At 42.0% G+C, this 72,089-nt stretch overlaps 1 protein-coding gene across 1 annotated transcript; it reads right to left on the minus strand.

Moving 5' to 3' along the window:
- Positions 1–45,488: 45,488 nt before the first annotated feature.
- Positions 45,489–47,073, minus strand: TMSB4X (thymosin beta 4 X-linked). The gene is made up of 3 exons (XM_069874537.1): positions 46,967–47,073; positions 46,296–46,409; positions 45,489–45,947 (listed from the first exon to the last, which is right to left on the minus strand). The coding sequence occupies exons 2-3, from the start codon at positions 46,393–46,395 to the stop codon at positions 45,913–45,915; spliced, it is 135 nt and encodes a 44-aa protein (XP_069730638.1). The 5' UTR covers positions 46,396–46,409; positions 46,967–47,073; the 3' UTR covers positions 45,489–45,912.
- Positions 47,074–72,089: the final 25,016 nt, after the last annotated feature.

The following is a 72,089-nucleotide window of genomic DNA, read 5'->3' on the forward strand; positions in this document are numbered from 1 at the left end:
CTTTCTTGAAAACCCAACCCTGGCTACAAATCATCTGATTTGATTTGAGCACAACAATTATAAGACTGAAGCACAGGTGATTCCTATTTTGTTTTAAAGCACATATGGCAAGTGCTTAGAAACAGCCCTGCTTACAGTGATTCACCAAGCCCTGAGCAGGAGCACTGCTTGATAGATCTAAACACAAGAGACTTGCGTGTTTATATCGTGCTTCGGTTTACATTTTATTTCTGTGGAATAGAGGCAATGAAGCAAGATCTCCTGCCCTCAAGAAAATACCAGCTGAAAGGAAAGCAGCAGCAAAGTGCTGAATTTGCAGGGACTACAGAGCACTTGGTGTTTTTTGATGTATAAGCAACAAATCAGTGCTTCTCCTGATAGTTTTTAGCAAAAAGGCCTCCTTTTGTAGAGGCATAGCAGACTCACCACTGCAGTGATGTTTTCAGATACATTTAATCCCTTCTCAAATGGATCCTTGAAAGCATATACAGGGTTGGGCACACATGTGCTTTGTGGGGCTGGCTGTTTGCTTCCCAGAAGAGCTGCCAGCCAAGACTACTGCCCGCCTAGCACCATGCGGCAGGTCTGATCTCACAAGGGAGAGCCACCAAACACATCAGCCCCACTCTGTGTCTCTGCAGCAGAAATATCTGAGATGCCTCAGGCACTGGGCCACCCTATGGGGCAAAATCCCTCCTCTCCCTGCCAGTGCCTGGCTGCTGAGCTTCTGGGCCATGTTAGTCTGGGGGTCTGCTGTCATCACTTTTGTCTCAGGCTTTTGAAGACTGTGAAGTGATCTTGGATGATGATGGTAGAGCGAGCGACATTGGCTCAGATGCAAAACACTGCTAGGGTTGCTTATGTACAGGAGGGCTTGCTAAATGCCCCTCTAAACCAACCCAAGGAGCAGGCATTTAAATAGCTATAAAGAAGAGCCAACGAGAAATTCTTTGGAAAGGATGGTAAATCAGGTCATTGTAGGTTTACAGTCAGCTCCTGTTCCAGTAGAGAACAGGATATTTAACATTACTTGCTTCACTGCTGTTCTCAGTCAGGCTGGATATAGGTAAAGGGAAGTGGTCCAGGAACTTAATTTCCATGTTGCCTCATGGCACCTGGAAAAGCCTAAACCTCTTGTTTATCCTGGGAACTATCTCCTCTGTGTCTCCCACCCACAGCATAGTGTCCATCCAGAGAAACATCATGTAAGCATACAAGGGTCCAAGTGCACCAATTCCATGAATCATACATGCATTGACTGCATCACATTGAGGCTAATGCTCCTAAAGACAAGGAGCCCTGGTTTCCCATTCCAGTACTGGTGGCACCTTCTTTATGGCACTGCCTGCTCTATGGCATTGTGTCTTTATGGCATATCTGCTCTGCACAGACATCAGATAAGTTAGATGCAGAGCCAGAAGCCAGGACTCTGCTGGAAGTAGTTGGTCTGCCTTGGTAAAAACTGCTGTTAAAATCACACCCAGTTCCTGAAACAGCTGATAAGACATCCTCCAGCAAGCTCCACTCATTGGCTTCACTGCCTGAACTGCTTCCAGTGCTCCAATCCTCTTTCCCCTCTTACTGCCTGCTGCCCCAGGGACCCTGCCCTAGCTAGCAGCCCCAGGGAAGTCCCTCCAGCATTTCCAGCGAAGGGGCACATGGGTGCCAACTGTCCAGGCTGCTCCTGGTGTCTCTCTGAGCACCTCTGCACAGCCATGCATGACATGGGCTAGTTCAGGTCCCCTGTGTGCCCTGGCATGCTCAGAAATGTCTGGGAAGCTGCTGAGGAAGTGATGAGAGCTGGCCACAAATATAGGTTGTGTCCTGGCTGTGAACTTGACAGTCAGCAACTGCAAAAGACTTCTGTGGTCTAAAGCAGCTTTTTCAGTGCTTTTTATTCTCTGGGGTTTGTTTTTCTTTGGACGCATCAGAGATCGCTGATAACAAATGAGAAAAGTGGGGAGGAGGATTTCTCATTTGCAAACACAACACACTGCTTCCAGCAGAGGAAATTTTGCAAATCAACTGCAAGCAGAGGAGTAGAAGCTTACCATGGAAAATGGACCGGGCTTTACACTCACAGTACCTGAGTGATGATGACCAGCTGGCTGACAGGAACAGGCTCTTTAATGTTTTGTTTCTGCTTACTGTCACCAGGAGGTTTTGAACATGTCCATGTCACATCCCAGGAATACATGTATAGCTTCATGACACAGGGCAGAAACTGTTTCAGAGAGGAAAGGAAGAAAACAATTCTACAGACTGGGAAGGAAATGTGAGAACAAACAAGATGGTCCAAGAGTCTAAACTGTTTGCCCTGAATGCCTTTCCAACTTCTGACCTCTCATTATTTGACTATCACAAGAGAAATCTAGAGTGTACCCACTGATTCCTGAATAAATGCTAACCTGTAACATGGGCCATACTTTCATTCTTTGCATTTTTACTGGTGCATGTGGGGCCTGAGTACTCTGCCAACATGTTCTAAAAAAACTGTGAAGAGCCAGAAAAGCTGAGACACTGCTTATTGCAACGGAACAGTCAAGACAGACCAAGTCAAATGTTGCTTGATATTGGGTTTCCTGTTTCTGCTTATTGTAGGTTTAATGGATATAGTGTTCAGCAACCTCATCTGTTATTTCTGCTACACATGGCTCCAACCAGAGTGCTTACTAAGGGCTTCTCCTGGTCCTATTACGTAGAAGCTGGGCAGAGGGTGGACACAGATGATCAAATAAGGGAGCAAATCAGGTAGCATTTTTCAGCATAGCAAGCTGAATTTATCACTTCCTTGCTGCAGTTCAGATTTTTGTAGGCAACATGGCAAAGGACATTTTTAAGAGAGTATTCAAAGAGCTGGACAATAGCCTGTTATCAGAGAGATGTAGGCTCTGTAGCGAATGCACCTCAACTCAGAGAGGAGGCCTGGGGGCTAGTGCACCTGGGATAGACCAGTCCCACACAGACATAGTCCCACCAGGGTACAAGTGGTGGGATGCAGACAAAATGATGTGCCAGGAAAAAGGAAACCCATGGCAAAATCTGATAAAGGAGGAAGAAGGGGCTGTAAGGTCTGTGCCCCTAAAGCAGAAGGGTAGGACAGCTGATGACAGTTTGGGAGGGAGAATCAAAAAGGCATAAACAGCCTCTTTCCTCCCCAGCCCTTGTGGTATACAGTGATGATTAAGATCTGAAATGATTTATATTGATTGAAGCTTTGCTCTCTTACTTATCCCAGTTCTTGGCAACGCAACTCATTTCTCACACCCTAGCCATCACTCTGCTCTTATTGATCATGATTTTGCATAAGGAACAGGCTGACTTTCCTTCCCACCCACCCACCCACTTGTCAGGCTTTTTTGTGTACAATAGTGATACTTAAATCCTTGGGTACCGAATTTCTTTCTCTGCAATCTTCCAAACCATTCTTGACAATATTATGCTATCTTTGTAGACTGCAAAGCATTCAGGAAAGTCAAGTGTAAAGCTACCTTTATTGTAGTTGCGCAGAAATTCAAGCTTTGCATGTGGGATGTATCTGATCTCTCAGCAGAGTTTTTCATTTCCTCATGCAACAGGGAAGCATATGCACAAATCCTGGCTTTGCACTTCAGATGTTGAGCACATGTCAGTCAGGCATATGCAAAAACGCAATTCTGTCTGAGAAGCAGCATCAAAGCAAACAGTGATGGTGGTGATCCCTTTCACTGCTGTTCTCCTCACATAGCCTTGGCCATTCAAGTCCCTGGGAAATATTTCTTTTATAATAGAAAAAAAAAAAAGAATAAAAAGAAAAAAAGAACATTCCCTTTCTTTTTTTGAGGCCAAGACTTGGGCTACACAGAGTTCAATCCAAAAAACCTAAGAAGGATGTGATTTTTTTAATCATAGTTAAAAGGTAGTGTGCATGCAATTGAATCATTATCACAGCATTAAAGCCACATTAGTGACTTGCATAAAGGAAGTAGGTAAGCAAGAGGAAGTTACTGTTCCTTTCGTTTTCTGAACAAGCCTAGAACTGCTTTCCAAGTTCTTGAACCAAACTGAGTAGTTCCTGACTGTAGGAGGACACTTGAAACAAAATAACTCTTAAAAATTCTGCCTGTAACACAGCCCCTGTGGACCCAAGAAGAGAGGCTGTTCATGATGAGATTGCCATTTTTGAGATCTGTAGAGTTTTGCATCCTGACTGACGTGGTCTACATATGACACTAGAGAGAATAGCAGTCTTCCTGCAACCTCCAGGTGCCTTGCTTCCCCATGGAACAAAACCAGTGAAATATTCACTGTGCCAAAGGAAGGGGTTAGCTTAGCACCCTGCAGTCAAAGTGCTGGCACAAGGGAGCAGAGCAAAGCAGGAAAAGTGAATCCCTCTTTAAGCATCAGCTGGCTGTAACATGGATTTGCACCCTGCAGTCATGCCCACGCCTGCCTCTTTGTTTCCTTCAGATTGTACAATCCATTTAAACCGATTAACTAATGGGATATAAATTCACAATGTACCCATGTAACAATCAACCTTGCATTAAAGGAAACCATTTTAAACTCCTTCTATTACCAGCTTTGGCAAAGCGAGCTTGAATTCAGCACAGCCTGGTGCCCTGGCCCCGTGTGCCATGCAGCCCTGCTGCTGGCAGGAGCTCTCTGCATTCCCACCCAACCCCACAAGCTCCCTCCTCCCCAGGCACAGTGCCTGTCGAGGTGCTTCTGCAGTGGGGACTAATGCAGCTCTTGTGACCCCAAACTCAGCCTGCCAGGCCATCACACAGGGAAGGTGCCAAACAAAGCCTGAGATTTTTTCATGCTCTCTTTCTGCCCCTTCATGCAATGGCCACAAAAGAGGAAAGAGATCACAAATATGGGAGGAGAGAGAATGGAAACAAAAATTAGATGAATTTTCCTTGCTCCATCTCAAATATATTCTACACAACTCACTTTGAGAACATTGATCTATCTCATACCCTCTCAGCATTCTGCTTTTGGTTATTATTAAAAATAATTACAAGCTAAAAGAAATTAAGATAGCTACTAGATCCTTTTCTTTTTACCTTGATGAAGCCAAAATAGGTGAAAGAGAGAATGAATGTCAGGAAATTTCCCAGATATGTTTTCTTTTGGTGTCATAGTGCAGTCAATATTTAGTAATGATATTTAATGCCTGCTCTCAATTTAGTGATTTTTTGTTTCTTAAATTTATACATGCTAGGGTATGCTAGTGCTAGACTTGCATTTCAGTCATCATCTCAGTTGTCCTGGAAAGGTTTCTGACAAACTGGATAGGAGGAAAATAGTAGGTTTCACAACATCAAGGCATGGATTGCTGATACCAACACGTGACATCTCAGTTTACAGCAACAGGTGAAAGATGTGCTTCTGCTTTAGAAGGAGCAGCGTTTCTTGTTTTCTTTCAGAAAAGCTTTTTTTCTCACATTATCAGGAGGAGAGATAGATGTAACCTCAGTACACGCACTTCTAAACTTTGAGGAAATAGTCAAGTTTCAGAGTATTGCCATCTTTTCTTGAACTAGAAATTGCTTGATAGTTTTATCTCTCCAAACTTTTTTAGCATTCAAATTTGCTTTAGGTGGTTTCCCCAGGCATAACTGTAAAGAAAGCAGACCAATACTGTTCATTTGTCCGTCTTACTTAATGCTGTGTCTGGTGGCAGAGTGTTGCTCTTCAGTTTCCCATGGTTTTTCATTAAAAATGAGAACACTGAATTATTTGCTGGACAATGCAGTTCACACATATTTGGTTTTGCAGATTAAATCCTTTTAGCACAATGTTAACTTTCGACTTAGCAGCTAGCATTAGTGTGGTGTAGGTTTGGCTGCTACATTGCTCCAAGTAAAGCACAGCTAGCAAGCCTCAGATCCCCATGCCCAAACCAGCTTTTTTCTATAGTGCACCAACCAAAAAAAGTTCAGGGATTAAATTAATCTATCAGGTCTGTTGCAGTGGTTGATCTCATAACATTGCTCAGTGTTCAAGAAGGGTGATGATCCCTGAGTGCTGGCAGTGGAGGGTGGTGGCAGTAATTTTTGAAGACGAGCAGAGAGGAAGCACACACTGAATGAGAAGTAGAAAAGAAAAAAAAGTGGAGGAAAGAGATGAGGGAGTGGAAAGAAAGGAGAAGCAGATAAAGCAAGACAGAGAAATAATTAAAATCAGTGGTGCACTGGAGCTGTGAAAGCAGAAATGGAAGCGAAAGAGGGGATGTTTCAGAGGGACACACAGCACCAGCCCAGTCATGGTAGGTCAGTACTGTTTGGCTGTACTGTGTGATTCCCTGGCACAAGCCCAAAGGGTCAGTCATGTCTCTCCCAGCTGCTGCTTGAGGACACCACTGCACTGACAGGCCACCAAAACAGTCCCCATCTGCTCTCCCTGGTCAGGCAGGGCAGTGATAAATGAGGCCCTCTGGAAAGGGAGGCTACCACAAAATAAGGTGGGAAATCCCTCCTGACTGAGGGAAATAGCCAAGAGTCAAACCATTTAAAATCTCAAAACTTCCCATCACCACTATGATTTGTAACACTCCTGATCTATTTTTTTCACTTACGGCTGCCCCAGATGGCTGAAGCTAAGAAAAAAACTGAAACAAACAAAGGTTAGCACTTTCCTACTGTAAGCAGCCTCCCAGTAAGTAGCCAGTGAGGAGAAAGGATTCTTGTGAAGTCATGGTCATTCCTCATTTTGATCCTTCTGCTTCAGCATTTCTGGTGGCTGTGTCAAAGAAAAAGTTGCCTGGAATGAGTACGAATTGATCTGAAGTCTGAACTAGCCTTACCAAAATCCTAATAACTCAATCCTAAGCCTTCCCTATTTCTTCACTAGTCAAGAAAACTTCCCCTGGGTTTGCCGAATTTTCAGTCCCTGGGCTGCAAGTTTGGGCGGATTTTTTGGTGTATGGTTTGACTTGCTCTTCTTTATTTTGTTCTCCTTTTGCTCTACGTAGCATGGCAGGGCAGAGTGGACAGGAATGCACTCCCCTGGTCAATGCATATTTTCATATTAGACAAAGGCAACTTGGAAAGATGAACTCTCTTCTGGAGCCCAGAAAATGTGTCCTAATATTCAATTTCTCTCATAGCTGTAGAAGTTGTTAGTGAGACTACTGCTACTTAGTCTGAAGAAATTGTCAAGTTTTGCTGTGTGAATCCATGGCTGGTCTGAACTTTTTCAGAAATGGTTGTCATTTCTTTAATTTCTGCTTTGGTTTCAGTCTGTTGCGTCAACACACCACTGGAAGAGCCACACTTAGAGCAGAGCTTCCTTTTGAAAGATGTTGATGATTCATAAGCTCCTCCCATGACTCTCTGCAGTCCTCTGAACAACTGCTTCACTTGTAGAACAAAACCCAAACCAGAAATAGGAAGTTCATAGCTGGGTTGCTGATGCTGTAAAGCTGAAGTAATAGATTAATAAATTAATTGTGCAGTCAGCTTACACACTCATTTTTTCCTCCCAAAAGGTTTGTAATGGTGCTATTCAATACTCTTACACTGTTTCATAAGTTGATAGCTTCCTCTGTCAGCAAAGGTGCAGAGCAGGATGAAGCATCAATGGCAAACATTCAACTTTTAACTCAATAACATATTTAATGGTAAGAGTTTGCCAAAATTTGAAAAGAACTTGTTATGATTGAGTTGCCATCTTGATTCTTACAAGCCCAGGTTTTAACCAAGTTTCTAATTTCTTCACTACCTATTCATTTGTGTTCATTGTGGGTTATATTTTTATAACTTATGTCAGACTAGTGTCTCAGCCTACCACAAAAATTCACTCCAGCCCTTCTTTTTGCAATGACCTTTCCATGCAGATGCTCTGCAGCGAAGCCAGTCCCCAACGAACCTGACAGGGATGCGCCAGGAAATGAAATGCTGAGCATCTCAGTCTTGAGCTGGAAGGCAGCCAGGGCGCACTCCGAAAGCAAGCAGCAAAGCTTCTGCTTTGAATGTAGGTCACCACTTACTTATGGAAATTCACTGCTCATGTGAAGAGTGCCATGAAGCAGCACTTCAGGGAGAGGAGGCACATGTGTAATGCTTTCTGTGTGGTAACTGCAGCAGTGCAAGAGGGAGGGCTCAGGATTTTTTGGCTTTGTCTACTACGTTTTCACAACCTCCTTAGAAGCAAGGCATACTAATGCCTGACATCACTAGAGAGATTCCTCGAGGGCACATTTCACTTGGAAGCATAGTTTAAATACAAAATACTGATTATGCTCAAGTTGCTCCAGGCTGAACTCTATTGTCAAGGAGAGGAGCTGCCTGTGAGCTAATCTCCCCATTGGCTGAGATCCCTGCCCACAAGTCTGCCTGCAGCCATTAATAGGGATCTTTCCTTGCTTGTGGCATATAAATACGCATACACAGATACACATCGTGGATATCTGACTTCTGAGGGGCTCCAGTGAAATCAATTGCAAAATGTGCTTACTCTTTGCACACAACCACCCAATTAAATGTGCTGGGTATTATGCTTTAGAAGCAAGGAAGAAAGAACTAATTTGGTTAAAATTTCAGCCAACAAACATTTCTTTGGTTTTCATTTCACTGAGTGGTCATACTCATGAGAAGAACATCCTTTCTTTTTTATCTCATTGTTTCGCAGCTCCACTGCAAGTCACTTAATGCCCTGCTCTTCTGGCCACTGTCATTGCACCGTGCTGTCATGCTGTACATTCAGTATATCTTAACGCATCTCAGGCATGATGATGCAATGAAAATGTAACTGTTCAAAAAGAAGTCTAAAGAAAGTTCACACTAAAAAGACTTCAACTGGTGCTACAGCCTCATAGGTGAAGCAGCAGAGGTCTTTAATGTTGGTGATCTGTTCTGAAAATCCAATATCTTCTCTTATTAATGATCTTGTTCCTGCCTTTCCATCCTCTACACCATATATACTGTCCCTCTGCATTTACATTGCATGTTTTTCTTAGTCTCTGCAGACATTCCTCTCTGTTACGCTAAATGTTATGATAAAAATGGCTTTTCTATCCATCGCACCAGTAACAGCTGCACTTTCCAGGAATGCGCTCCTGACAGATAATGCTGTTTGACTGTATGATACACACAAGATTAGCTCTTCATTGTAGCTTTGAGCCTGAATCAGAAGTTGGTTCATGCCTGTGACAACTGTTACTATGAAAAGAGAGCCTACTATCCACCAGTAGAAGAGGGACTATAAAAGGAAAGGATGCTGCTTTGCAAACAAAAGTAGGACATCAGGCTCCAATCTCATGCTGTCTCACTTCTGGCTTGATGTCATGATTATTTCATCTTGCTGGGAAATGCTGTGGTCAGAGAGATGGGGCATCTCAGTTCAGTTGCTCCGAGCTGAGAGGAGAAACTCATGCAAGTGAGTATGAGATCCCAAACCTGATATATATTTAATACAATTTTTAACACAACTGTCAGGACAAAATACTTTACTGGCCAATGGCCAGTTCTGAAGAAACGTGTCTAGGATTTAGATACCTATATCCAAAATTACATTGCAAAAAACCTGCTGGCCCTGACTGCTAGGGATTTTTTTTTCTTCATGCTTTGAATTCCTCCACCCTAAATGATGCATCTCTGAGCATGCCTAGAAGTGCCTCACTGCTAGCCAGGTTGAACAGGTTGCTATCTGAGCCAGATTAGGCATTCATAGATTGGAATACAAATTTTCCATCCTGTCTTTTAGCAGTCAGACAGACAAATTGCCCAGTTCCTCCTGCATTTAATACAGTTACTTAGAGTATTTCTGAAAATGGCCAGCTTTTCATTGCAGGAGTCAGGCACAGCCATAGCTCTTTCTGTAAGATAATAAATACTGAATTGCAGCTCTGCTTCTGGAAGGCAGTGTCACCTGATCTCCAAAAAACCACCCCTCTCTAGCCAGAATCTGGGCTCCAACTCTCTGTTCTGCAGCGACTTGGTAAATCACCTTCCTGTGCCCTGGGCTGTTGAGTTGTGGGACAGATACGCTATGAAGTCATTAGATGCTGAGAAATTTCATTCAGAGTTTTTGCAATGGTGCATACAATGAACCATCAGCAGGACTTGTCTACAAAGCTTCTAGCTCCAAAATACAAGCCTCCACCTATTTAGCATAGGAATAGTTCCATTAGATGATAATATTAGGAAGTGATTATACTTCATTCAGGCACCTACAGGAGAAGTGTACAATAATATGTAGTTATTGTGCAAAATTAATTAAATGTCTTGAGATTCTTAGTGGAAATAGCTGACAGAACTTGAATTCTCAAAGGGTGAATTATGTATGAGCCACCCATCTGAATCATTTATTCTCCATTAATTTCTGTGCCATAGAAAGAAATTTCTGTTATGCAGCCTTATTCATCTAAAAGTTGGATATCTAGTCAAAGTTGTCTAAGGTCACTCAATAGTGCAAACATGGGCAACTCCAGAGAGAGTTACCTCTTCTACCATAGACACCTCCCTTAGACTCTCCACGTTGACCAGGGGAGAAATTGAGATGTCTAGCTCAGATGAGAGAGCTACTTTCAAATGCCAAATCGGTGCAAGACATATGTAACTAGACCCTGGTGTGGGTGCACCAGTGAGCCTGTTGCTGACCCATGCTGGGCCAGGGCTTGTTGCAGGCAGGACACCCTGCCCATTCCTGCACCCACGGCCAGACTTGCTCCAGAGCCACCAGCACCCGGCAGAGGCAGCAGGCAGAGTGACAGCTAGAGATTAGTGACTTGGGCAGATAATGGAGATGGGGTGAAGGAGAGAGAAGGAAAGAGGTGGAGAATGAGAGGAAGAAAGCAAATATTCAAGAGATGGAAAATAACTGCAGGAAAGACCGCAGCAAGTAGAGGAGAGAAATATATAGAAGGTTGTCTTGCAAGCAGCAGTTAAAGCTGGTGTTTGGTATGCTGTTTAGGAGGATGGATGGGCACATGACCAGGCAGAGCCATCCCTCAGAGCAGGACAGGCACCCTCCTCTCCTCTGCCCAGTGCTGCCCAGCTTTCCTAGTGCTCTGCCCTACTCCAAGAGGCTTACTTAATGAATCCCATCGACAGCCAGGCATTGTAAATCACCTCCCATCACACAGCTCTCGCACTTCCATTCTCATACATGCTCATTTGTTACTGTGGGCTGGGCTTGTCAGAAATATGGCTGTCAAAGCAAAGCTGTTGGAGGGAGGAGAGGCATTACTGCCCCATCCACAGCCCAGGACATGCCATTCTCCATGCTCAAAAGAACAGCATCCACAAGGCGCTTACAGGAAGGACAGGTAAATAACCAGCACTCAGATGTCCTGAATATGCAGAACTTATGTTTGGAGGCTATTACAAATAAAAAATTATTTTACAGCAATCACAGTAATAGTGGCCTTTTTATGCAATTGCTGCAATGAGACACAAATTAAGAGTCAGAAGTGCATGCTGAATGTAAAGGTCAGTCAAAGGCTGCTTCTTCTTTTGGCATTTGCCAGGAAAGTCATTTCATTGCTTCTCTTTTTTTTCTCAGCTAATCCCCCATTCTGACTTCTTCTAAAAATTAGAATTACATCATACCCGTTTTAACTACCTGGAGAAGAAAATTGTGAGCCTGAAACATTTCAAAACTACTTGGACAAATCAGTTTTCAGCTTCAGTAATTTTGACTGACACTTTTCTGTAAGTATTATAAAAGGTGTTGACCAACCCTCAGGCACTGAAGGTAATCCTTTTAAGATAAACACCTGATCTAACAGAAAACCACAGAGCAATACCAACCCATCAAGAAGTTGTACAGGCTTGTTGATGTATCTGTTCTAGGGACATTACCTCTTGCACACTGCCCAGCTGGGAAGCATTTGGAAACATTTTATTGGCCGATTCAGCACTAAATGGTTGATCAAATGCAATGCACACTGCAGTGCAGGATAGTGTCACCTAAGCCAGCTTTCAATAAGCTCATGCCAATTTAAGACGCTGTTCACCTGGTAGCATTCACTTTGAGGAAACACTGATGTTGTCTGAGTTCTCATTCACCTGAGCAGATCACTTCACACAGCTTCAATCATAGCTAAGCCATCACAGAACCCCTGATAGCAGAATTTGCAAGAGAAGCATTAAATCAAAACACCACAATTCAGCTGGGCAATGTCCCTTTCTCTCAGAGCACTGCTCCCTTTGGAGGTAGAATGGATCTGTCTGTGCAAGGCAAGGCTTGCAGGGCTTCCCAGTGGGGCAAGGCTTGTAGGGCTTTCCAGTGTGGCAAGGCTTGTAGGGCTTTCCAGACCCTCTTACTGCTGTGAGTCAGTGCTGGGACAAATCCAGGTGGTGATGCTTGGCCCTTTGGTTCAGCAGTAGTGCTGACCTTAGCTCCACTCTCTATAATAAGCAGGACGCTTCCCTTAAGTAATTAATTTTTAACTTTCTTCAGTCTGTGCCAGGAACTGACTTGCCATAAAATAACTCGTACTGAATTTGAAAAAGAGTCTGAGATAAACTGGGAAATCACCCTTTCTCATTGAAAGGATTTTATTCTCCAAAACCTAGTAAGGACAGAAGGATTTCACCACCTTTCTCCTTCCTTTCTAGTTCCACATTTTTTTTTCTTATCAGAGAAAGTCTCTAATAATTGTCTTCTTCATATTCTTATGCCATTTCCAAACTTAGCTCTTTGGATTTTCATCTTGTTTAAATTTCCACTACTAGAAAAGTGTAAGGATTCCACAGCGTGAATGACAATTTAATCCTACAACATAGTTGTGCTTTCCCTGTCAGATCCTGGTTCTCAGCCTCAAAATTCTTCCATTAAAGTTTCCCCTTCAGACTTGAAATAGATGCAGTTAACATGCCATATTTTGCTAGAAAAAAAGAGACTGGAACAGACTGCCAAGGGAAGTTGTGGATGCCACATCCCTGCAGGTGTTTAAGGCCAGGCTAGATGGGGCCTTGGGCACCCTCATCTAGTGGGATGTCCCTGCCCATGGCAGGGGGGTTGAAACTAGGTGACCTTTAAGGTCCCTCCCAGTCCTAACTATTCTATGATTCTATGAAAAAAGAAGATTTCTGAGTTTCTTCTGGGCTGATGTAAAAACCTACTTTTGACCTCTGCTCTCAAGATTCACCAAGTAACCATACTGTCTGCTTTCAAATCTTCACCTGACATGAAAGTGCATCTTGGTTTCTCATCCATGTTTAGACTATTTCTCTTAAAATTTCTGACTCATCTAATAAGTTTACATGGAAGGTATGGATGAGATCAAAAGCATACTCCAGGTGTTTTGCTTTGTCCATGCTAAGTGGTAGATTTTATAATCTCATTGTTTGTTCTCCTTATGTCCTGTGGCTTTAAAAACAGTATATACCATTGAAACATTATCTACACGTGTACTGTAAACATTACTCATGCTGCCCCAAACACTCAAAGGAACATACTGGTGACATTAAGATGGCTGCAGCACAGCAGAAGGAGGGAAGATTGTCTGCATCTGAGCTTAGTCACAAGACAGGCCTATCTGTTCTTGTGCCACAGGGCTCTGCCCACCTGACTAGCTCTGATCATCTATCCAGGATCTATAAAAATGGATAAAATGCTACTTCAGTCACAGTATGTAAATATTCCCTACTGTGCCAAATCCCCTAACCACCCAACCCTCTAACAGGGGCTGGTAATTTTGCTGGAAGTCTTGATGACGACAGCTTGCCTATCCAAGCCAGGAAAAGGTAGATGGGTGGAGAAGTCCTGGGAAGCCTGTGTAACACATGTTGTCAATAACCTACTCAGTAGACAGTTTCCATCCTACGGGCAGTTCAACAATGACTTTGCATAGCACTTAAGCTGGAGAAGGTCAGGGTTTCTTCTGATGAAATGTGATAGGTAGTCTGTGGAGAAATGCAGTTCCCTTGCAAATTGAACAGTTACTGACGAGGACTAGTTTTAGTGTAACTTTGATGAAGAAAGGTCTGTTAAATATCGAGGGGAAAATCCCATCTAAGAATTATTTTGCTTTAGTGATGGAATGTAATTCACATTTCCTAATAATGAAAACAAAGAGAGAGAGAGGAAATGGGAGAGGAGAGAAAGGATGGAAAGGAAGACCAAAGATCTGATAAATGTCAGAGTCCATGGCCTATTACATATAAAATTACTGTGCTGTGAAAATAAAAATCTGTTCTGTTCTGCTTAGTTTAGGTTCAGAAGACAAAGAGCATTGCTCTGTTCAAATAAACCTTTTCAGTGGGCCAAATATGTTGGTAAAAACTCACAAGCTGTGTTCTAACATTTTTTTATTCTGTCAAATTCTCCTCAGTTTCTTCGGGCATCTCCAGTTATCTCTTTAGTGGACATAAGCTAACAAATCTGCCATGTAAACTGTTCATAGAATCATAGAATAACCAGGTTGGAAGAGACCCACCAGATCATTGAGTCCTGTTCATCTCACTTGTGTTCTAGGATAAGGTACAGCCATCCAAAATGTAACTCCATTGATATGACAATTCAAAACTACTTGTATGACTTCATGTGCTACCAGTCTCTACAGATACTATATTTTGCTTCATGGCTAGAATTTCCAGTTTTTATCTTATTGCCATTTACTATAGTATTTGTTGTGTGGGTGTACCGCTACTGAACGAAGCCTAACTAAATTTACTTTACAAATGCTGTGAGCTTAAACTGCAGTAACTACTCTGAAAGTTATTATGCCTTATCTATGTGCAAATTCTATGTTCCTACCCACACCCCTCTTGCAGAGCTGTAGGTCTGCAGTTGGGCTTTGGCAGTGCTGTAGGCTGTAGTGCCTTTTTCTGCTCAGCTAGTACAAAAGCCTTGGCAGAGAATTAGACATTCATATATGTTTGGGAAGCTGCATCAGCAGATCCAAAAGGAATTTAACCAATACACTGAGTTTTAGAGTGCATGCATAACCATGGTGGAGATCAGTAAATAAGTTCTTTCCCCAAAAATTTCCTTCTTTCTCTTTTCTATCCCTTCCCCACCTCTATTGGCCACAGCTCCAGGGTACAGTAAAGGTCACCTACAGTACATTAGAAGAGCTGGAGACAGGGCTACAGCATATTAAAGTCTATGTGTTTCACTTTGGTAGAGCAGCCCCTGAAGAGCTGGTACAAGATGACACCAGTCTCAGGGGTGATTCAGAGCTACCTTCCCCTCCCGTCAGCAGCCTCCCATCCTGCCCTTGTGTTCCTGCTCCAACAGTCAGCGCACTTCAGAGCCTGGCTGTGCAGATGACTTTCAACAAAGCCCTGTGAAAATTAGCATGGCCATTTCCATCCAGGAACCACGTGAGGGGTACTCAGGATGTACCCTGAGGTACATGAGACCTAGCTCTGGGAATACAGAGATGTTTTCTTCAGCTAATGGGGAATTTTGCCCTCTATCTTTTTGTCTGTTCAGTTCCTATTGCAATTTCCGTCATCATGAGCCGAGACATTTAATTCTGCCAGATAGCACAAAGGAACTAGGAATCCTTGTTCCTCATTGCAGCGTTAGATTTAGCAGTCCCCAAGCAGTTAAGAAACACTGCAGAGGGGTCAACAACAGGAAGTACGACCATCAGCAGCAAGTAAAATAAAGGCTTTCCTTCCTATTCTAAGATCCCAGAACTTCCTTTTGCTCCAGCTCAAAATTCTCTCTTGCATTTATTTAAACTTTTTTTTAAATTTTTTTTTTATTTCTGCCCAGGCCATGTTAAGGACCCACCACCTGCTTGCTCCTATGGCATGCTCCTTTTGCATGAGAAACAGGCAGAAGGAAAATAAAACATGCAGCTTAATCAATCCTCAGAGATCTTGAAGCTTCTGGTCAAAGGTCTGCAGACTGCATTGGGTACTCACTCCTCTGGCTCCATGTGAAGTCCTGCCATAACTCTGTGTCTTGTTCCTCCAGTCTCATTTCTCTTTTTCTAATTAGACATGGTGCTGCCATTCAGGATGGAAAGTAATCTCATAACCTATTTAATATGTACCTGTTGACTCCTGCACAGCAATTTAATCAGAATTTGATAGGTTTTGGAGATAATTTGTCTGTTTGGAAGCAGAACAAATAAAAGCTCTCTGAGAAACTACTCTCAAAACCCGACTAGGTGCAAAGCTTGGGTCAGATCCTATTCATTTTATTTGTATTAACAGTCAAATTGTGAATGGAATGTCATGACTGAGGTAGGTAAGCAGGATCCAACCTATTATTTTCAGCTCTCTGAATACCCCTAGTCCTCATTCATCAAGAGTCCCAAGGAACTTTTGACCACAGTCAGACAACGCAAGCAACAATGTGAGCACAGGATTATCTGAACAGTTAAAGTTAGGCACATGTTTAAAAGCTTGCTGAGTAAAAGTTCAGAGTAGCTCTTGGGTTTTGGTCTTACATGTTCTCATGTGTGGACATGTAGGAAAGCCTTTGTGAAGACATGGCTGCTTCCAGCTTTCACACAGATTAATACGGTACAGTCCATAATATTTTTTGTCAGCTGGGGAGATTACTGTCTGTGGGAACTTCTCAGGCTGCACAAACAGAACAAAAAGCAGTGACCCCCACTAGCTGCATTTCGTTTCTCTCATTTAAGGCTGACTATCTGCATGGGCAGAGATGTAAAAGAGCTATTGCATAAATGCCAGGAGGATGGATGAGAAAGTGGGTTCCTGGGTATATCATGGCCAAGTACCACTGCTGTTGGCAGCAGAAGCAGTGGCTGCAGCTCCTGGTCAGGGCTGTGGGCAGAAGAGGAAGCCTGGCAGCGCAGGCAGCATTTATATATGGTGCTAGAGCAGCATGCTCTCCTCGACTTGCATATTGTATGCTCAGTACCCTGGCTTAGCAGGCACAGACAGCATTGCTTGATCATTTGGCCATTTGCAGATGCAGCATTTCTGTACTAATTTGGAGGAAAAGGATAGAGAAAACATAATGTATGAGCCAGGCTGAAGCAGATGCCCTTTTTGCTTTATCCTTAGCACTCTAAGAAAATTAATACTTCAGCCCACACACACCACAGAGAGCTGACAGGTTGCAAACAACCTCCCTGTCCCCACCACGTACTTCCAAAGTGCTCAGCTTTTGTTTCAGGGTCTTGTAGATGCTTCAGGAGGAATAGCCCTTAGGGCCTCCCATGGCACAGCAACCTCTGTGGCTCCAGGATTATGAGGCTGTCAGAGACCAGGGCCTGTTGATTTTTGTTTTACCAGGCTACACAGGCAGGCTGCAAAATGACATGAGGTGGGAAGAACACGAGGATCTAGAGTAAGCATGTACCACAGCCTTTCAAGGTTTCTCAGTGGCTACTATTAGCCCTGAACTGTTGATCCAGTGGCCATTTCTCTGTTTCCCTAAATCAGGTAAAGTCTGAAAAAAAAGCTCCCAAAGGAATGAGAGGTGACAAATAAACTCACTGCTCTCCTTCAGAGGACATGAGAAAACCATGACCTAGAAGGGTCTATCCATCCTGGGCAAACAAGCAGTGGTGCTGGTTTGCCAGGAAATACTCAGCAAAGAAAGGTAGGAATAGAAATTTTAAATTGTGTTTTTTACACCATTGAGTATATTAATGCCCAGAGCCCGAGGATTCAGTTGACAAAATCCAACTCATAACATTGCACACATTTCCTCCTTAGTTAGCCTGTTGCTTTAGATTTTACAGCCTTCTTATTACACATTGCAGACAGTACACACACCCACACAGGCTATCCTAAGAGCAGATGTTCATTTTGCAAATAGCTGTTCTGCTTGAAAATGTCACTGCCTTGGCTGCCTATTCCTGCCCAAAGTGAAGATCGCTCCCTGCACTCCACAGCATTGGTAGGAAGAGGGTTCGTGTGAGTCCCCCTCATCTTCTTCAGAAAAAACGTACCGTGTTAGTTCACCCTATGCTGATTTACAGGACAGGTAATGAAGTGAGAATCAGGCAATTTGAAAATGTTGCACATTAGACATTCAGAGTCTCTAGACCTTGTTATGAAAATTGGCCTTTAAAAATTACCAAAACATCAGGTCATTGAGATTTACAGTGTTCCTTGTTAATATGCAGCTTCTTTGAATGCACTACATAAAATAAGAGTAGCAAAATTCAGGCAAAATAGTAGCACTACATAATGCAGCTGTATTGAAATATAGTGGATTTTTCTTGACATAGGTGTTGCCTGAAGAATTTCAATGGAACGGTAAGCTTTGTGGATAAATTAAATTTTTAGCAGATATAAGCATCTGAAATAGGAGAACTTTAAAGAATAACAGGCACAATTTGCATATCCAGAAGATACATACACTTATCCATAGAAATTCAGACACTGCTTTCAGCAAGTCACCCCAAAATACTCTTACTTCTGCATTTCTTTCCTCTTGCCACTTGTGAATGTCCTGTAATATTTTTATGAGTTTGTCTCCTCATGAGTCCAATGAAAAAAGTAATCTTTTCAATCTAAGTTGAAATAGAATGAATCAAGCCCAAGCCACACTGATATTAGCATGATACTCGTGGAGTCAGTGTGATGTTTATTGTAAATGGTTGTTGCAAGACTGCATAATATTTTTTTGTAGTTTCAAAAGACTAATATTATATTTCATAATACCATTTTTATTATATATATGAAGAATTATTTCTTCTATGTTTTTGTGGCCAATATTGCCTCCATACAAAGGTACGTTTTAAAAGGTAGTCTGCAATGTCTCATCAGTAGCAATTATTCCTAAAGTATCTTTCAGCCATCTAGCTATTCAGGTAGACATATGTAAAACAGAGTACACCTCCCCAAGAAATTAGCTATGTTTTAATGCCTTTTTTCTCTTTATGAAATTTCTTCTATCTAGAAACACACTGAACTGATTTTAAACTCCTGAAAGAAGAGGGAGGTAAAGAAAGAGCAAGCAACATTATGAATGAGCTGGTTGACATCTTCAAGCTGGCAATGACTCAACTCTCACCATTCCTTTGTGTTTACACCAAAAAAAAGTCTTTCTTCCCCAGTCTGTTAATAGGGATTATCAAACATCTCTCTCCAGTCTGTCTGAAGTATAGATGCCCTGGAAATGTCTCACAGCTCATGTGCTTCTCCTTCCAGTGTGTTTCATCGCACTTCAATTGGCAATCACCATGTGTGAGCTCATCTTATAAGCTACACAGAACTGGGGCGGTTCAGTTCTTGTGTGATACCTTTGAGAAACCCCCAGGAGTGCTAGAAAGTATAAGTCATCATTTGTTATGGGACTACCCTCTATTTGTATGATTTAACTACTTACAGACAAGCAGGCAGGCTAGATCACCAAGGACTCATCTAGCCTAGTGCACCCTCACCCAGTTCGCCCTGGGACTTCTCAGCTGCTGCTTCCACAAAACCGAAGCACAAGGTATCCCAACCACAGTGCCTCTTCCAGAGGAACAGACATCTGGAGCTCAATGTTGTCTGAGGCCAAGTACACCACCATTCCATAGTCACAGGTAACAAGCAGGAGAGATGTAATCCAGCCTAGTCCATGGATCATTGCCTTCCTCACAAGCCACAAAAGTCTTCTCAGCATCCTAATTCAAATGCAAAAGCTACTCCTACAAATTCAGAGAAAATGAGAAATCAGGTATAAGCATTACCATTCTGGGTGCCTGTGTTAGCAGTGAATTTATAAAGTGCCAATAGAGATTTCTTCCCTGTATCTGTGCAAAGTTTGCGTTTTCCTTCTTCCAATAGTCCCTCCTAATCTGATGGGGGAAATCTGCTTATGACCCTAATTGAGGTAATTAGTTTAACCTTGAGTAAATCAACAAGGCATGCCAAAGAAGCTGTCAGCAGTGCCCACCCAGCTTCTCATCTCTAACTGTGGCCAGTCTCTTAGGCTAAAGGCAACGGCAAGAAGCCTCTCACACGTCTTCCCAAATCTGGTTATTCATTAAGCAGGAAGCTGGCACGTGATGTTTCTGTAAGTTTAGTTTCTAAATCCAAGGCTTCCTATATCACTATCCTTATCCTCTAATTTCAGTCACACTTCTTCCTCTTTAGTAGGCATGCTTCAAGTAATGTAATTAGAAGACGTAATCTTTTTCTTTCCTAACTTTCTTTTCACTAAGCTAAATAAGCTAAGATCCAGTAATCTCATCTCATTACTCTCAGTTCCCATATCACCTTGGTAGTTTTTTGCTGCTTCCATTTCAGTTTAAATTATTTTTCTTTCTAATATAAAGCAACTCTAATATTCTTGAGTGATTCTTAAATATGCCTTGTATAGTTTGACTAAATCTTTCTTTTTACGGCTGAATATGCTTGGACTGATGCACCATAGAAGCACAGAAACATAGGATTGGAAAAGCACTGCCTAGCACTCCACCAGCCATTCAGTCCTGCACTTCACAGTCCCTTGAGATTGAATCCTAGTAGTATCAGACTGGTCGTTCACAGACCTTCGGCCACTGATTCACGTTTCCCTTGCCTTCCCTGCTGCCTCTTACACAGAGACCTTCTTTTGAGTCCATGCTCATGATTTTGCACTTGTGCTTCTATAATTCACCCTGTTCCTGTTGCTCTAATTCATAAGGTACTCCAGTATTCCCTGAATGATGCTCCTGTCCTCTTCAACATTAGCGGCCCTGTGTCACTTCACATTGATTGCAAATGTCTTAAGCTTATACCAAGTTGTTGTACCAAGGTCAGTGATGAAAGAATTGGTTTCCAACAGCACCCCTAAAGAATGTCACTAATAACCCCCCTCATCCTGGCTCCCCTTGACAAATTCATGAGGTCCCCATTCTAATTCCAGTGTGAAATATGCTCACCTTATTACATAAATGTTTGCAATTACAGTTTCAGCAATGCTAAAGGCCTGTGAACTTCTTATTCACGGAAAGCATAAAAAACAAGTGTTGAGTAAAATATTCTGCAGTTTAAAAACATAGATTTTCCCTCTTGGTAGAACTAATAACCAAGGCAAGACCTCCTCTTGTAATAACTAGGGCAAGGCTGATATAGGAAGCTTTATTGTTTTAATTATTTTAATTTAAAAGTCAGAAGACTGAAATGAGAACTTACGAGAACTTATTATTATAAATGTAATTTTGGCTTGCTTCCTGGTAAACTCTAAAATGGTTGAAGCTCACTATTTCTACTCAATATAAATAATATTAACAATAATAAGAATGATGCATTCTCAAATGCATTAATGAGAATAGTAGATAACATGCAATTAATAAGGATAAGAACCTAGAGAAAAAGTATTGAATGGAGTAAATATCTTTTAAAAGTTTAACTTGGGATAAACAATTGCTCTGCAATTGTGCAGCTGCTGAATATGACTTAAAAGAAAAATCACGTCCTTTAACAACTTCTTGAAAATTGTACAGCAAATACGTATTGGAGCTTCTTCCATCCTCTGTTTCTCACTCTTTTTATAATGCTTAGAAATAAATTGGTTTTGTAAACTGTAAGTGTGAGAATTTTGAAACAGCTGATCTTCACAGGATATTACAGTCATAAATTACCTTTAAAAACTCAAGGCAGGAATGTGCTATAGGAATCAATACATTATTCAATTATGAGGAACTACCTCCAGAAGCTGTTTTTAATGACAGCAAAGAACATTAGTCAATGAGTTCTTCTGACATTGCATTATTAATATTCAAAATACAAATTTTCTGAGATTAATTTGCAGGGAAAAAAGACAATAGGATATCTGACTTCTGCCAGCCATGATATGAAAAGAAATGCATTTTGCATGCAGCACTATTTTATCTATGAAACTTGGCACAAAATTGCCACTGAAAACATCAAGCCATCCTTTTGTTCAATTTTATATTTATTTACTAAACTGCTTATGAAGGTCTACAATCAACAGACTTTTCTTAAATTATATAAAAATACCATTCAGTGAAATTCTCAGATAATTTCCTATTAAAACACAAAAAGGCAGTTTTATGGTTAGAAAGCAATATATTTATACTTGCACATGAAATTTGGCAGCTCTGAATATGGGATAGAAATAGGGAGATGACTGCTGTGGGTGTTTCTTTGGTTGTCCCTCAAGCTATCGTTTCCTGTCTTTCAGAAACATTGCTTAGTGCTCTTTCCTGACAGGCAGGGAGACTCTGAGCAGTGCCCAGCTGAAACACAGGGTCCAAATCAGAGAACCTCAGGCTTCCTCCTGTCAAGGGATCACAGGTTTCCCCTGTCAGCCTTTTTCTTTTTAAGTTCTTTATTACTTGCACATTGCACTTCTCCAGACAGTGCTTTGTCAAGCATAACAAAGTCTACTGCTCCTAGTATTTTCTGCCCTTCGCTGCCTTTACAGACATCTCTTACTGATCACGCCTACAGTGACTCAATGAAGAGACGACTTTAAGACACTTACAGCCAAGGAAACTGTCTGTCCCAGAGTTGAAGCTCTCTTTTTAGAGGCACCTGGCGTTTATTTAAATGAGTCAAAATGTTAACATGGGTCACAACTAGATGTAAGACTCTGCAGTTGCCTTTGCCAGCTCAGCCTCACCTTGTCAGGTCCATGGCTCTGCTCACACCCATGCTGAGAGCCGGGCCAATCCTCACCACTGTTGTTGTGAACCGCTGTGGCTCTCAAGTCCCTACTCTATTCTAAGCTGATTTTAACGGTAACTGAGCAAGTGCAGTGAAAATGAGTGATTGCAAACCATTTCACACTGTTCAGTAAAAATAGACACCGTTCACTTCATTCACAAAGCCGGAAGATGCAGTTCACAGAAGAACCCCATCCAAGTTAGCAGCTCAGGTGGCCACATTCAGAGGTGTGAGCCTGAACTTGAGGCAGGCAGCCGAGGGCAGCACCCTGCTGCCTGCATTGCTGAGGATAGGTCAGGAGGAGGGGAAAAGCTACAGCAATGAGCCACCCTTCTCCTCATCCCACCACTCCCAGATCCTGCAGAACACACCAGCGCAACATAGGGGCAATAGGGTGCTCTGATTCAGCTCTCCTAGTAAAATGACTGGGGAACCTTAGTGTAAAGGGTCAGAGTAACTGCTAAGCCCCAGGTGAGAAAAAGGGACAGATGTGGCTCTGTGCAAATTTTAGGTACTTCTTGCAGCTCCTGTGATTGGGAGCTGCAAGATGAGACTGGTGGAGGGAAAGTCTAGGATAAACAGAGGGTCTGCCACCAGCCTCAGGTGTTCAGATCCCCACTCTGGGCTAGGGCAGGACGGCAAGGTCACTTTCCTTGCTCTGGACTCCTCTATATGGAAATCCTAAACTTGACTGCATTTTTATTTTCATATTAGGGAGAAATGAAGAACAATTCAGTGATTTGCAGTTTATCTTTGGAGTGAGTAATTTTTAATCACTTCCTCCTTTATTTGATACAGATATGGCATCTCTGTCAGTCGCAGGATTTCTCTGAACTCAAGCTAGTGGCAGTAAAGATGAGCAGCCGTCTCTCTTCCCTCAGCTGCTGAAAGGAGCTATTTCCAAGTGTGTGCTTGTGGGGAACATAGTCACTTCCTTACCATGTTTGGCCAGAGCAAGCGACTGCACTACATCCGGAAGCATTCATCATTGTGCAGTTCAGGAAAATATTTTAAACATCTCTTTGCCTTCCTGCTCCTTTTTTTCCTTTTTCTTTTTTGTTTTGTTTTGGTTTTGTTTTGCTGGTAAGAGAAGATGCATATACTTCCACATTGTTTTGTTTGAAAACAAAAGGCTGAGCTGTCTCAGACTTGTCTGAATAGTTTATTTGACAAAGTAAGATTCTGTGAGTGAGCTGAAACTGGCTAAAACGCAGTGCAAGCTTCAGCAAATTCTCTGAGTGTACTTACTGAGCAAAGCAGTGGAAGGACCAAAATACCTTATTTTTCCCTGCCTAAGTGAGGTTATACTACAATTAACACAAAACCAACTAGGATGTGAAAGAAATTAAGCATCGAGCATGAAAGCAGTAAATAGTGAAGGACTGCTTTAAGAAAATGTAGTTTTAGCACCCTTTACATGAAAATCAAATTAAAATGCAGTCATTTCCCATTTCAAGTAAGCTCTGCTGGGATGTGTACTACTAGCTTTAAATGCTATCAAAGCTGTTGCTTGTGGGGGAGGGGTTTCCGTCTCATGAAAAGTCAGCGTCTCAAAGGATTCCCATTAGTCTCGCACCTTGGGAGCACAGTGCCTATTTAGTACCTTTTTTGGTAGAAGCAACACTCATGGATACATACAAACACCCCATAGTCCGAGTCGCACCATTTGAGGCTGAGTGCCCATTTGGCACAGGGAACTGGTGCGAGCTCCTCCACTGCATCCATCTTTGGGCTTCCCAGAATGAAAGGGCCCAGCGAGTATGATCAGAGCTGAATTCTTGGTGCTTCGAGTTTTGCTGACACCATGAAGAAGTGGTGTAAGCCAGAGCAGGCCTCAGACTGAATTGTAGGGATACAAATAAGGGTGAAAGGTGCTAGTAGGGCTGCTAGGACATGTCCCACAGGTTGCTCAGGAGGGGATGTCCCTCTTGTCCTAACTGGTTGCCCAAATGCCTCCTTCATCCGTGAATGCCGCTTGCCCCACAAGCAATTTCTCTGGCAAAGCACAATGCCAGCATGACTGCATTTTCAGGAAATCAGTCTTTTCACTTTCAACACACCTTTTGTTAGCAGTAAGAAAAGCGGGTAGTAAGAATGACCCAATAGCAGCTACGTGCAGCTACGTGTGCCTGAGACACAGGGCATTTTTGTTCTGCTGCCTCATGCTGGACCATGCTATGCCTCCCTCTGCGCAACCCTACAACTGCAGCGGGAAGCCTGCAGCAAGAGGAAATACATCCCTTTCCCAAGGACAGCCTCACATGTGTTGGGGCACTTTGTTTTTTTCCTCTCACAGGACTGAGGCTTGGGAGGGTGTGCCTGCTGTGTTACTCATTTCAAAATCCTGAACTAAATAAATCCCCATCTATAGGACTGGTTACATTCCTGTCCTTTGCCAGCAGTCTAGCAGCGATCCCTCCTATGTGCCAGAGCACTGCTGGGGAGAGCAGCTCTAGGGAGAGGATGCTAGCAGAGCCTCTCAGCTGCCAGTCAACAGGCCAGAGGGTCCATGCCTTATTTTGCCCTAACACATGACAGCACAAGGGGTCAGAAAAATACCTATCTCAGGAAAAGCAGTTGATCCATCTTCTACCAGGGAAACATTTCAAAGCAATTATTGAGAAGAATGAGCTATTATTTATTAATAGTAATAATAGTAGTGGCAGTGGCAGCAACAACAATGGATTACATTCATCACTCTCTGCACTGAAAAGCCTTACTTTCTGCATGAATGGCTTCTGAACAATTAGGACTTATTGATTTCCTTGGGATTCAAACCATTTCCTGGGATACAACCCGGTATGATAAGTTTTGAAGGATCATCACTCCTTGACTGTAGTTGATTTGCAGGACAAGGCTGGTGGTTCTCACCCTCTGCTGATGCTCATGGCCTCTCTCAGAGGCCATGTGCAGATCTGTGGAGCCTCAGAGTCCTGCCCAAACTGTATTTTGAGAGCTAGCATATGCCTCTGTGAAGAAGCTGTGAGTGTAAGGATTGTCCTCTGCAAGTCCCTGCAATGAGAAGGATAGAGGAAAGGCCTTTCTCCAACTACCTCTGATCTTATCCATGCTCAACATTTTCCAGAAAACTCTTTTTCCTGAGAAAATTTTGAATACTTCCTTTTTCCCAAGTACCAGTGTACAGAGAAGAGTTACTTCTGTACCTAAGCTAGGAATTTCCAGTCACTTTGGAGCTGGTTCTTCCCTCCATCTTCTAGCTGGGTGCTTTCCAGCTCTGAAATATCAAACATTTTCACAGAATGAAAATAAAGATTCCCAGCCCCTCACAATCCTGTGTGGCACTGTCATGCCAAGCAGAATTATACTGCTGGTAGAAGGGACAGAATAGCCTGATTGCTGCCTGTATTTATCCTCTGCATCTCATCTGAGATCATGTGCCACCTCACCTCTTCCACCCTGAGGCTCCGTCTGGCCTTCAGTCTTGTCCAGTACAGCCCATGCCTCTTAAATTCACACCCAGTTTCCCCTCCTTTTCCTGTTTTTGCACACATTTTCTCCTCACTTCCTGTCACACTTCAGTGCTCCCCATGCTTGAAAGCCAAACATACGATAAACGTCACTGGCGGTTGCTGCTATGAGCACAAGACAGCTGAGGTTAACCATCAACATTTGTTAGCATCCCATAAGCACCTAAAATACAAGCAGCAGCAGCAGCATTCAAGGACAAAAGGTCGAAAGCAAAGACTTTGCAGCACCAGTAGTGGCACCACCCTGTCCCACCATCACCTAGAGGGTGGCTGCAAACCTGGTCTTGGCCACCACATCCGTGGAGGTTTTCTGGTGAGTTTAAAGGGCAAGGAGATCTGGGAGCACTAGGTACAGACGTGTTATTTGCATTCACTTTTGCCTTCCATCTATCATATCAAATATTACTCAGTTTATTGCCTGGTGGATTGATGGTCGCACAGCGTGGTGTGTGGTGTCTCGGTAGCAGCTCTTAGCCCAATGACAGTGCCTCAGAGGCTTTCCCACCTCTGTAGCCCTAGCCTGTGCCCATAGACTTGGTGATCAAAATGATGCGGAGGGATCATGTGAGTGAAAACCCGGCTGGGTGGAAGCTGCAACACCACTGCACACCTACCCCATAGACGCTAAGTCATCTTTAAAGCTGTGCCAGTGGATTTCACCATGCTTAGACAGCCGTTTGCCCTGCCAGACATCCACACCCTTGCAGCATGGCCAGGGGCCAAATCCACCTTCCTAGTCCCTCATAACAAACAGGGTGAAACAGAGGTGCTTCCAGAGAAGCATGTCTGACTCACATTGCTACATACAACCGAAGGGACAAGTTTCTTCCTTGTATACTTGTCTCCCGTCCAACAGAATAGCTCTTTAATAAGTTGGCCAGAAGTGATGGCAGGGTTTAAGGTGTCGCACACTGAAGTGCCTGACAAAGCTGGTAGAAACTACTCCAAGGTCCCTTAAATTACCTGTGACTCATCCCTCTATGAAACCACGCCCCTTTTGTTTTTATTTTTTTACTACGTTTTGTACTGTCTGATACTGTATCAGTTGTTGTGTTTTATTAATCTTCCAGGTCAAGGATCTTAAACTTGTTTGTCATTGTCATGTTGTGCAATAAAATTAGGTATGCCAGTTTGACAGCACAAAATTTTGGCTTCCAATGCAGTTATCAATATTCCCTGCACCACATGTATGCCTCCAGGTGTCTGAATTCTTACTGAGTCAGTAAAGACTTCCTGTGTGTGTAATGAACAGATTATATGTGTTGTCCTCCAAGTCTGTCCAAACTTCCATCTTCCTGACCTCTGCCTTGCTCCATCAATTCATGGCTTTCCCTTATGCGAACCCTTAAACATTAGCCTGGCTGAGCTAGTACTTTTGGTTAATGTATTATAGTGCATAACTGTGGAAAATAAGTCTGGAAGGAGCTTTGAGAGCTCATGAGGTAGGTAAACTCAACTCCAGCCAAATAGCTCTTAAATAAAGAACAAATGATAACTGACTCCATAAGCTTGTATGTCAGGGCAAAGACCTTTGCAGAAGGAATATAGGTCAAGGACACTGGCTGATATGGGTATGGGCTTGGGTTTGCAGCCTTAGGTAGGAGAAGGAGCCATTAGCTCCTTGAGCCTGTGAGGTGTTTGGAGGAACTTCTCTGTTCCAGATGTCAGAGTCAGAAAGATAGCCCTGCCACAGGCAGCAAATTAATGGTCATCACGGCACTGCATAGATGAAAAATGATACCTACGTATCAGGTAAGAATGTTCAAATGCAAGAAACACATTTGTTTGCCTTAATACTTTCACATGCTTTTAAGCATCCTGGAACTTTGAAGATCCCCAGTGATGGACATTATCCAGTCTCTGTTTCCAATGTTTAAGTATACTGATAGTCATAACCTTTTTTCTAATATCTAACCATTTGCAATTTGATGGTGGAAAGAGTAGCTCCATCTTCTCTGTTAAGGCTGGGTTGCTCTAGGCTGAACAAACCCAGTTGCTGTTTCAGCCTTTCTTCTTATATCATGTGCTCCAGTCCATAATTTTTCTCCACCGGACTTGCTCCAGTATTTCAATGATCTTATTGTACTTAGGAGCCCTCAGAAACATTTTCCTAGCTGCAGTTTCCAGCCCTCCATTGTTTTCAAACCTACAAGAAATTCAAGAATGGTTAATCTATTTATTTGAAGGAGATAAAAGAAAAAGTCATATAAGGGCACAATCCCCGGGTGTCTCTGCATTTAGCATTAGACAGATGGCTCAGATTCCACCTGTGTCTCTTGAGGCAGATGCAGCCCATATCTGAATAGGCAACTGCTCAGCTGCGGCCATGTCAAATGTTGAGCATATTTCACAACTGCTTGTGACAAGAGGAAGAGGGGAAAGCAGAGCTTTGTAATCCTACCCAAGTGTCCTGGAAATCAGCACCAAAGCCTCTTGCTGTGTCTCCCGTTGGCTGTATATCTTAAAAGAACAGGGAAATTTTCCATGGTCATCTGTCAGGTAAAAAATTCCAGTGAAGCATAAAAGTCACGACAATACATACCCTCTTCTAATGGCTTGTTGTAGAATAAAATAACCTTCTTGAGAGACCACAGAAGCAGGGAAGTGGCACGGGCCACTTGTAAGACAGCAAAGTTCACGAAGAGGTAAGGATGTCAGCAGTAACCCACACAGAGGTGGTGGGTGCAGGAGAATGGGAAGGGACAGCAGCAGTTGTATACCTGCCTAGAATAATGGAAAACCTTAGATTAGTCTATGTCTTCAGAGAGAAATGTTTCTCTCTACTGGCTGAATGGAGAGCCTCAGCACTGTCCTCATACACTGTTTTGCCTAAGAATTAGACCCCTGATCTCAGCCATTCTGTGATTGTGTGATTCCATGGGACAGGATGCGGTGAGATGAGAAATTGTGGCTGCCCCATTCATGGAGATGTTGAAGGCGAGGTTGGATGGGGCCTTAAGTAGCCTGGTCCAGGGGGAGGTATTCCTGCCCATGGTAGGGGGGTTGGAAATAGATGATCTTTAAAGTTCCTTCCAACTCAAACCGTTCTATGACTCCATGACTCTAAAATAAGTGCTGGGATCTCACCCTTCCAATAGAGTCTCTCAAGATGTATCTCAGGGTCCCATTTCTACTAACATCACACAGCCAACACATATTAATACAATCAACACACAACAATAATGCACACTCATTGTCACATCAATATTGATAAGCTTCATACCAGCTTACTCCTTGAACAACACACCAACGAGTGTAAATATTTGCAAACTATACAACTGTGGGCAGCAATGTCTATGAAATATATGCAGGTGTCTGGACAAGAGTATTGAAAAAAATGTACATTTGGAGTGTCCTTCTGATTTTGCATGTGATTCACTTCGGCAGAGAAACTTCTCGGTGCTTACTGAAATTTAGGGTCCTCGGGTGTATTTCAGGTTGAGCACTCAAACATAGTCACGCTCTGTCTTATTAGAAATTATAAAATTATAATTTCAGCTGCAAAAACATCTAAAAATAAAAAGTAATGAGTCTAAACACAGTGCTACATACTGCTGCCACAAGTAATTGCCAGTGGTTGTACCACAGACATGATTGTTGTATCAGTGATGTCCTGATGGTGGTCCAGAAATAATTGTACCATTGCTAGGCATGACTCAAGATAAAGGATTTACTTTTGTAGCTGGAGAGAACCAAAGGGCACCACATCCATCTGCTTGCCTTATGGTAGGCTCAGCTTGCTATTAATTGTGAGTGGCGTAGTTTTGAATTCTACCTTCTGTAACTCACACCTCTCGTTTTGCCCCTTGGCAGGGAGCTGACAGCTCTGAGTCAGCTGAGTCCTGTGGTCCCCACTTGAGCAGCCATAAATTATGTATCAGTTAGTCTCACTGAGTACACGGGAGTAGGAGTTTAGGAGAATCCATTGCTCAGAGGGTGCAAATTATATGCTTAGCAGGCAAGAGAAGGTGCAAAGCACACCCAACTGTACTGTTTTGCAGTCAGCTACATTCCTTCTCGAAGGCTGTTGCCTCCGCTTCCCTGCGGTGCAGAGCCCCATATCATGGGGAGGGAATGGCAAATCTGGGAAGGAACAAGCCAAAGGAAAGGGAACAAATAGCTGCTGAAACTGGAAGTAACATCTTGGTGGGAGGTTCAGAACAAATCTGTCATACTTAGCCTCTCTTTCAGCTATTTCAAAGGAGGACATTAGATCTAATGACGAACCCAGCAGGTAGCACAGAAGTACAATATGGGCCAAAGTAGCAGCAACTCTCTTCTCTGTCACATATTATAAGTATACTTACATAAGTACCAAAGACTAGAGTCCCCTGATCTTTTAGCGTTACAATAGCCAAAATGACAGAGCACTTGCTGACGGTTAAGCACCTTTGGAGACCAAATAATGAGCAAAGTGGAAACTTCCATTCAACTAATGTGGAAAACTGCAGTACCACTGTGGGTGCATTGGCTTCACCAGTTTTCCAGCCCCAGTTACTGCTGGAGGGCTCCAGTGCTTCTCTCTCTGCTTCCCTCAGGCACCTCTCTGTTGAGCTGGTGCAACTCTCCATGTGATTGCTCAGAGAGGCGGAGCAGGGAAATGCTCTTGCCAGAAAAGAAAATGGTTTTGAGTGGTTTTCATTGCAGTTGGGGTCACTATGTGCCCATACCAACAGCTTTGGCAGCTCAGTGGAAAATGGCACTGGCAGGAATGTAACTCAGCAGGGTTTGGGAATGAGGAGAAGGTGGCAGGACTACTTAAACTTGGTTTGTTGTTAAATGTGTAAGCGTGGCCTAAAATGGGTAAAACCTACTTGCCAGGCTGTTCCCTGGAACCAGACCTGAGGCTGGTATTCCTCTGGCATCGCACCAGTGCCTGGCAGCATGTGACCTCCTGCGTACTCCGGTCCCAGTATCACCATGCTCCTTACACACTGTTGCTCTGCCAGGGCACATCCTGCGAGGAGCGACTTCTGTAAGAAGGCAGGGACTTGAAAATCCTTTTCAATTTGCGCACCTCTAAACTTTTCCAGTGAAGACACAGAACCCCACATAGCAGATTTCAATGCCTGGTTTTCTAAAGTACATTTTTAGTCAGGATTCCAGGTAAATAATGATGGATCCGAGGTACCATGCACAAAAATATGTTTTTGTTAAGGAGAATTCTGTCAGCTTGAAGGCTTTGGGCTGCATTTCCTCTTTTGCTTCATTACTTTTGTGTGCAGACAAATAGTTCCCAGTATGCTAACTCAAGGTCTTATGAAAGCCTAATGGCTAATGATTCATAAAATGTATGATAAGGCTGCCTGTGTCTTATCAAACAAAGGGCAAAATATCCAGCACAACTACCCAATCAAACAGAAACAATTTTGAACTATTTTGGAAATCCCTATCCATAGGTTCAGCTAATGAGAACAAAACCAATAGGGAAGTTTCCAGCAAAAACTAAACTAAAATGGGACTATAGGATCTTGGTTTTGTCAGGATTAGTACAATAATGTCATAGAGTAACTGGGAATTTTGCTAACTGTGAACAAAGATACTAAGAGGAAGGGATCTGACAATGCCCTGTAATATAGAAATGAGCGAGTCTCTCAAAATAAACAGAGTAAAATTGACCTAGGTACACACTGAGTTAAGCCTATATTGAATTATCTACTGGAAGAGGAGAGCTGATGCTTATTCCTCAACCCATCATAACACCTATAGATCCCACTGCACCTAGAACGGCATGGTAGGCTCCACAGGGCCGGCTTTTTCAAATTTGACCTGAGACAAATTTTTAAATGCCTAGTTCTATAAGGGCGATTTTACAGAACAACTAGAACTCCTACGAAAAGCCACGGTTTCAAATGCATACATATGTTCAAATTAACTGGCTACTTTTGCAGGTCTGGCTCTACTTGGGCAAGCTGAGTGATTTCTGAGAGCCTACATAATGTAAAAGACAGTCCAGGCACTCAGGGCAGTTTACAGTTTAAACAAAAGAAATGACAATGCAATTCAAAGTTTTACTTTTTTTTTTGTTAATACCAGTTATTGATATTGTTGACGCTCTAAGCACACTTTTTAATTACAAGATATGCACTACAGCCTCCTCCTTCAGTTGATTTGCATGGACACTCGAATACTGTGTTCAGTTCTGGGCCCCTCACCACAAGAAGGATGTTGAGGCTCTGGAACGAGTCCAGAGAAGAGCAACGAAGCTGGTGAAGGGGCTGGAGAACAGGCCTTATGAGGAGCGGCTGAGAGAGCTGGGGTTGTTTAGCCTGGAGAAGAGGAGGCTGAGGGGCGACCTCATTGCTCTCTACAACTACCTGAAAGGAGGTTGTAGAGAAGAGGGTGCTGGCCTCTTCTTCCAAGTGACAGGAGACAGGACAAGAGGGAATGGCCTCAAGCTCCGCCAGGGGAGGTTTAGGCTGGATGTTAGGAAAAAATTCTTTACAGAAAGGGTCGTTGGGCACTGGAACAGGCTGCCCAGGGAGGTGGTTGAGTCACCTTCCCTGGAGGTGTTTAAGGCACGGGTGGATGAGGTGCTGAGGGATATGGTTTAGTGTTTGATAGGAACGGTTGGACTCGATGATCCGGTGGGTCTCTTCCAACCTGGTTATTCTGTGATTCTGTGATTCTGTGACACTCTGGAATCCTTTGCTTTCACTTGTGTGCGTGGGTCTCAAGGGTCTGTTCTTACAAACCGCACAAAGAAGTGTAGAGTAAATCAGTCAGAAAACACATGGGAATAAACTCAAGAATTGAAAGACAAAGAAGGAAGAAAATCATATTTATAAAGGCAGTAGGTTTAGGCAAATGCTAAACATGGAATATAAGGGTATATATCACCTATATGTGCTTCACATAACTATGAAAGTCTATACTTAGGACTTGCGAATTTAATACTCTGGGGGGCTTCCATACATACGCTGCTAAATACAGCATTTGCCCAGCATATGGACCTATATGAAATACTCCTACTCAAACAATTGAGCAGGACCTAGACAAAACAAGATAAGAACGTAAGTTAGATGTTTTAACATGGGAGATGAGCCACACACATTTTAATGTTCTTTGAAGTTATTGGGAGAAAATCAAGACAGTATGAAGTTAATAACAGTAACAACCCTCAATATTCAGTTCATTCCATGGAGAATTTATCAGACACATCATTCATAATGGTTTTGCTGATTGTTTTGCCTAAAGTGGACTAAGTTTTTATGCTCTCACCCTGAAGTCAAAAGCTGTAAGCAATAAAATAACATGCATAAATTTCAATATTCATAAGAGAAAAAAACAAGGCATTGTCCTGTCCCAAATTTTTTGTTCTAAATGGAAATCCTAGCTAATACCAACATCTGTTGAAATTATATCAAAAATAAAAATCAAAGGTGCATACTGCATAACAAAGTTGTACATTTGTATGGTACAAGCTCCACTGCTGCTCTAAAGTGACTGAATGTTTACTATTAAGGTAAACTAACTAGAAGACCTAGTAGAGGACAGGTGATAAAGGAGAGATGAAATTAGAGGCTCATAAGACATCATGGGAAAAAGGCAGTTACTAATTTCCGATTCTATTACTTTGCTGCAGAGATACAACTTCTTAATGTGAAACAAAATCACTGGTCACAACTGAGAAAAATATTTAAAAGATGAGACTAATAGAACCACTGCCTAGTCAAGACTTCTTCTAATCCTCATATATTCATGCTTGCTTTCTGAAGGTGGTAAAGTATGTATATTCTTGTCAGTTAAACTACTGACTGAGTTAAAAGTGTGGGTTTTTTAAAAAGTCATCATTGCCTTAATGCGCCTGTGTCTGAGTGTCTTGAAAAGCAAAGAACAAGCTCAGTAAGACCGAGAGGAAGTAGAAGGTGGTACCTTATGTGTCTATGTTGAGTTAGCACCTCTTGTCTAGCCCTAGACAAACATGTAACTGGAAATGAAACATTGCTCTAACAAATAATAATGCAGCCTCAGAGTACCTTCTCATTTTGGTGAGTGCATTGCTGGTTGCTGAGGTTGCCGAGGGATGAGGAAAAGAAGGACTGCTGTTCAGTCAGGACCAGCCTCATCACCTGTGAGAGACAGGGGTGGTGATGAGGAGTGGGGATGGCAATGAGGAGCAGAGACAATTATTTCCACAGAAGAAACATTCTTTTCCTTCTGCTTGTAAAAAAGGCTATCCATGTAGGCACTTTCCTTTTCCTAACCAAGCCTAGTAATATCAGGCAGTCAATGATTTGTCAAGGCTTAGAGTGGATTTAAATTTCCACAGATGATCTGAGCTCCATTTGCAGAGCCGAGTATTTGAAATGTAACCAGCTGAGTATTTGAAATGTAACCCACAAGACAAAACGTTCAATAACAAGTTTTTGTTATAAGGGTATCTGCACCATTTATTTTAGGCTGGTTCGGTCATTTAACTTCTTCACAAACTGAAAGACTAACAGTAGCAGACAAGTACCCTTTTAAAGTCAATACAAATGTCTGCAGTAGATAGCTGAACACCTCCTTGCTTTTTGAGATAAAACTGAAGCATGATTTAACATCAAAAATATTTGTCAGCTCAGTCAAAAACAGAGTAATTCTTAAAATTTTACCAAAAATGGCATATGCAAATAAGCAATCAGTTTTTATACTCTATGTGTATAATTTGCCTTAAGGAGAACAGTATACACACTAATAAATCTGATAACTGCAAAGTTACACTGCAGATATTTCTTCATCTATCAAGTACTGCAATGTTTCAGTGTCCATAAGGGCTTAAGTGTGTTTGTCTCCCTCATTGGAAATACTGTTTCGCGTACAAGGAAGGAGAGTCTGCCTGTGAGATACCCCCTTCTATGTAAGCAATAAACTATGAATAAATTGTGCATAATTGGTAATAATGACTTTGTTACTGTCAAAAGTAAGAATAGCAACTGAAGGTAGTGGACAGTATTACCAGATTAAAATTCTATACTCTGCATTTATGAAAGAAGCAATCTGTAAGGGCCCACTAACATGAAGACATATTGCAAAGATAATTTCACAGACTCTTTTACATCTTTTGAAAGAATTCAGTGTATATGGCTGAAATTCACATTCGCAAAGACGAAAGCACAGGCCTTGATCACATCATAAATTTATTTATCTGAGCAGAGAAGAACTGGGTATTTAATCCTGCCAAATCTTTGTTCATCTGTATGGCATTTACTCATGTGATTACTCCCTCTGGTTACTGCCACTTTTGCTCAGCCTGGAGTATGCCTGTCCCATAAATAGCCTGCAATACAGGAGTGGAAAGCGCGTAAACTCCTAGTGATTACTTCACAATCATAATTTTTTATGAGTTTGTTCTCTCTCATGGCCCATTTTCTTTTAAGATCGATAACATTTTAGAAAGATACAACGCCTGAAGACACATCTGATTAAGATGCCCATAATCCAACACTGATGTAAGCTATATCACTTCAATATAAAAATCAATGAAAGGGAATTTTAAAGCCGATGTTAAGTACTGCACACTACTTCAGCTTCCTATCTGTCTTTTAATGGTGCACGCACCTTTGGATGCAGCTCTGTGTGAAGGATGATGGGCAAGGCACTCTATCCCAGAAGAATCAGTGCTCCAGGTAGTCCCCTCCTTACTGTTTCTTGGCCAGCAGCAAGTAACAAAAATGGCCAGCTACTCTAGATCATTTGCCAGAGCTGGACATGGGAGGATTGCCCTTTCCCACTGCTCTCCTTTGTGGGGCTGCACAGAAGAAAGTTGCCAAAGGCTGGACCCTATCTGGGGCTTGCTGTTTCCTTGAATGTACCCAGCTGAAATCATGGTCACCCTTCCCATCACCTGCAGCTCCGTTTTGTTGCCTGTACTGGGGTGGACTCCCAAAAAGTCCTGCAGAATTAACAGTGGTCTTAGCCACTAAGGAAAGCAATGGTCAGGGCAGAAGAAACTCAGTGAAATAGTAGGACCCTTATTCTCTCAGCATTTAGAAGCACACTCCATTTGGAAATCGCATCTTTGGTATGTGCATGTGTGTAACAAAAGGGTCTCTCATTCACTCAGGTCAATTTTGCATCAGATCAAATCCTGACCAGTAGCAAAGCCGCCTCCTGTCCTGTTTACTCTAATGAGAAGTGATAACAATTCACTGGACTCCATATGGAGACTTCATACGTTTGCTTTAGCATGTATGCCAGTCTTGCTGCACATGGTCTGTAAGTTTATGGCACTGCTGACAAGAAGGACATACAGCACCTCCGTATCCCTGCTGTGCAAGACAAGCATGCAGTACTGATATAAAATGTAATTAATTTCACTGGCACAACCTGACCTGCAGCTCACAGGTGACACACTAAAATGATTTGAAAGGATCAATAATCCGCTGTTAGGTTGCAACTATTAATATGTGATATTGCTCCTTCAAATCCCCCAGTGAATGATTTGCAATGGCTTCCTTTCTTTCTCTATAACTTCAGCCTCCTTCTTTCTTTCTCCTTCCATATATATCCCTCACATATAGTTGTCTGAGCACTCCTGGAGGATGACATGTAGGAAAAGAAGATATTCCAAGACATAATTACACTGATAAAGCTAACAGAAAAGGCCTAGATGTTTCAAATGTCAGTAGATCTGAAGATGTGTGGGAAGGATTAACAACACTAGTATGTTGCCACTGGTAACTGACTGCATTGTTAACCTTCCAACTGCTGGCTAGCAGCGTGAAAAAGAATAAGTCTAGGGACTCCACAGTAGAAATAAACAAGCTTATAAAAAAAACCCTAGAACTTATTGCTGTGAAGCTGAGATGAACAAGGGGAAGGACTGCATAAAGGTTAGATAAGAGCACTTTCTTCCTGATGGGCAGCCTACACAGCATGTAACCCTTCCAGTTTGCTGACACGCTGCTGCTTCCTCTGCTGGGTCAGCCCTGAGGGACCAGTTTTGGCCATTTCAGAAGGAGGGGAAAGGAAAGAGCGAAGATTTTACTGGGAGTATTTTAAAGCCATAGACGTCTCAAGCAGAAAATATTTGATGGAGTCCCACTGTCAAAAAGTTGGCAGTAGGCTCCTGCTGAGAATGAGAGATTTGGAGACACCAAGCAATCTGACAGACAATTTGACTGCATAATGGAGTCATACACATAATCTGAAGAAGGGAGTAGTTGCTGGCAGGGGTGGTACACCCACAGTTTGGGTATGACAAACAAAGGCTAAAGAGAAAACCAAGCTTTCTGGGTACAGAAGAGTGGTATTATTAGAGTGCCTATCCAGAAGAAGGGGAACAAATTTAAGGAAGGAAACAGGATTCAGTGAAAAATAAGAATATGTGAAAGGAGGTAGTGAGAAGAGAAAAACTTGAAATATCCAATTGCACTTCATATGTCATGCAAAAAGGATTACTTTTATTCCTTCTGAGAAGCGCTCATTGCAACAGAGCCCTGCCTAAGAAACCCCATACAAACTAATATGAATGGGGGGGTGGGGAGTTGCAAGGGACTAAAACTACTTTATTATCCTTAATTAGGCACTCAAATAAAAAATGACTTGATGTGTAAGTGCCTTAAACATCCAGAAAACTCACTGAAATAAAGGCAACCACACCTGCTCAACACCTTTGTGCCTCATAGGGCCCTGAACTTCAGCAAAGAAGGAATTCTCATGGGATGCTGTGAACACCTAACTGCTCTGTTAGCATTATCCCTAAATATGTTATCCTTATTCAGTACCTTTTCAGGCTAACAAAGCAAAAATTGTGTGAAATCATTCCTAGTCTTAGAACACTCTCTGCCATATTTTTTTGATGTTCGAGAGCACAAACTGCAGATAGCTAGCCACAGCATGGCCTTTGCTGAGAAAAAAACTCAGCACCTATCAACTCACAAAAACCAGTTGGAAAGGATATAGAAGAGACTGTGCTCGTGCTGCAATGCATGTGATTAAACAGCTCTGCTCCATTTAAAGGCCTTTCAGAGAATGCCAGACTGTTCCTAGTTTTAACCTTTAAAATGCAGCAAGGACTCGAGAGCTACTTTGGCATTTCTCAGTGTAACCCACACCTCCCACATACAGCAGAGATGACTTTAACAAGCAAAGTATGGGGGAAGCAGCCATACATGGGTACGTACAGGCTATGTACGGCCCCCTGTAAAAGGCTGCATCTCTCTCAGAAAGGTTTTTCATCTGTATCCCTCCTGGCATCACCTCATACCAAGAAGTCATTTCATCTACAATAGTGTCACTTATTTTCAGAGCTTCCCCTTCCCCCTCCACTAAATGCTGGCAAGCCAACTACCAAAAGCAAAGAAGGAAGCAGATTTTTGTGTGTCTCCCAGAGTGTTAATTAAAATTGCTAAAAAAAAAAATAAAAAAAGAATTAAAGAAACGTGAAGTTCTTCCCGGGAGTGATGTTCTCTGTGTGACCCAAGCAAGCACGAGCTGCTTTTGCAGTCACGATCTACAGAGATGAGACTGTCTGGGATCCATCTATCTTACCCTAACATGTCAGAGCAGTGAGGTATAACTCAGCTGCTAGGAGTTTTCTTATTCCTAATTCATGCTGAAGCAATATAGTGGGACTAAAATTATTGATGTCTTTATCAACCCGCCCCATTTCTTATAATGCTTTTTTTGTTACTGCTAGGGAATAGGAATGTTTGCATTACACTCATTGTGCAATGCTTTCTCATGGAAGCCATTTTAATATACCCTCTATGATGACTTCTCATAGGATCTTCTGGCCTTTGAACTAATCCAAGGACAAGATTTTCTAAAGACCTAGCCATCAGGCACCCTGTCAAGAAAAGCCTTCATACACAGTGTACTACCCTTAATCTAGTAATTAGAAACTTTAAGTAATGCTTTTAATATGAGCTGGTTTGCCCCATTCCTGGGATGCAAAGCAGTCCTAAACCCAGCACTGGTAAGGCTACAGCTGGTCTATATTTCTGCATAGTACTGGTAGGGCTCAATAATTTTACAATATTTCTCTGCGTGACTGAAGTTTCCCTGATAAAAAGCCATATTGGCAGTACTTATTATATGGAATATACAAATTTTAAGAAAGTTCTTATATATTTTGAAGTATGTTTTCCAACACAGGTCCCAAGGAAAGACTGAAGTTAGCAAGAACAAATAACAAGAAAAGGCTTTTTTTCCCAGCTTCTTTCAACTCAACTTACCAGTCCCCTCTGCTTTTAGAAAGTTCTCTTTCTACTGCTGTCCTTGTTTTAACAAAATTTGTTCTCTGTGTTCCTCCTGACCCCAGGGTGGCAAGGGGATACCAATGCCAACCACTGTTCTCATCTTTCAGCAGGGCAGCAAAACACAGGATTGGGGATCACTGACATTCTCTGCTTGGACTTCTGCAAAGCATTTGACACAGTTCCACACAATATCCTTGTCTCTAAATTGGAGAGACATGGATCTGACAGGTGGACCACTCTGTGGATAAGGAATTGGCTGGATGGTTGCATTTAGAGTCGCTGTCAATGGCTCAGTGTCCAAGTGGAGATCAGTGATGAGTGATGTTCCTTGGGGGTCAGAACTGGAACTGATGCTGTTTCACCCCTTTGTCAGAGACATGGACAGTGGGATCAAGTGCACCGTCAGCAAGACTGTCGACCACACCAAGGTGTGGTGTGTGCAGTTGACACTGGAGGTAGGGGATGCCATCCAGAAGGGCCTTGACAGACTTAAGAGGTGGGCCTTTGTGAACCTTATGAAATTCAACAAGCTCAAGTGCAAGGTCTGGCACATGGGCTGGACAGTCCTAAGCACAAATACAGGCTGGGTGGAGAATTGACTGAGAGCAGACCTGAAGAGAGGACCTGGGGGGTCATGGTTGATGAGAAGCTCAACATGACCCAGCAATGTGCATTTGCAGCTCAGAAGGCCACCCATATCCTGGGCTGCATCAAAAGTACTACTAGGTCAAGGGAGGTGATACTCCCTCTCTACTCCACTCTCATGAGACCCTACTTGGAGTACTGCATTCAGCCCTGGGGTTCTCAACAGAAGAAGGACATAGATCTGTTAGATTGGGTCCAGAAGAGGGCTACAAAGATAATCAAAGGTCTGGAGAATCTCTGCTATGAGGACAGGCTGGGAGAGTTGGGGTTGTTCAGCCTGGAGAAGAGAAGGATCCAGGGAGACCTTATAGCAGCCTTCCAGTACATAAAGGAGGGGCTACAAGAAAGCTGGAGAGGGACTGTTTACAAGGATGTGCAGTGATAGGACAAGGGGTAATGGCTTTAAACTGAAAGAGGGTAGATTTGGTTAGGTATATAGAACAAATTCATCACTATGAGAGTGGTGACAGATGCCGAGGTGCTACCATAACACTTTGAAAAAAAAAATAGCATTAAAGTCCAAGCAGGTTTTCTTTTGCCCAACTTTATTGGACACTGCGGTATGAACTAGTATCTTCTTTTTATTGTCTGAGTTTGATATGGCCACATCCTTTGTATGTGATAAAATCACACACGTGGCATCCTAGAAATCAGTTAGAGAATGTTCCTTTGTCTTTCTACCTGTTTCATACCTTGCTTTTGATAATTGTAACTACCTAGTCTCAGAGAGAATCACAAAATCTTACCTACTATTAATTTTCATGTATAGAATTGTCCAACATCAAATTAGGATCCTTCAGAGAGGTAAGCAAGTGTTATAAGCCCTTTGCCAAAAAGTTTTAATTTCTGTCCTCCAGGAAATATACCACTTGATACCTTGTCAGGTATATACTACTGACTGCTATTCCCACTGCAGAACAGGTCAGTGGCATTTCTGATAGGCGGTGCCCAGTTTGAAGGGAAGGATGAAGCATATCTCTCTGTTGGCACAATTTACTTAAACAAGCCAGATGATACAGAACTGATGAGGTGAAACGAGATGCACGAAAAATTAATCCAGTAAATGATTTTTCAGATTATTATTCTGATAATTATTATTCATATTATTATTATTATTCAGATTATTGCTTCAGATTATTATTCCAAAATTCTCTGCTTTATCTTGTATCAAAACCTAGCTGTGCAGAGGACCTTAAAGATAAATTCCAAAGCTGCAAGTGACGGTTTGAAGAAATATTTCTCCTTTTCAAAACACTTGAAAGTGCTATACCTGAGTAATATAAACCATATCATACATAGTAATATGTCGTATGGAAAAGGAGTCTTCTAGGAAATAAAACATAAAGTAATAGCAATGAAAATCTGTAAAATAAGTTAGATGAAATTTGAGCCATCTGAAAGCCTGAATTTCATCCTTTTGGTCTAAAGAGAAACAGATTTCAGCTAGTTCAGCTGTCTTATTATACAGAACTGAATGTTGCTGCTGTAGTTTCAAACCTCTAGAAAATACTAGGAATAGCTAAATTATTCATGGCAAATATTATAGAACATGCAAATGCATTCCTTTTCTTGGTTTTGGTTTGTTGTTTGTTTGGGGTTTTTTTTTAATGTTCAAACACATCTCTAGTCAATTTGAAAGTGTACTCAATATTCATCCATACCATGCAAACAAAGGGTACTGCAAATGTTCACGGAATATGCAATGTCTGAAAAGTCACATGAGACTGTCCCCGGGCCCAAATTTCAAGTCCTGGACCATATGCCAAAGATAAATTTATTAGAATTACAAAAGTGGGAAAAGGTTTCTTCATCACCAAGAAGCCTTTGTTCAATTGAATTAATTTTCTTTTTTTCAAGACAATGTTTTGATTGGACGTGTGAATATTTGGGGACTATTCAAATGATGGAAATACACTTAAATTAGAGTAAATCCACCAACTTGTTTGAAAATTTTGATGAAAGAAAAAATATGTTAGGTAAGCAATAAATCCAGATCCATCAGAAAACCTGAGGCCATAGGAGTTCTGAATGTAAGAAAAAGGTAAAACATTATTTACTCTTAATAGCCTCAGTCTGCCATTCTTTGCATATCATGGCCTGAAACTGACGGTATCGATTTGACTGTGCTTTGTCACCAGCATCCTCTTATTGTGAGGGTATAGTTGTTGGAGAGTCCCCCAGTTGCCAGTCCTCATTACATTGCATAGATGTCATTGTGCCTGACAGTTTTCATAAAGACCAGACTCCAGGAGACTGAAAAATCTCTGGAGAACCTTGGCTTTTGATTACAAAGAAAAAAGGAATGCTGTAGCCCTTGTGGTTGCAGAAACAACATAAAGAAAATCATCTTTGCTGTGCTTCCAATATGCTGAAGGCTAATTAAGCCAGAGGCGAAATTAAACATCTCTCAGAACCTACGATGCTTGCGATTCTTTTTTCCTAAGCAGGAAGAAGAGAAAGTTAGTGAGGGGTCTGACATTTTAAAAACCTGGTAAAAGCAATTCTGGAATTCAGGTCATTAATTTCAGCTGAAAACACAGAGAAAAATGGTGTCTTTCTCATCATAAGTCACAGAATTTTGAAATTGTTGTATGGTAAAGAGCAGAGCTTTGAAAAAAAAAAATCATCGTATTACAGGGACAATAGCAAATTAATCCGTCAGACAGTGTACAAATAATGGGTATATGTTGTCTGGAATTGCCTTTCTTCAAATTAGCAAAATAGCCCATTTTATTTACAATTCTGTTGCCTTGCCTGTTGAATTCAAAAAGCACAAAGCTGGCGCAAAGATGATCTCATGGAAGGCAGCTCTGCCAAGGCTGCCATAGGTTGGTTTGCATAGTCATCCTACTGTATATCAACGAATAAGCATGAGCTGCATTTTTTATTTCTTCACACCCCTTTTAGTATCAGCCCTGTGGAATTATTGTACTGAATGCTGTGCTATGTGATTGTTGTATTTTATATGATGCTTGGATTAGCGCACGGTTCCTTATTAATAAAACTATGTTGTGCAGCAGCTGTATGTGGCAGCCATATATGATTACAATACACAATAGGAACTGCTCTTTTCTACACTGTTTCTAGGGAAGTAAAGGGTTACTAGGGGAAGTGGTGTTTTATCACACATTCCGCATTGCACAAAAATAGCCTAGAAGACCCAAATGCTTGCATTACAGTCTCCACACTTTTGTAATTAATTTTAGTACCACAATAGTCTATTTTGGATATTGTTAGCATATGCTTTCTGTCCAATATATGCATAGTTACTGATATCTGGGGAGGTGCATGAAGGAGAAAATCTTTTCTTAAATGCTGAGAAAGGAAGAATTTGGTTCAGTACTTAAGAGCTGAGCTGCTCACCCCATAGCCTGGGCAGAGCTGCCTCTCTGCTGGGGGCGGGGAGGCAGCACACCAGACATGGCAAAGCCTTCCTCTAGTAGGGCTGGGATAATGTGACTGCACAGCATGTGAGATCAAAAACCGTATGTGCCTTTCTGTTTCTGATGACCCTTTTTCACAACCAGGTTTTGGGCTGTATCTTTTTTTTTTTTTCCTAGTCAATTTGTTGCTGGTGAAAGTTTCTAGACTGACAGCCAAAGAGATTCATCTCTTTTATTAGCCACAGCCAACAGCTAACACAGACACAGCTCTGAGTGTTTCAATTGATCCATCCAAGCCTTCGTGTTTCGTGTCATCAATTGCATTGCTGAAAAGTAGGTATCAGATGTGACCACGTCAACACTGTCTATACAAAGCATGGCTAATATCTGCCACAGTTTTCTCAGAATATATGCAAAGAGCTGCAATGAGCAAAGTTGGGGATGAGAGGACCCAGCAATTCCTGGATTTGACCTGCAAGATTTACTTTCCAGTGGATTTCGTGTTTTATTCAGTCCTTGATCCCAGAAACAGAGCTCCTAGCAGTAGTAGCAGCTTATTGACATGTCTCCTGAAAACAGATCTAAGTCTCATCACTTCTTGCCACGCGCCTGAGACCACCAGGCATATTGCAGATGGTGGTACCCTTTGGGCAGCACTGCCTTCTCATCACTTCGGGCTTCCAATTCTGAGGTCAGAGGCCTCATAGCTCATGACGGTTTTGCTGAATGTTGGCTTACAGCACACGCTTAATTGACTCACACAAAGCTATGTATATCTCACGCTTTCCTTCTCTCAGAGATACATTGCTTTGGTTTTTACTCATTTGCACACGTACAGTTCAGAGTGCATGCTTCTGAATTTAGTCATGTTACATCCTGTGTTACCTGATTAAAATCTGTAGCTGGGAGCTGACTGTTTAATTCACTTTTTAGAAACTCAGTTAAGTTTCCTACTTCTCTCCCATTATATATAGGGAATAAAATGAAAGTTTGAAACATTTACAAGTGCAAGAAATGGTTCACTTTGTTCCTAAACTCATCAGTTTAAATTACTGTACAGGTCCTTATGCCACCAGGACTTCCCAAATCTTCCACTGTTGGGGGCTGGGAACTGTATCCACAGATACCAGGCACCCTGGGGCTCCTCCCTCTCCAGCAACATGGGCATCCACCAAACCTCCAAGTAGGGGAGCCCCACTGCTCTCATGGAAGGAGAGCTGATAGCAGGAAAACCCAAACCTACTGTGACCTGCCTCAAGCCAGCAGCCTCAGCAAAACCCAGGCTTCCCCTGAGGGACTAATTTTGCTTCATAGGAACTAGCTGAAATTAAGTCTCAACTTCCGAAGATACAACTAAGGCGCTGAAGAACCATGTTCACCACTCTCCTTACTCTTTTTTTTCCCCAGAATGTTAAATTATTTGCTTAGAAGTGAAGTGAGTAACGGATTAAATCCATGGCTACTAAAAGCCAACTCCTACTGACCTCCCTGGATCACAGATTTTACCTGCTGTTATTTGAGTAAAAATAACCAAGTGCCCCAAGCCTGAATGTGCTGCCATAAAGAAGCACCATGGAGTGTTGCCATTTTCACAAAGGTTTCAATGTAATCTTCATTTTCTAAGCTAAGACATTTTTGCCCCCAAATGCTTTCTTTTGAATTAGTAAAGAAAATGTAGCTTTCTAGTCTTTTGATACCCATTCTTAGGATCAAGTAGCTACTAAGATATGATAACACCGTTCAAAACATGACTAACATTTTGGTAAAACAATTATTTGCCTAGGGCATTATTATCTGAAGTAGCTTTAAAATATTAAAAACCTTATGTTGCATATTTGGCTTAAAATTGAAATTATATCCTCCTTTACATACTGTATCAGCAGAACAAGGCTTAGTATTAATTTAACCAGTCATGGATTTATACAACTGAGGTTGAATCTGTGCAACAGTACGCAGTGGTTCTTACTAAAAGAGCTATGCTATGGGTGGGGCAAAGCAGTAAATGTAGCCAATTTTTTTGCCGTTATCAATCTCTACATTGAATATTGAAAAAATATTTAAAGTGATATACTCACAGTTAACAAATGATAAGACATGCAAATTTTTACCGTAATTGTATTAAAAGCTAGCTTCGAGGAACCCAAATTTATCTAAAGATGAGAGCACATATGAAAAAAAAAAAAATGACAATGGTGACTGAGGTTTGAGTCATCTCCAAAGATTTTTATGGTATCCCGTGTCTCAGTAACAGCTTTTTATGCTTCATATCCTTTGATAGTTCTCCAAATAGAGGACATAAATACCATCCAGGTTTTAAAACATTTTATTTGCATATTAAAAAAATTGTGCATTCCAATAATTAAAATCATTTGAACAAAAAAAAAAATGGCACTCGATTAACTGCATTTTACAGCTCGCAGGACCTCGGTACAGCTTTGCATTTATTCGTGTGTTACTCTAGTTTACTGTAGTCCCACCCAAGTTCTTCTTTCATCAACATGCAAGCTCTTTCATGCCACCAGGACCAAAGCCAGACAGGCAGAGGGAAAGGCAGCGCCTTCATTCAGTGTCAGTAGTTCTCTCTATTCTTTTGATGTGAAAGGGGCAGTACAGTCATTTTAAACTTTATCCAACCTCTTTGCATCTTACAAAGTTAAACAGCTAAAAGAAGTAAAATAAGAAGGCAATGCTTGTGGAATGTACAGTGCATAATTTGGAAGGGCAGATTTCATTACGATTCCCCCGCTTGCTTCTCCTGTTCAATTGCTGAGGGAAAACAAACAGAAAAGGAAAAAAAAAAGTAAAGATCGAGAACCTGAAACACAAGTCACGCAATTCCTACGATTTGTTAAAAGCGCTGGGAACACCCGCAACGAAACGGGAATGTAAATAATTGCGGTTCAAGCGCTACTACGGGCTGGGATCAGGATTTCAGCGCCTGGCACAGCCACAGCCGCGCATCCTCCCTCCCTCCCCCCGCTCCGCACCCTCGGCACCCCGGCTGCCGCCCCTTTGTCTCCTCCCGCCCCCCTCCCTCTATCCATCCCTCCCCTTATCCCTCCCTCCCTCTATCCCTCCCTCCCTCCCTCTCCCTCCCCGCCCGCCCGCACTCACTTTCTTTTGAAGGCAGCGGGTTTTTCTCTTGCGTCTCTGTCTTCTTCAATTTGGACTTGTCGAATTTCTCGATCTCGGCCATGTCTGGCTTGTCGGACATGTTGGCAGGTCCCTCTGGAGCACAGAAGGGAGGAAGAACACCCCGTTATCCCCGGCGGGGGCTCCGGGTCCCCCCAGCCCCGCTCCGGCCGCGCCCAGCGGCCAAGCCCAACAACTCAAAACCGCACACGCCGCCAGGAAAGAGGCTCCATCCCCGCCATTTTCACCCGTTTGGAACGCTCGCCGTTTTCTAGGAAATCGTTTTCAAGCAAAAAACGTTCGTTTAATCCAGCATCCAGGGCGTCGCCAGCCGCCCGGGGGCAACTCCCAGTGCGTGCGCGCTGCGAGCACAATGGGGCAGCGCCAGGCGCGCTTTTTACTCCTTAAGGGGGAATTAATTAAAAAAAAATAAAGCCCCAGGACGGCAACAAAGCCGCCTGCCGCCACCCTTCAGCGCCGCGGTCACCAGACAATACAACCCCCCCCGCCGGACAATAGCCACCCCCCCCCCCAGGACAATAACCCTGCCCGAGGTCCCTCCCGGGGCCCGTGTGCCCACGCCGGGGGGATCGGAGGGGGTGGGTCGGGGGGGGTGAGGTGGGGGGACGGGGGGAGGGAGCGGCGGGACCCACCGGTGTCGCCGCGCGGTGATGCTCAGCCCCGCCGCTCGCTGCCGCCGCCGCTCCGCACGCCAGTATAAAGGGCGAGCGCTGGCGGGGCGGTTTTATCCCCGCGCCTATGCAAATGCCGGTGATGTCACCCCCGAACCATTTTGCCGCTTTTCCGCCTTTTTCCCCCTCTCGTCCCTCCCTCCTTTCCCCCCTCCCCTTCTTTGCTTCCTTCCCCTCCCTCCACAGCCCAGCCCTCCATCCCCCCCCACCCCCGACCGGGAGCGACAGACGCGCAGGGACCTACAGCTCGAAAGCCTCTCGGTCCCGGTCACCGCCCCGGCAGGCGGGAGGCGTCCCCGGGACTGTCCGGGGAGGCGGCTGCTGCCCCTGGATCCCCGGGCGGGGGTGGGTTGGGGCAGGGAGGCAAGGGAGATGCCGGGGCTGGAGGTGGGGGGGATGCTGGAGCGCTGGAGCCGTGCGGTGGATTTGCTTCGTTCCTCTCTGTGCGCCCCCCTCCCGCTTGAGCAAGATCAGCTCCATGATACTGCTACTCGAATTTCTGCATTTAGAAGGAAAAAAAAAACCAAAAACCACAAACTCAAAAACCCGAAACCCTCGTCCCTTCAGAGCTCCGGGAGCTGCCTTTGCAACCTTGTTGCGGGGATGGGGGGGTAAAAAAAAAATATGCCATCTCTGCTCTTACAACCCTGCTGCAAGGAAAGAAAAACCAACCCCCGCCGTCCTTGCCACCCTGCCGCAAGGAAAGGCTGAACTCCCATCGCTGGGAAGACAGAGGCGCCCCCCCGGCCCCGAGCCCCCCGCTCCGGTGCCGGCTCTGTAGACAATGGCCCCGGGGAGCGGGGGGGAGCGGGGCTGCGGCCGCGGCGGGTCCCGGCTGGGCCGGCCCCGCGGGGCTCCGGGCGTCCCCAGAGCATCGCCGCGGGGTGGGGGGAGCGATTCGAAGGGCGAGCCCCGAGCGGCGTTCGATCCGAAAACGCGGCATCCTCTGCCTGGATAGGCGGTTCCCGTCGGGCCGGGGCGTGTGGCGCTGGGGGCTGCGGTTCCTGCGTTTACAGCGTTGGGTAATAAACGGAATTATTCACGTGGAAGCACCGAAAGACGGAGCGGGATGTAACTGTGCGGGTGGCTGAGTGACAGGGAGGGGAGCTCTGCGCCTTTGTCTGGCGGCGGAGAGGCGCGCTGGCTTTAGGGGCGTGTGGAAATCACCTTAATCCCTTCTGCTGCTGGGACATCTGTCTGGAGACCCTGTAGCATATTGCTCCTTGCTCCCTGCCCTCCAGCGGGGTGTCTGAGGGGCGATTGCTGATGGTTTAAAAGCCCAGAGTCACAAAGAGCATTAATACACGCGAGGAGAACTGTAAATACGTTTCCATAAATTCCTTTGGGATGCTGTTTCCCCTTTTGGACGAGGCGCTGAGGGACATGGTTTAGTATTTGATAGGAATGGTTGGACTTAATGATCCGATGGGTCTTTTCCAACCTGGTAGTGATTCTATGAGTCTCTGTTTACTGGTTGTTCTCTCTTCCTTGGCCATTTTTCAATGGCTTCTCCAGCCGTTTTTCACAACGTTTTCAGAGCTGTAATTTCAGAAGGGTAAAATCTTTTCCCCACGGCAATCCCCATAATACTTGCTATGATGAGCCAGGATTTCCAGTTGATCCGGAGTCTTCCTAAAGCCAAGTTCCTTCACGTTTTGTGTATAAAATCTGGTTTACTTCTCCTGTCCATGAACATCTCCAAAACTGAGATGAACAGAATATATCGCTGAGAATAATGCTGCAAACTGAGTGCATTCCTGTGAGCCGGGGATTGTGTGGGAGTGAAGGCCAAAGGAACCTTTCAGGAAAGAAATGGCACAGAACAGATCAAATAATTTGGGAATATTTACAAATTTTCACAATATCAGTATTAAAACATCTGGAACATCAGCTCCAGAGAGATCTTCTGTGTTGGATACCATCTAACTCTGCTGGCTGTTGAGCAAGTTCTGTAAAATGAGTCTATGGCTTTTTACTGGTTTGATACTCAAAAGCACTGAACCTTGTGACAGGAGTTGTGAAATTTATCTGATGATAAGTTCATCAGCATCCCCAATGGTATTACAGCATCAGACTTTTCAGCTACACCTCAGATCTTTTGGCCTCTTAAGTGAGGTTAGATTTAATATAAATTTTTTTTAGATTTTTTCCTACTCCATGGCTGCTGTAGTCTCTCACCCGAGTGTCTGAACAAATCAATGTCCCCTGACTTCAGTGCAGCAAATGCGCTCCTGAAATTAAAGAACAGTGAATGTTTGCATGACTGGGGTCTGATTTTTCAAAAGCCACTTGTCTAGTAGCAGCAGTGCCTCCTTTCATTTCTACTCGTTTTGGGCAGAGCCACAAATCCCTTAAATCAGTGTAACACACAGGTTTAAATGGGTTGCTGATTTCTGCAAACTAAGAACTTCTGTTGAGGCCCCTAGGTTTTAGTCCTGAGAGACAGAGATAAATAAAAGATTTACATTTCTGCTGCTTCTTTGCCTTCCGCTATCTCCTTTCTTGTGGATTAATACTGAGATAGTCACAGTATCTTCAAAATGTCGTATGCACTTTACCACATATGTGAAGAAAGTGTTCCCACTGAAGCAAAATGTGGGTGTTGCACTTGGGTGACAGGACATCGGCTGATTTCTGTAAAAATAAATCCTCTTTATAGCATTTTGTATTAGTGGTATAGTTGCAGAAATTGTGTATCTCCGTATTATTTTATGTTTGCTTCTGTTTGTTATTATTTGGAGAATGCAAGGAAGGCAAGTGTTCGTACACGACTGTCCCATGTCAAATTATTTCTGGGGATAACAAACTGCAAAGCTCAGTTGGATGGGGCAGAGCTAACTTCCTCAATAAATATCCCAGGCCATATGTTGTGAAGGATTGCTAGCTTGGGAATTCTTGTTTTGGATATTGATGAGCTGCTCCATTTTTTTTAAATTCCTTTATTAGGTTTCGTGTCAGCAGTTTCTTATCATGACTTGACTATTTAAAAATATTTCAGTCAACAAATATTTGGTTGTGTAGGACCCTTCTAGACATGCCCTCTCAGCCATTTGCAAGTTAAAGGAGAGCAGTTTTCAGCAAATTGCTGATCCCATTTGCAAGGAGGAAATTAGACCCTTGCTACCATCGTTTTCAGCTAGGGCCTTCGAGGGTTTGAACTGGAGCAAAGCTGCAAGTTCTTTCTTGCCTTCGAGGAAATTCACATGGTAGGAAGGGTAGGAAGTGATAAACCATGATTCTTGCGTCTCATTTCTGTGTTCACGTTTGTAGCCTTTTAAAAAAGGTTGACATGCCTTTTCTAGCTAAGTATGTGCTGCTCCTGTTTTTGAAAATATGATGATAAAAGACTTTCTCAAGGCCGTGCAACAGAAACTAACAGATGTCAGGGAAAGTGTCTCTATCTCAAATTGACTTCAGTGGGCTTTTGCTTTAGCTGTGTTTGAAGAATGTTTTGAAACATGATCAGGAGGACCAATCTTCCAGTGTTATGCTAATTCTGCCATGGAGTCTACGCATTTATTTTAAAAAAATAAAAGGAAAGTAATTAGGGGAACATAAATGTCTATGTGATAATGCACCCGAGATAATTCCCATTTCAGCTTATTATTCATAATGGGATCCCAGGCACATCAGATGACTAGTAAGATAAAAATAAACTCTATAGGTAAATTCCTTGATCATGTGGAAAATACGTTAAAGTAAGAGGAGCCAAGTGATTGTTTTCCAGCTCTCCGTTTCACATGTGAAATCTTCCTTTTCACATGCTTGACTCTCTGAGAGAATGCTTTCGCTCACTAGAGGAAACAGGAGCTGGCAATGATCCTGAGAGTGTAAATGAAGAGACAATCGTTTTGTGTAGTTTCTTGCAGCGATTCCTCCCTGCCGGCAGCAGAAAGGTGTTGATGGTGACACCACGGTTTGGATGTTCAGTTGTTCAAACGTCAGAGCATAATGTTTGTAGTCTGTCACATTCCGCTGGACACTATTGACAATAAGGGAAAAAAAAAAAAAAGGTTAATCAATTAATGGAGAGACGTGTTTAAAAGGAGAGCCTTTTCCATCACACCTTCAGCTGAATTTCAGAAGAGGGATTGCAAAATGCTAGTCCTAGCTGGAGAGATTCTGGCACTAATTGGCTTTACAAGTAGCGGCATTTCCTTTTTCAGTGTGCTTGACAAAGGGAACTCTGCAACAGGTCATGACTTTAAGAAAGCGGCGCTTGTGGGAGAGGAAAAGCCGGGCTGGGAAGCTCTGATTTCTGCACGGGAAGCTAACCCCCCTCCAGAGTCAGATGTTCCTCTCCCACACCAATCTGCCTGACTCTGCTTTCCCTGCCTTCCCTACACTCATAAACAATAAGCGTTGAGCCTTTCTTTTAATGCACACAGAAAGCTGTGGCAAATCAACAGTTTGGATGATAGGCTGTTTGTTACTCTGCCTGCATGCAGTCAATAACAAAGCAGACAAGATGAAGAGCCTTCAGCTGTGGTTTCTAGCTTTTGAGGGCTGCTAAAAATTTGTTGTCATTATGTTCTTCTATTTTGTATAAATGGAGAAGAAGCAAGAGAAGTATGTTTCCAACTTGCATAAAAATTTCTTCAAAGTTGGAGGGAAATGCCAAGCTTTTAGTTATTCGTCTTACACGTTTCACACAGGGGATGTTTTGCAAAGGTCTGTGAACTAGACCTCTTTTGGCAGGAGTTCCTTGCTCCCAGATGCATATGCAAGCACTATGTTTAAAAGCTGACTCTAGAAACAGTGGTTTAATTGAAATTTGGTCCTGAGAGGACCAAACCCAGTACCCTAGTAGGTCTCCTGCCTGAGGAAGGCGTCTCTGTGCCAAATCTTCACAAGTGCTTGTCGCCACTTTCTGAATTTTGCGGCAACTTTTCTTCCCTCTTGTTTCTATGAGTAAAAATAATAATTTTGAAAGTGTGTGACAACATCAGCATAATTAATCACAAAAGTATAATGAATCATTTCTCCTAGTGCAACTCAGCAGCCCCTCGATCCTCAAACGTTAGGCTTCTCCTAAGCAAAACTGCTAATTATATGGCATGTGCATGCATGTCAACGGGGAGTACAAAGAGAAATCTCAGGCAAATGGAGAGGCTGGATTTTTATGTTACCATTGAATGTGAGTTTCTTTCAATGCAAAGATAAAGCTAGCTATACACTCAAAATACTTAGGTTTCTATTCAACATACAAACAAGTTCATATGTACAAAAGACAAGGCAGCTTTCTTTATCGGAATTCCATTGAAAAGGGATGACCAAAGTAAACACACAGAATGAAACAATGGCTAATTGCATCAAACTGCCTGGGCCATTGTGTGGGCTTTGACAGTCCTTTTGGGGATTGCCAATCCACTTACTCATAAGAAAGAGCACAGAGATAGGGAAATACCCATCAGTGAATGTCCCCAGGATGCCCATACTGCATACTACGCTCCTGTGCTCAGGGACCAGTTGCAGAGCAATAAAATGTACCTGATGTTATTATTTAGGTGAATTCTGTCGTGCCAACACTGGGTACCCTCCCTCCAAAGCCAACATTCTCATGACTTGCTTAACTTGATTTGAGTCAGAACACTAGCATAAGTCACTGTGCATGAGCATACAGCGGAATTTATTTACCTTGGAAAACAGCATTTCCCTTGAGACCACACCTGTGCTATGTGCTCTGTATACAGTTATCTCTGATCTGGCTTTAAACTTGGAACTCACCCTAGGTTTATTGCTTTGTGTTGATTTTCTTGGGTGGATTCTACTACTTGCTCTGAATGCTGCTAGCTGTATCTGAGGGATTTGCTTTAAAACCATCATAAGCATATTCAGCTATCAAGCTCCTTTGTGTTTTCGGCTCTCCAAACATATGGGTGAAACAATCTTTTGTCTCTTGTGAAGCTGTAGGCAGGCAAGATTTTTCAAAGTTGATGTGTGTTTTATCTATCTAATCTATCTATTTGTTTATCTCCAGTATTTCCTTCTTAATTTAATTTATTTTTAGGAAAAAAGCCAAACAAACAAAACCCTAAGCTTGCAACCCAACCAGATGCAGCAACAGCTAGGCCTGCTCAAAACCTGACTCCTTGCCATTCCAGCTTTCACCAGGGTAAAGAGTGAAGGATGGGACTGTTGGGGTAGAACACATCCAGTCATTTAGACTTTATTGATGTGATGCTTTCTTCACGGAGCCAGTCGGTCAAATCAAAAAGAGCTTCTTGTGACTACCACAGCCGTGGATTTTAATTGCCTCTGGTGTACTACACAGGTGCATCTCACAGCATGAAGGCTTCATCACCCCACCAGTGTACGTGACAGAGAAGGTTGTCCTAGCACCCACCCACATGGCTCCTGAAACTTTACAGTATTTTGCCCTCCTATTTCTCTTTCAAGGCGGAAGGGAGTTACCATGTCTGAGTGCAAACAGAGGTGGGGACTGGGAGGGAGGGACATCTGTTGAAGCAAAGTCACGTGTGTAGGATGTGTGGGTTGAAAAGGACCCTGTGCTTGATAGGCATTTTGCATTTTCCCAGGCTTGCCTATGTCTCATTTTTTCAAACAATTTTGCCTTGACAATTATTACTGTTGGGACAATTAAGGCAGGTGGGCAGGGGGCTCAGGAAAGCACCACTTTGTCCGTATGAGTGTTCAGATTATTTCACACAGAAAGGTGTCTACTGTTTCTGGAGGTGAATTGCATCCAAAGACGTGATTGCTGACAGGAAAAAAGCGGTGGTGGGGACATGGAGCTGAGTCCCTTTTCCCTTGCAGGAAGAGGAGCCCTCAGAGCTACTCGCAGTTCTTGGTGGTAGCAGGATCTGTGGCATCTACTTGCTCAAGTGTCAGCTCTGTTGCTCGTTATCACGAGGTACAAGTTTGTTTATGTCTAGCAGAAACAAAAGCACTGGCATGTTTTAAGGTTGGCAGGAAGTTACTGAACACACGCACAGGAAAAACAATAACACTAATATTAATGCAGGATAATGACCAAAATATGTAACTGCTGGTGGGCGGGCAGAATTTATTTCTGCAGAGATGTGTACAGCTACTTTGCACCTGAATACAGGTTGTCATACAGGAGCAGAAAGAGCAAAAACATGTAGGTTCCAATTTTTTGAACCAGCGGTATTTTACTACTGATATCAATAAGATGGGATTGAGTCCAGCTTCCATATAGTGCAGTTATTTGATGTGCCTTAAACAGAAAGTATGTGAAACTGGGAATGGTATCAAACTGACCAAAGGGAACTTATCTCTACTTAGACATGTAGTGTCTTTATCTTCTGATGATCAGTCTCCTGTGCTTGTAATACAAGTTTTATTTCACAGCTGCAGGCTTGATAAAATGAGAATTATGGGAGGAGAAAGAGGAGCAGCTTTGTAGATTGAGCTAGATGTGAAAGTTAGTTGTCTCTCTCTGTAAATCACGTATTTTGTATGGAGTCCCCGTGCTGTTCAGGCAATTTTGTCCACGAGTAACGAACTGCTGCCACCCGAGGGCTGCGATTTGTATTGACACACGCTTCTAATGCTACACCTGCGAAGCATTCCAAGACTTCACCTTTAAAAGCGCAATTGGAGGAAGCCGTGATTTCATGTCTGTCTCTGCAGTGCACATCGAGCATAGACATTACTCTGTTGGTTTAGATACACTTGCAAATTCCATACGAGGTAATTTTCTCCCGATAAACTTCACACCACTTCTGTTGGTGTTAGTCGTCCCACCCTGGCTTACTCTGCAGAAATATGATCATATATGTATAAATTATGGGGATCCATCTTTTTACTGGTGATTGCCAGAGTTTTGCACAGATAGTACCTCAGTCTTTGAGGAAACACAAGACTTCAGTATTGAAGGGCAGCTTCAGCAGAAAAGATATGTACATGTCCAGAAACAGATAGATGACACATGAGCCATGGCATCTTCGAGTACCCAGTGTCTCATTCTTCACTAAATTTATCAAAGATCTAGAAATGAAATCACTTCAGAATACCTTACAGCTCGCTCAGGTCATGCTTAGTACACACTAGGAAGTCTGACTCCTCAAAAATGTGATTGTTTCCATGATTTCTTTTAAAATGTAGCCACAGGTTGTGGCGATGAGAATCCTTATGTATATGGATGTGTATCTACACCACACATACATATGCGTGTAACATGTAATATGATATATGGAAGGTGGTATATGATGTGCAACATGCAACATGTAGTCTAATATGATACATACTACTATAACCATCGTTGCTACAGAGTTAAAAAATCACAAATATGCTTTGAGTTCTTCAAGTCAATAAGGATCTAGAACTTTGTAAGTGTGGGATTGTTTTCTTGTTGAGTCTCTAAAGAGACTCTCCTGCTGACGCTTGGGAAAAGTCCTAGCAAGATCTTCATTTATCACTTGGAGCAAAACAACTGCTCCGATTCCTACTGTGAGTCTAAATCCATCATTTTGGTTTGTGTTTGCAGCTCCAACACACTGCCATGAGGAAGGCTCTGAGCATTAAAGGAGTAATGCAAATAGTTATGATGTAGTATGTTCTTCTTCTAAAATTCCCTCTTATGAGAAAATTAAAATTATTTATCCTCTCCCAGAATAATATAACACTATCAGAAAAATAAGAGTGCAGCTTCATTAAGATGCATGAGGATATTCTGTTGGCTATCTGAATGAATCCATAGCATACTTCAATAAGGGACAAAAGGTCTTGTTTGTGTTTGGCCAGACATCTTCAATCCACACTGCTGGGCATAATTGCTTCAACATCCTTTAGCCATCTACGTTATATGGACTTCCAGCTCCATGGTTGTGTGCTCCATAAATAACTTTATTTGGATTTGCTGACTTTCAGACATCTGCTGTTTACACAATACTTGGAAAAGAAGATAGTTTATTTAGAAAGACTTTCAAGTGTATTTTTTAAAAATGAAAAACAACAAAACCAAAGTTGCAAGTCTACCACTTATGGGTTTTTTTTTTCTTTCTAACAGGAGAAAGAAGAACAAGGAGTGTTAAGGGAATCAGTTAAGAGGAAGTGCTGAGGCTTTTCAGTTTCCTGCTCTTGATGAGAATCAGGGACCTGGTGATGAGGAACCTGCCATTGGGGAGAGGAGCACTCACTCATTATCTATTTTATTTGCAGCATCATTAGTCAGTAAGTCACTCCAAAAGCTTTGAAGAAGCAGATCTTCTAGGAATCCACATAATCTCATTACAGTCAACTGCTGGGCAAGTACTTTGGTGGGTAGGCAGCACTGCATATATATTTTATTTAATAGAAGGCTTATATGAGTTCATTAGATGAATTATAATTGGAGTTTTAGCATATGCACATAAAATATTCTATGATGTGTAAGTATTGCTTCTGGAAAATATTAAGATGTTGCTTCCTAACACATTAGAATAAGAGAACTGGTAGAGCAGAAGATGAAAGAGAATCAGTAACTACCTTGTGTTTAAAAAATGCTTGTGAGAGAGAACTCTTATGGGGACTCTGAACTCAGATAGTGAAGCAAAAATAGTGCCATAGATTAGAAACAGCAGGAAAAACAGATTCAGGTCTGAGTACAGTAGGCGATCAACATGGGAAAATTGCAAGGATTTGTACAAAGATCATTATATGAATGCTTCCACATCTATTATTGATGTGGGAACCCCACTGTCCTTCAGAGCGAAGCATGACATTTTATATTCCTCCAGGAGAACAGAAGAACGTAACCACACATTTGCTTCATAACTTTTTTTGTGAGTCTTACCAAACTCTTCTCAATATCTTGGGACAGGATCTCCCAAAGTTCATTTTCAGTTATGTAAGAAATCTTTTTACTGAATGCAGATGCACTGCATTCACTCTCACTGGAGATCAGCTTTTGTTGCGTGAGGGCAAGCGATAAACAGATATCCTTTGTTACTTTTTTTTCCTCTAAGTGCAATTCATTTCCTTTAGTAATCTTCACTAGGATGTTTGGAGCAACCACATGCAGCCCTGTCAGGTTCCCATCAGAGAGATGCTTTGAGACTGCCTGTCTTTCTGTGTGGTGCCTCTATTTTCTAGGCAGAGAGGGAAGCACAGTGACCACCCTTCAGTCACAGCTCCACTGTGACCCAGGACTTGTCTAGTCATATACATTTAATCGCATCCTAAGTTTTTCAGTTCTATTGTTTCCTATTGTATTGCTCATACACTCCCTTGCATTGTTTCCCTTCCTGAGTGTAACAGAGCAGAACTCCTGAATGAAATGGGAAAAGGCAGCAAGTTGCCTTTCTTGCCACACGTCTCCTCTGTCCTCTCCTCTGCAAGTGGGGGAGCAGTTCAAACCCATCCTTTCTACTTGCATGCATCTGCATTTGCTTTTTACAAGCTTTAAAATCAGGCTTTTAATGGTAATGACTAACAAACAGAACACAGGGAGAACAGAAAAAACATCATCAAAAATAGACTGGACAAGTGTGTGTTTGCAAGTATACTATTTTACTAAGGTAAGTCCAAATGGAATGGTGCATGAGTTTTGTCAATGCACTTATGAATGGGATGCTCAAAATAAGTGTTCTTATGCCATTACGAAATGCTTTGGGCAATCTTTTTTGAGCTGAGCAGTTTGGTGAGGCTTTTCTTTTTATATCTGGAACTAGACACAGACAAGGAAGTCACATATGGGACTGCTGTTTTTATTTGAGCCGTTGAATCTATGAGCCTTATTTCTGATGTCCAAAGCCCCTTTTGATATCAGGGAAAGATAACATGAAAAGTCAGCCAGCATAAGAAGTCATTTATGCTTGTTAATTTGGATAGTTGCCCATCTGCACTCAGCATCCATAGTAACTCACCTTGAATTTAAAACCTTAAAAGCATCCATTATTTCTTTTGCACAAGCAAAGATATGCTATGGATAGTATGTAAATCAGTATTCCATTAGCATTCACCTTTGTCCTGTAGTTTGGTGCCAAAATAGGTCAATTTTTGGCCATCCCCCTATTACCACCAGACTATAAGGAGCACTGAGGGGTTTTGATATCATCTGAGATGTGAGGATCGGAGACAAATTTTGATACTTTTGTCTTGGGAAAAGAAAGCTGCTGTATGCTTTAAATGAATAGGCAAAGGAAAGAAATGAAAGATAAGGGAGATGCTGGTAATGGAGAAAGAATGAAGTATAAAATGAGGCTGATCAGCCTTCCTGAAAGAATGGATTAATTATTTTCTGACACCATTTTTTGGTCCAAGAAGTTTTAGGCAAGAATTCAAGAGACACTGTGAAATGACTTGGTATAAATGGGAATTTGGGATAATTTTTCACTCAGCATCTTAAATAGTTTATATAAACCTGCCACTTTTCAAATGATATATTAAAGTACTCTTGTAGTTGCTTAATATTCGTCTGAGGTTTTTCAAATACATCAGCAGCATTAGATAGATGAAATCCAGTCTGCTGCAATTCAGATGGCCAACATAGTCAATGCTTCACTGGACATTTGAGTATACAGCCTGAAGAGCAGGGGGAAAAAAACCAAGTCTGCCTTAACGTCCTGCTGCATTTGTCTTGAAGCCTGCAATGGGCAGCTCAGGAAGCCTGCAGGAGAAAATGCAGTCTGCTTGTAATCCTGTTTCCTGGTTTTGACTGTGGAGAGATCAGAGACATTTCCCACAGGTGATCCATTCCCCCACCGTTTCTGCTGGTGCTCAGGTGTATGCTGAGCACCCATGTTCCCCACATGCATTGTCCCCTGGCCCCTTGAAGAGCAGAGGTGCAGCATGTGCTGGTGCCTGCACTTTGCAATGTGGTTTCTGAAGGTGTGGCAAGCTTTGGGTAGATGGACCTATTCAGCTCCTGTGGGGTTAAAACTTTACTATAACATCCAAGGAGAGCATCTTAAACCTGATTTACATCCCTCATCCAGACTATGTTGGGATGGAAGCATTGCCCAAACATGAGTACAAGGGTTAGGATAAAGGACGAGAAGAGGCCTGGTCTGAAACCATAGGATCTCTCATTTCCCATATAATTGTTGTACCTCTTAGGATTTTTCTCGCGAGGTTGTTGGTCTCATTCTCTATCTCCTCCTCAGTTAATTGTTGAAGCCCATCTGCCTTAATATGGGATGTGACAGTGCAATAAGTACCCACTATCATGGAACAAAAACTTCTGAGCAAATATGAGTGGCTAAATCTTAGGCTCCTCCTAAGAAATTTTAAGCTAAATGAGAAAACACCTTATGCCTTTGTGTGTCAAAGTTAAACTGTGCCAAGGACTTAATCACATTAATTTAGGCAGATGAAGACAGGAGTGGAGTTCAAGCCTAGGGAAGACTGGGTTGGACAGGGTGACTGAGATAAATGTATTCTTGCTGAATCATTCTGATGAAATTTGACTTAAAAAATTTATGGACCAAATCAAATTCATAACTTAGATATACGGGGTTCTTCAAAGAATGCAGAAAAGACAAGAGAGGTCTCTGAAAAGCAGTAAAGGTCAAAGTCTATACTAATTTTTAAATATGAAATACAGAAAAACACTGGATTATAGACTTGACAGCCTAACTTGAAACTTCAGAAAAAAAGTTAAATACCCAGAAGGTAATGCCATGATAAAGAACTGCCAGTGGGGATTCAAGCCAAACTGATTTCTTTCTTTGGATAAGTGGAAAGTAATAGGCATAAAATATCCTGACTCCATTGAAGCCCTTGAGACCACTCCTATGTCATGTTCTCAGAAACAAACGGAGGAAATATGGGTAGGATGGGAAACTCATACAAAATGTGTCCACTAAGAGGAATAATCACCAACTGGTGCTCTGTCGAGGCAAGAGGTATTTTGAGAGGATGGTTTTTTATTAGCAGCTTGGAAGACAGAGTCGTTCTCAAAAAACCAGGAGTGGCTTGGAAAACTTGCTCCTGCTTGCAGAAATAAGGGATGCTCCCTGATTGCCCTAACTGCTGTAGAAAGCATCACTGAGGGACAGAGTCATCCTACCTAAAGTCAATTTGCAGCTGTAGCCTAGGATATTACCACAATCAGTGCCTGGCATATCTTGGGTGATTCATCCCATCCAAGGATACAGGTTAAGGATAAGGGAAATTAATCACTCCCCAGAATTTCCTTTCCCTGCCATCTGTTTGATTGTAGGAGAGTATAAAAGGACTACCGAGCAGTAGCAGATTAACTTTTAAGTAGCTATCATTAGTTGAGATGAATCCCATCTTTAGTGGCCACTTACTTATTGAGACTCTCAGAGATATTTGAGTATTTAGTTCCCTCTAAAGACGACACTAAGAAGATCTGGTGATTTTACCTGGGATCTGTTGACAATGACAAGGCTCCCAAATGCAATAGGTTATATTGAAGTCTTAAGACTACTCTCTGTTCCTGCATTTTGCAGGTAAATCACTGGTCTTACTAAGGGCTTTATGGCTCTGGATACAGTAGGGAGGCAATGTGTTATCATTTTATAGTTTTAGTTATCAGACACTCAGAAGGAAGTATAAAACTTAGGGTGTAAGTCTGGGTCACTGTGGAGAATTACTGAGGGGAATGGAGTACAATTTGTACAAATAATCAATGGAACTAATGAAGATCCCATGCCCTGAACATCATCTTCCCATATACACCACAATGATGTTAATGGAACATCGTCAGCCGTTCTTTTGAAATGAAAAGACACAGTTTTTATCTTGACAGAAGCAAGCCTTGAATGGAAATACTTCTTTATGCCTTATACCCAATCCTTTGCAGACATTCAGGAGGGGTAGCAATGCCACAAATATTGATAATTCTGCTATTCAAGAACTCTAAAAATAACTCTCCTCTTAGCTTGAAAAAAACAGGGAGGAACAACAGATATGTCTACATTAAGGAGGGAGCTCTGCTACCCCATGGGATTTTCCATGCAGTTCTGGTCAATTTTTTAAGGTTTTTTAAAGAAACTTTTCTGTCATATCTAATCTCTGAGCCCAATCTAGCCTAGACCCGCAGCACTCACAGAAGTGGAGTAGGATCTGTGTTCCGTTTTCTATGGCTTGGTTGCTAAGGTTGCTGGTTGGCAGTGCAGCTGAGCCTGGTGCAGAGCCATATTCCACACTCTCGATATGTGACCACAAGCACCAGTCACTCCTCACTCCACTCACAACGACTGGCCACAGAGAGGGGCTTGTGTCCCACTGCACCACCACCCTGACAGCAACCAGCCTTTCAGCAAAGACAAAGGATGAATTTTAGGGTTGATGCAGTGACCTTGATTTTTAGGCACAAGCAGTTCTTTGTGTTGAGCCAAAGGTTTGGCTTCTCCTCTCTGTTTGGATGGAGACTGAAACGTGGCAAAGATCGTCAAGACTGGGAGGGAGATTGAATTGCTGACATCCGAAGGTGGAACTAAATTTCAGCCCTCTTTTTGCAAGGGAAGGCTCTCCCTAGTGTCTGTCATGGCTCTGATCCCTAGCGAAGATGCTGAACCCCCCAGCTGAGGTAGTGCAGAGGCTGCTGTCACCATGCAGCAACCACAGGGCACTGAATAACCACAGGAGCAGCTGATACTGAGAAAGAGTGGTCCAAAATAGTCCAGCACATAAACTTGTATACTCATATTATAATGATTATGTGGATAAGGGAATGATCAGAAGTGGACACAGCCTGAATAAGGATCTTATTAACAGATGTCAGTAATTAAGGCAGATGAAGCAATAGATATTTACCTAAATGTTTAGTCACAGGCTGTCACAGGAAAACATACTTTCTCCTGTGTATTTGGCAGCACAGGGAATGAGGTGTGTGACAGAACGAGAAAAACAGTTGTTCCATTGCAAAATACTTAAATCCTCTGTGCTGGTAGATTATGAAGGCAAATGCCTAAACATATTCCTGTATTTCTCTTTTCAGCTGTAGGGAGAAATTGCTCTCTCAGGCAGAAAGCCTGCTGCTGGTGAGAGCCTTGAAAGACCTCACATCCTGATAGAAATTGCAGTTAAAATTGGCACATCTGCCACATGGTGTCATCCAGGCAGTTTCTGATGCATAAAAACCCAAACAGATTAATATATTAGAAAATGGTGTTTAATTCTTATTGGGAAAATTTCATCTTGTGAAGGCAGTAAGGGATTCCCAGGGCAGGATACGGAGCTTATCATCTTACCCCAGTCCACTCACACCTGTTCGAATATTAGATGATGCTTTGTAAGGCACTGGGGACTTTAGAACTTATTTTTTTAAAAAAGGGATATTGTTATATTCATTCCCATTTGGTACAATTATTGCAGAATCCATGGATATCTGCTTCTCTTGCAAGGAGCTTCATCTTGTACTTCCATCAGAAATTAAAAATGAATCCTAAGCTTTCTTTAGAGGTGACAATATACCTTCTTCAGGCCATCAAAATCCAAAAGTTTCAGCTCAGTATAACAACCTATCACCATGCCATATAGTTTTATAAGTGTACGTGTGCATGCTCATGTACATATTTGTGAGTGGTTTAGTGCAAAATAAAATAAAACACAGTTTATCTTTTATTGTGGATGTCACGCTTTGGCTGATCCCTCTTCTCCAAGCCTTCTTACACATTCCACACTGTCCCATTTTCTTTTTCTTTGCATACCTGCCAGATTCTTCTTCTGCCCACAGAAAAATTTCTGGCATGTCTGCCACTCTGTTTATCTAGTTGCCAGCACAACTGTTCTCACTTGCTTCTTAGTTTTCTAACAAGAATACCAGACTGGATTTGAAAGCACAGTGATGCTTAAAAATAGTGAAATATTTAAAAATATTAAGGTATGAAATAACAAACACTTTCTATTTCTAAGCAAAAAGTCTTGCTTCTCTTCATTTTCTCTGGTTGCGTGACCCCTCCTGAATCACAGCACTCAGGAGGGTTCTGCTGAATTCACTGTACATTCATTCACCACCTCTGCATGTCCTTGTCACGCTGAGGCTCTGAGTGAGGCTGACTGAGCTGCTGTTTCAGGAAAGAAACTGAAAGGAAAATAGAGAATGCAGAAGAGCTTTTTTTTCTTTTTTCTTTTATTTTTTTTTCTTTTTTCCATTTAGGGTTCTCATGCCTACTAAGCTGAATAGTTCCTGAAATAAAAAAACTCTTAAAGATAAGGTTGGAATTTATTTTCTTTGAGCCAGTTGTTTAAATAGACGTCTAAACTTAGTCACTCCAGGCTAGCTCTTCACAGCCATAAAGGGAAATATCCACTTCCAAAGGCCTAACACCCTAAGACTAAGGCAAGTATTTGTAGCTGGTCAGATAAGTCCTCTATAGAAGTATCTTTTGCACACTGTTGTCTATTTCCAGAGCCCAATCTACTCATTAAAATTAAGGGATGTGCATCCCCCACTTTGTACATCAGTGAGAACTGTAGTCTCACTCTGCTATGGATGGAGGATTACCAAAAATAAAATGGTTGATCTTTTCTTGATGTTCTTTGTATCTTAATTTCTTAACTAGGACAGTTATACATGCATTTGCAAGGTACAAAAGTACAGATGTGATCCAAGCAGAGTTTTCACCCAATTACATCATGACAGGCTAAATGGATGGCAAATTCATTGCTGTAGTGCAGGCCAGTTCTGTTTCCTTCCTTTTGCTTGACTGTATTTACTCATTCCATTTGTCTGAGGATTGCTTCCAATGTTTTGAGGCTGCGTGTTTGAACTATATGCTATATTTGTTGAACAGATGCCACAATATTCTGAATATTTATTTTAAAAATAAAATTGTTAGTGTTTCCCCCTCTGCCTTTAAAAAAAAAAAAATCTCAATGTAACACAACTGAGAAATCTACAGCAGCAAACTGCTGGTGCTTCAGGTAAATCAGTGGAAATAAACTCCTCCTGGTAAGTAGATGCATGTTTTGAAATCATTAGGATTTTTTTTTAAACTAAGAACAGATTTTTTTGATAAAAGAGGAAACAGAAGTGATTTTAATATTAATTATGATGGTGATCTACTAAGGAACTTAATAATTTGCTTCACTTTAGGCATACAATTAGTTTTACTATCTAGTCACAAGCTGAATGTAATACTTATGCTCTTTGTTAAATGTAGATATGCTGCCAGAAAGTGTCACTGTAATTAGATTGTTACAGCAATGCCTATACGAAACTTACAGTATAATTTCCCTGATTAGCAGATCATTATCAAGGCCACATTCTTTCACAGAATATATATTTTTTTTTTTTCTTACAGACTGTCTTTAGTAAAAAACCAGCTTTTGAACAGAATAGGAGTACTTTTCATGATGTTATTGATGGGCGTGTCCACTACTATGTTTTTAGCGAAACACTGCACTCTGCAGGTGAAAATTCTTCCCAGTCTCATACCATGCTAGAAAGGTCTCAGGAAAATAACACAGATTCTCTGTGGTGAGCAGTTCATACTTGTTAACCAAGAAAGTGTATTGTCTGCAGCACCCTTATAAATGGGAACAAGGCTTCTTTCTTCCCTTCTCCACTTCTTACTTTCTAACCAATACCCAAAAGCATATGAATATTCTGTAATATTTACTGCAGTAAAGAATATGTAGCTATACAGAAATGCAGGTTGTCTGTTCATATGATTTGCAGGGCTCACAGTTCCATGTGAAATCTAAATGCCTTTTGCCATTTCCTGTTGCTAATCCCACAAACTGAATTTCCAACTGGAAATAGGAGTCAGTAAGGCTCAGCCCCAAGCTTTCACTCCTAAAGTGAGTCCCTTGCTTCTTTACCCTCCATCATTACTGCCTTGCAGCTGTATCATCTCTCTCTAGTCTCAGTTTCTCATTTCTGGCCATTAGATGGCAATCGTGACCATCATCAGCTTCCCATGTTCAAATCCTTTGATTCTCAACATGCTGCTGTATCCACATTACTACGAAAAGCTTTTCACATCCCTCTCTGCCTTTCTCATTTCTAGCAGCAGTAGTTCATAGAATCACAGAATTACAGAATTATTTAAGTTGGGAAGTAACTCTAAGATCATCAAGTCAAATCGTAAACTTAACACTGCCAAGTTCACCACTAAATCATGTCTCTATGTGCCACATCTACAAGTCTTCTAAATACTGTCAGGGACTGTGACTTATCCAATTCCCTGTGCAGCCTGTTCCAGTGAAGTAATATTTCTTAATATCTGGTCTAAACCTTCCCTGGCACGACCTGAGGCCATTTCCTCTCATCCTATCACTCATTACTTGAGAGAAGATACCAGCACACACCTCACTACAACTTCTACAGTCCTGGCTAGCTGTCAAAATGTGGGATGCTGCCAGGCTGAACAACTTCCCCAGCTCCATAGTCCAGGTACAGAGACTATTTGTCCTATCACTTTGTCATCCCAGCTTTCTATAATAACCCTCCAAATCAAAAATTCAGGCACATTTCCCTGAAAATCCTCCCTTTTCTTTTTTTTTCCCCATCTGAATGACAACCTTACCTTAAACTCTTCCATGACCTGAAAGAGATCTTCCAACAGGTGATCTGGTCATGGTGCCTCCATGGTCTGGCAAAGCTCATGAGTGTGCTTAGCTAAAATAGCTGCATGTCCTGCACAGAGTGTCTTCCTCTTGTAGTCCTAACACAGTCTGACAAGTTGTCCATAATGCAGGGTGAGTCATCTCCAGGAAGTTTGCAGGGGAAGGACATGGATCTGTTAGAGCAAGTCCAGAGGAGTGCCACAAAGATGATCAGAAGGATATAGCACTCTCTCTTTGAGGACAGGCTGTGCAATTTGGGGTTGCTTGGCCTGAAGAAGAAAGGCTGCGAGGAGACCTTATAGCAGCCTTCCAGTACTTAAAGGGGGCCTGTAGGAAAGCTGGCAAGAGGCTTTTTATCAGAGAATGCAGTGATAGGAAAAGGGGTAATGGTTTTAAGCTGAAAAAGGGAAGATTTAGATTAGGTATTGAAAGAAATTTTTCACTTTGAGGATGGTGACTGGCACAGCAAGAGGTTGCCTAGAGAAGTTGTGGGTGCCCCTTACCTTGCAGTGTTCAAGACCGGGTTGGATGAGGCTACGACCAACCTGCTGTAGTGGAAAGTTTCCCTGCCCTGTTTGTACAAGAAAACTCCTTCTGCATGTTTCAAAATCATAACTTTTTCTAAGTTGCTCTTCATAAAAAGCCTGTTAAAAAGCCAAACAAAAGTCTGTTTGGCTTTTTAACAGAACTATCTATAAGGAAACTGTGTATTTTGACACTACCAGTAGATGGTACTGAAGAATGTGCAGTAGAATTCTGGATTTTTTAGAGCTAACATGACAGTACTGGTGTGCCCAGCAAATGGCTTTCTCTGTGCAAATCTTTCCATTTCCTGGTTCATTATCTGGTTGCTATCAGTGATGCTTATAGAAATAGATTTTACATTTTTTAGCGTCAGAGCCCGACATTAAGTAGCATGCATTATTCAGCTGCCCTATAGCCATAATTAAAAATAAGAAACTAAAAGAATCAGTCACAAAAAGAACATTCTGCCAGTCACAAGAGCGTGGATTTCACTGGACAGAATCCTGTGAAAATATTTCATTCTGGAAAGACTAGCAGAGGAAAAACATCTGCACTGAAAAGGGAACAAACTATTATACTTTGAGTTAAACATATTATTTATGAATAGGCTTCTGTAACTAATGGCATTGTGAAGTAAATCCTGTTCAAGGATCCCCTATCCAATTGTTCATTCTGCCCAACAGTTAAACAAAGAGATGCAATCCTGTTAGTTTTAACTCATTTAGCCGTAAACTTCAACAAACTCTTTGCAGACTGCAAGCATACCAATAACTGCTGGAGAATTTCCTCTTTTTTCCAGCTACTGGTGATACCTCACAGCAAAAATTAGTCAGAAAGTTTCTGGTTTCTCAGTCTTTCATTAAACATTACCAGAATGAAAGATAGAAAGAGTATGTAAATAGCGATACTTAGTCTATTTTTACCACCTGTTCAATAGCAAGGAAATTATGAAACTACTTACTGAAACTCCTTGAATCTGGATGAGTTAATTTCTTCATTGAAACAAGCTCTTTGTTAGTTCAAAGGGTTGGTGAAAACAGATAGTGGAAATGCTGTGGTTTTGACAAATCTTTTTACTGACAATGTTTAGGGAAAAACCCTTGATTTTGTAGGTGTGATGCAACTGAAATATTCAAAATGAAATTATTTCACATTCTGTCATCAATCTTAAATTTTATTTTAAAATAATTCATCAGTTTTGTTCCTAAAACTTTTGTAAAGACTGAATTTTTCAGTTTATCAGAAGTTTCAGGGTTTGACAAGTTTTCCATATTTTCTTGGGAATAGTTGGTTAATGTTTCAGATTTTTTTTGCAACCTAGATTCATGTTTCTGCACTGCTCGAAATATACAAAGCAAAAGAGCAGGAAACCCAATTTTTATGAGTCTTAGATGAATTTAAGTTGCAATTGCATGACTTCAATTCCTGTAGTTGAAGGAAGTGTAGATTTAGTGTCTTATTTCATCACTCTTAAATCACTTTCAAAATTACTGTTGTTTCTTTTCTAATCTCAATTTAATTTTATTTATGCAGCTTGGTTCAGATTTTCCAAGGAGCCTTTTGGGAAATAGGAAACTTTGAAAATCTCTTCCCCGATTAAAAGTTTGGCCATAAACCACAGATGATGGAGATGAGAGGACAACACTTTATATGATGTAAGGATCTGAAGCAGGCAGCACCGTAGCAGAAGGCATGCTCACACTCACTGGTTTTAAGATTAAGCCTAGCTACCCAAATTCTCAGGCTCACCTTTTAGTCAATGGAGATAGTCATGCTTCCAAACGCTTGGGCCTGGCCCTTTAGGAAAAACTTGTCTCTCTCTTTGACTGTAAAGGAGCCACTGTAGCCAGCAAAGCATTCACAATGACACATGAGGACATATTCTGCTTGTGAAAAAATAGATTAATGGGCTAATTATTCTAACTGTCACAAAACTAAAGGCCCTCTGGGACTGTAATAGCTTAGCAGCAGCCTATGTTATATGTATTTTTTAATTCAAATAGTCTCAAAAAGAATATACCCTTAACTGTGTCTCAGTAATCTACTTGTGCCATTGCAATTGCGTGCAGATTTTCCACTAGTTCAAAGAAAAAAGCACACAGAAGTTGTTTTTACATAGAAATTAACTTTTCTTTTCCTAAATTCAGCTTTGAAGTCCATAAGGTTATCATCAAGAAAGGAGAAAAAGAAAGATTATTTTGGGGAATATTAATAGCCTCTTTAGGGAAAACAGAAATGTGTCCTTTATTAGAGAAATGTAGCAGTCTTTTAACAATTAATATTCTAAGGAGCGAACTCATGTCTGCTGATGAAGCACCTAAGTGCTTCCTTGAATGCTTCCTCTGTGTTTCTTGCCTGTTATTAAATAGCTCTATTTTAATAGTTTCGAATAAGTGATACTTAGCTGGTGATATGAGCCATGGAAAGTCTGGATATCAACCACTGCTTCTGTGTCTTTGGCGAACTAAATAGGAGAAAGTATAAATCCAGTTTCCATTAGACAGGAAAATGTACTGTAACACAAGCAGGTGGTTGAGTACTTTGATGGAACAATTTGAACTGTGAAAAATTATTTCCGAATGTATAATGAAAGTGGAAGAATAAATTCATTGAATTATAGAAAAAAGACAAAAAACATTTAGGAATTCCACTGGAAGTGAGATCACAGCTACTTATGCTGGGTAAATACATAGTATTTATTTTTAGCTAAAGAGTGTGGAGAAAACTGTTTCCAAAATCATTAGTATATTATAACATTCATGGGTATGATCTTCTATTGTATAACATTATCACACTTCTTATAAAACAAGGCCAAAGCGTTATAGCTTCTGACTCTTCCAAACCTCTGCAGTCTTTTCAATACAAATACTACTCTTCCAATGAAATTACAATTACCTTCATGATTCAAGTAATTCCTCCATGCTGATAAAGCAGTTTCTAAGGTGAAGGTGGATTTCTCTACCCCATCACTCAACGAAGTCTACACAAAACCTGCTGTACTGGCTGCTCTTTTCTGTGAGTGCTGCCAGACTGTGCTGAAAATGTTCCCGAGCTTTGCCTATCTCCCCAGCCCTATCCTGCAGGCATGAACCCCTTTCCTTCAAGCCAAATTGAAGCTTGATGCTTTCCCTGTTGGTCATTGCTGCATTTTGGGTGTCCTGTGCCATGTGTGTGTTGTACAGAGTGTTTTGTGTGACCATGGATACAGAGCCAGGAATTTTGTCAGGCAGGGCTATGACAGTAGCCAAAACAGTAAGAGAAAAATCAACATATCACTGAAACCTCATCCAAGCTTGTAGGTTTCTGTTCACCATAATTTAACCTGCCTAATGTTCTGGTGTCATATAGATGAGATCAATTGCCAGTCATGGGATGCTTATGCTGACATTTACGTACAGCCATTTGGAGAAATCAAGAATTGCACAGGAATATTCAGAAGGATCCCCTTTGATGCCCAGCTGCACTAAATAATTAAACTTATTAGACAGAGATGTTGCTTGCTTTATGTGATGAAAGTGGCTGCAAAATAGTAGGTAAGTTACACTGCTGGCCTTGCAAGTAAGTCCATCAGTAACCTGGGATAACTTGTAATGTTGAAGCAAAAGTACCTGAACAGAAGAAATGCTGTTGGCAAGATTATTATATATGTATTTGAATAATGGAAGTTATTATTACTGTCATTCTATGGAATCTACTCTTTACTATACCTAATATTTTGCTTTTCAGCTTAGATTCTTTGTTTGAGAGTTTAAGACTATGCTCTCAAAAATACACTATATTTTATCATTGATAACAAATAGTTCAAACAAATGCTGTGGAACATTGAGGGATTTCTACCAGGGTAAATTATGAAGGTTGTTTCGGGCTATGACAAGATACACCAGTCTACAAAGTTTTTTAAATTGATCCACTTAACTGTTATCTCTATCTTTCCTTAAATAGCTGAGATGGTTTCAATCAAACGCTAACTTTTCTAGAGAACTGTTGACTAAAATAGTCTCTGTGAGTGTAAAATGCTAAGTAACTTGATGAGTAACTGAGGTTGGAAGGAACCACTGGGATCACCTAGTCCAATCCTCTTTGCTCAGAACAGGATCAGCTAAGGGAGGTTGCTCAGGACTTTGTCAAGTTGTGTTTTGAATGTTTCTAGGAATGGAGACTCCACAACCTCTCTGGGCAACCTGTTTCACCTTCAGTATTTTTCTTCTGAAGATAAGGCTTGTGGTCCTTCTTTTTGCCTTATTCCCACCACTCAGGATCCAAATCTCCACCATCTCATAGTCAAGCTTGCCCCTGACTTTCATATCGTTGACCAGTTCTTCCTTTTTGTAAGTAGGAGGTATAGAAGAGTGCCTCCCCTTCTCAGCTTTACAGTTACCTGCGTCAGGAAGTTACCATCAATGCACTCTGGAAAAAAACTGGATTGCTTGTGCTCCCTGTGTTATGCCTTCAACAGCTATCAGGGTGGCTGAAGTCTCCAGTGAGGACCAGGATGTGCAAATGTGAGACATATTCCAGTTATCTGAAGAAGTCTTCATCTAGTTCTACTTCCTCATCAAGTGATCCATAGCAGACATACACAACATTGTCACTCCTGTTGACCTGCCTGCTCTCAGCTGGCTCATCATGATTTCGCACATATAGAATATCTCTGTCACCTTACCATCCTGGCCTGTCCTATCCAAAAAGCCAACATCCAAGATCATACCATTCCAGTTGTATAAGCTGTCCTCCCACATCTCTATGATCCTGACGAGGTTGTAGCCCTGCAACTATACACAGATCTCTTTTTGTTTCCTGCTTTTCACCATGCTGTGGACATAAATCTATAGCACTTCAGTGAGATATCCACATGTGATGATTTCCAAAACAGTGTGAAAGATTCCACCATCATTCTATCCTCTTGACACTTCATTATTCATGAGCATACACTTGAGGTAGACCTCCTTAAATCCTGCTTTGTTGCTTTCAAGGTCTTAGAGATGAAAGATAGCTAAAACTCAATTTATGTATAATCCCTGCCACAGTGAAATACTGCTTTTTTTAAGTGGTTCATGAAAAGCATAATGAGATACTAAGTCTAGTTTATTACTGGAGAAATCTAAATGTTTCTAATAAGGTTGGAAGACAATTTGTACCATGCAGAGATTGGAAAATACTATTGAAACCAAATTCAGACATAATACTCTCTAAATACTTTCAAATTTCTGTTTGTCAGTGAAGAAGGATTTATTGAAAATGTTGCATTGAGTTTTCTGCAAAGATATATCATTGCTGGGCTTATCTTCTAGCAAGGGAATATTATCTACTCTGTGTCTGGTTTTGACTGATTTCCTCCTAATAGTACTGTTGTTGCTACCCTGTGATAAAAGTGATATTCTGCTGCCAGACAAAGAAATTGTACTTAGCTTAGCGAAAGGCTGAGACCAACACGCTTGATAAATTGAACTCCAAAACTGCAGGTGGGAAGATTTTTAAAATTTCTGAAGTCCTTGAACGTGAAACCTTTTATGTACAGTTACCGAAAAAAATAGATTACCAGAGTTGTTAAGCATGTTTATATACCTGGGATTGCACTTGTCTCCCATGATGAAAAGATGAGTCAAGAAGATATAAATCACACAGAGTAAAAGCTCACCATAGGCTGTATCTTTTACTGAGTGGTTGACTTTAACAGGAGCAGGTTTTAGCCACAAAGCCAACTGGAAGGTATAGTTGGAGGGAAGCTTCAATGCCACTCCTTTCCTGGGTACCAGTGAACAGAAAGTAGGGTTTGGGCAGGTCCTTGGATGGCTCCCATTGCCTTGAGCCCTCCTGCCACTGGACCCTGCACTGCCTGGGGTGGCAGGTCCTGGGCCACAGGCACAGGTCCTCTGTGGAGGCAGTGGTTTACTTCAGCCCCTGAGGAGGCTCATCATTTAGAGTTATGGTTGTGAGGCATGGGAGAAGCTACACTCTGTGAGGAAATACTGGGATTTTAGGGGAGCTTATTTGTTTTACAGGACTTTGAGGGTTTGTGGGGTTTTTTTTCAAGGATTGTTGTAAAGCTGATTTTCCTCCAAATAGACCTGCCACTGTGCAAGTGCTGAAAGAAATGTTGCTGATGGAA

The sequence above is a fragment of the Phaenicophaeus curvirostris genome, chromosome 1 (genome assembly GCF_032191515.1).
Source record: "Phaenicophaeus curvirostris isolate KB17595 chromosome 1, BPBGC_Pcur_1.0, whole genome shotgun sequence".
Taxonomy (NCBI): domain Eukaryota; kingdom Metazoa; phylum Chordata; class Aves; order Cuculiformes; family Cuculidae; genus Phaenicophaeus; species Phaenicophaeus curvirostris.

Coding starts and splice junctions, on each gene's coding strand:
- TMSB4X (XM_069874537.1), bottom strand. CDS start 46,395: ATGTCCGACAAGCCAGACATGGCCGAGATCGAGAAATTCGACAAGTCC. Junction 45,948..46,295: donor CCCGCTGCCTTCAAAAGAAA/GTGAGTGCGGGC, acceptor GTTTTCCCTCAG/CAATTGAACAGGAGAAGCAA.